The sequence below is a fragment of the Gastrolobium bilobum genome, unplaced genomic scaffold (genome assembly GCF_033153095.1).
Source record: "Gastrolobium bilobum isolate Gb01-03AN ecotype WA unplaced genomic scaffold, APGP_CSIRO_Gbil_v1 utg22780, whole genome shotgun sequence".
In the NCBI taxonomy this organism is placed as follows: Eukaryota; Viridiplantae; Streptophyta; class Magnoliopsida; order Fabales; family Fabaceae; genus Gastrolobium; species Gastrolobium bilobum.
The window spans coordinates 1-72,089 of NW_026895620.1; the positions used below are offsets into that span (position 1 = coordinate 1).

General features: G+C 33.1%; 3 protein-coding genes across 7 annotated transcripts; all 3 read right to left on the minus strand.

The window, feature by feature from the left end:
* Window positions 1-18,323: 18,323 nt before the first annotated feature.
* Window positions 18,324-22,095, minus strand: LOC133284768 (phosphatidylinositol 4-kinase gamma 3). 2 transcript variants are annotated; one of them, XM_061481852.1, is made up of 4 exons: window positions 21,911-22,095; window positions 20,421-21,450; window positions 19,602-20,303; window positions 18,324-19,056 (listed from the first exon to the last, which is right to left on the minus strand). In XM_061481852.1, exons 2-4 carry the CDS (start codon window positions 20,982-20,984, stop codon window positions 18,679-18,681), a joined length of 1,644 nt encoding a protein of 547 aa, XP_061337836.1. In that variant the 5' UTR covers window positions 20,985-21,450; window positions 21,911-22,095; the 3' UTR covers window positions 18,324-18,678. The 2 variants fall into 2 exon arrangements, with proteins under 2 accessions (XP_061337836.1, XP_061337831.1); XM_061481847.1 differs by having other exon boundaries at window positions 19,602-21,450.
* Window positions 22,096-24,720: 2,625 nt separating this feature from the next.
* On the minus strand, window positions 24,721-30,509 carry LOC133284779 (uncharacterized). 4 transcript variants are annotated; one of them, XM_061481859.1, is made up of 7 exons: window positions 30,420-30,509; window positions 30,306-30,327; window positions 29,016-29,484; window positions 28,140-28,334; window positions 27,486-27,515; window positions 25,988-27,097; window positions 24,721-25,443 (listed from the first exon to the last, which is right to left on the minus strand). In XM_061481859.1, exons 3-7 carry the CDS (start codon window positions 29,439-29,441, stop codon window positions 24,892-24,894), a joined length of 2,313 nt encoding a protein of 770 aa, XP_061337843.1. In that variant the 5' UTR covers window positions 29,442-29,484; window positions 30,306-30,327; window positions 30,420-30,509; the 3' UTR covers window positions 24,721-24,891. The 4 variants fall into 4 exon arrangements, with proteins under 4 accessions (XP_061337843.1, XP_061337871.1, XP_061337851.1 ...); XM_061481887.1 differs by having other exon boundaries at window positions 29,016-29,444; window positions 30,420-30,506; XM_061481867.1 differs by having other exon boundaries at window positions 29,016-29,444; window positions 30,423-30,489.
* A 14,281-nt stretch (window positions 30,510-44,790) lies between these two features.
* On the minus strand, window positions 44,791-51,061 carry LOC133284736 (calcineurin B-like protein 4). Its single transcript, XM_061481806.1, has 9 exons — window positions 50,926-51,061; window positions 47,610-47,784; window positions 46,552-46,634; window positions 46,385-46,444; window positions 46,078-46,186; window positions 45,830-45,882; window positions 45,528-45,608; window positions 45,333-45,445; window positions 44,791-45,196 (listed from the first exon to the last, which is right to left on the minus strand). The coding sequence occupies exons 2-9, from the start codon at window positions 47,689-47,691 to the stop codon at window positions 45,133-45,135; spliced, it is 645 nt and encodes a 214-aa protein (XP_061337790.1). The 5' UTR covers window positions 47,692-47,784; window positions 50,926-51,061; the 3' UTR covers window positions 44,791-45,132.
* Between the last annotated feature and the right edge of the window lie 21,028 nt (window positions 51,062-72,089).

Here is a 72,089-nt window from a genome sequence, read left to right on the forward strand (position 1 = left end):
TAATTATGCCAAGTTCATGAAGGACTTGTTATCAAGAAAACATAAGCTGCAGGAATGCCAAACTGTAACACTCACTGAGGAGTGTAGTGCCATTATACAGAAGAAGTTCCCACCCAAACTCAGTGATCCAGGGAGTTTCAAAATCCCTATTGAAATTGGGGACACAAAAATTGGCAGAGCAATATGCGATCTTGGGGCTAGCATTAATTTGATGCCCCTTTCTGTTTGTAAATCTTTGGGGATCACCGAGTTGAAACCCACTTTGGCATCTCTTCAGCTTGCTGATAAGTCTTTGAGGAAGCCTAGTGGTATTATTGAAGATGTTCTTGTGAAGGTGGACAAGTTCATCTTTCCTGCTGATTTTGTAGTGTTGGACATGGAAGGGGGAGCTGAGATGCCTCTATTGCTGAGTAGACCTTTCTTAGCCACTGCTCGGGCACTAATTGATGTTGAAAACGGGAAGCTTGAGCTAAGAATGAATGATGAGACCGTTACCATCAATGTCTTTGATTCTCTAAAACAGTCTTCTCACAAAGATGATTGTTTTAGTCTCGAAGTAAGAGAAAAACAAAGTGCAGCGGATGATGCCAAGGAAGATGGTGCCATAAAGGTGGAATTGGAAGAGTTTCCTCAACCTCAAAAAAATGTCTTCTTGGGTAATAAGAAGGCGGTGATTGAAGCACTGAAAGAAGAGGAAACTGATTTGAAAAATAAAGATCCCTTTTCCCATACCAACAAAATTCTCAATGAGGATGATGACAAACATGAGAGAAAACCCAAAAGGAGGCGTCATCCTATAATGAAGAAGGTACTGAGAAAGGAGGTGATCAAACTCTTTGATACGAGTTGGAAGAGACACCGGAAGCTGAAGTTTGACAAGAGACACCGAGACTCTATCTCTCGGAAAAATCAAAATTTCAAAGAGTTCTTAACATGGCTCCATGGTTTGGGGCAAATCTGGGAATTGTGGTCTCATACACCAAGGCAACCAGTACCACCAGACCTTCCATTTGTTGAGTCATCCCACGCTGCTGAGGGGGATGACATGGAGGGTTGATTATATCTCCTTGCTGACGGAGATTTTGTATATTAGTTTATTTTTCTGTTTCGTATTTTTATTTTTATTTTTAGTTACTTTGAGTTATATATTTTTCTCTGATATTTTAATGTGCGCATCATAGTTTCTTCTATATGCCACTGTTTGTTCTCTTGTGCAGCTTTTTCTTCTTTCTTGTGGTTAAATTATTGCTGAGGACAACAATTCTCTAAATCTGGGAATGGTAGGCTTGCACCTGAGCACTGCTGCAATTCTTCTATCAGGGGAGATATTCTAACTCTTTTAATTTTCTTAGTTATTTTTATAGTATTTTGTGTGCTATATATAAAAATAAAAATAAAAATTTGAACATGTTTTCTGAGCAAGTCCAGGTTTAGATATGCTTTCCCTAGTTAATTTGCCTGATTCATCCTAGGAATCATGTTTTGTATGAACTTCTGGCATAATATTGTATTGGCATGAGTAGATTTCATGATTGCTCGTTTGTCTGAATTTTGTGCTTGAATGATTAATAATGCCTGATGTTCTTTTGGAAGTCTAGCTTGACATCATAGCTGGTGAGGTTTTGTGCTTAAACACTTATTTTATTCTGAGAGACCTCACTGTGATAGCATTCTAGAACTTGCTCTGTTTCTCTGTTATGCATGTATTGATTGATATGATAAAGGCATTTTGTTCTTGTTAGCTATTGGCCAAAAATAACCCACCTGTATGAATTTTTCCATTGTTAGCCCCCTTGAGCCTGAACTTATTTGTTGTTAAATGACCTGTGGCCTGATTGATGGCTTAGCCTATATCCATATGACTTACCTTAATTGAGATTGAATTACTGAAATGTTGAAAAGAAAACAAATAAATTGAGGTAAGCTCCACAGAGGTCAAATAATTAGGGGAGGAAAAATTTCATCTGTGCCCTTAAAACAAAAAATTTTGAAAAAAAAGAAAAAAAGAAAAAGGGTGAATGTAAAGAAAAGGTGGCTGAAAGGAATTAATTCCCAAAATTCTGTGGGAATGTTAGTGGAGCAAAATCATTGAGTGAATGTGTTAAAAATGAAATAATATCAGTTTTTCAATCTCATTGTTGTTTGAGCTACTATCCATAAATTCCTAGCCTTAAACACGGCCAAGTTACAACCTGAGAAGTCCTTTTGATCAATTGATGCATGTGTTTGATTCTTCATTTTTAAGAATTTTTGAGAATATGATCTAGCTTATGGTAATGTTATTGCTGTGATAGATTGAGTGATTGTTACTCCCTTAAACACTTGAGTGCTCAGCGTTATATGATTATCTTGGTGAGGGGTGTTCAAGCTAGATTCTGACATGTTCATGAGAATATAAGGCATTGTTAGGAGTTCTTTGCATTGATACAGTCATGCTTAGCATAATGATTTCTTGATTGTCTGTGTGATGTTGTGTTGGAATAATTGATTGTTTCCTGGATTGAGTCTTGTACATTGCTGGGACATCAACGTTTAAATCTGGGAATGATTTGATGTGCCTCTGGCAAGTGTGTTTTTCTGTGTTAAAATTGATAAGAATTGAGTCATAGGAAAGCAATTTAAATGACATATTTGCTAATTATATTGATTCTTTCTTCTCAATTATACTTTTCACTTATTGGTTGTGCTTTTACAGGAAAAAAGAAGTAAAAATTATAAAAGCCTGTTGACACAAACCAGCGCCGGATTGTAAAGGTTACATAGTACAAATGACAGAGAAATGGCGCGGACTGGCACCAAATTGGCGCAGACTCGCGCCAGATCACGGAAACTACAGCGGAGGACTTGTGCATTGGCGCCACTAGGCGCCCAAACATGAAGAACTTGGCGCCAAGTGGTGCCCAAAGTGAAGATGAAATTGGCGCCACTAGGCGCCCAAACTACAAAGGGTGGCGCCAACTGGCGCCGGTCCACGCAAACAGGTCTGACTTTTCGTATTCGAGGCAGCGAGTTGGCGCAAACGTGCGCCAAACCGGCGCCAACTGGCGCCGGGTTGCGAGAAAATAACACCGTCTTTCCGCGGGGGTATTTTTGGAAGAAGGAAAAAAATAAAGTTTATAAATAGGATCCTTGTGCTAGACCTAGATCATCGAATTCCATTCAGAGGAGGCCGACAGCAGAGCTCAGGAGATTCTTCCACAGTTCTTCTTCTTCATCTATTTTTTTCTGTAATTTTATGCTTTTATCGAATATTGGATTTTCAGCCATGATTATGCTTGGCTAGTTTTCTTTTATTATAGTTAGGGACACAAGCCCTATGTGAACCCTTGTTACGATGGATTGATTTAGTTTTATTCATTTATATAATTATCTTTGTATTTCCTTTATTAGAACTGATCAATCTGATAGTTGGGGATAGTTTGAGGGTTAGAACCCTAGATAGGAATATTGGGGTTTTGATCTTGAAAGGGGTAGGACAACAATTGGTATGCATGCTAGGAATAGATGTGTATTTAATTGCGAATGCTTAAATTATTGCGTTCATTGCTTAATACCATGAGGAACATTGCAAGGAATTGGGGTTCCAATTGGGGATTAAAGGGTTAACCTTGCAAGGAATTGAGGGTTAACTAATAAATATTTTTAGATAATAATTTATCCGAGTAATTATATGAATAAATATTGTGAATCAATCCAAAGTAAGAAGTGGGGATCAAAAGGTGAGTGCGCTCTAGCTACAATATTTTTCTCATATTTTAAAAATCAAATCTCATCGTTATTGTTTTATTTCTCTTAAATAAAAAAAATAAAAACAAGTCTTTATTTTTATTTCTTATTATTACTCAAAATCAATTCGCAATTTTTCCCAACAACAAACCGAGTTTTCCAACTTAAGGGGACTGGTTATTGTAGTACTTGGTTTACAATCCCTCTGGAGACGATACTTTACTTACTTTCTATATTACTTGTGCGATCGGTATACTTGCCGGAGAGCATCAGATATCATTGGTAGGTAAAGGGGAAGGTAGCTGTTGTGGTAGTGTATCAAAGATCAGAAGTAAAATTGAGATCAATAGGATTTTGAAAATCAAAATGGATTGGAGCTGGGTGACATGAAGTCTGAGGTGGGTCTGGTTTAGTAGTAAAAGGGAATACATGTTAAAAAAAAATGACATTTCGAGAAAGAAATTTTTTTTCTGGTTTTGAGATCAAGAAGAATGTAGCCTTTAACACCTTCTTGATAGCCTAGAAAAATAGTTTTATATGCTCTAGGAGCAAATTTAGTTCTATGGGAAAGAAGAGTGGAAGCATAGGAGAGACATCCAAAAACCTTGAGATGCATAAGTGTGGGAGGTTTCTGGTATAGAACATCATAAGGAGTGGAATGATTGAGCAAAGGAGTTGATAAACGATTGATGAGATGAATGGCATGGGAAATAGTATATGACCATAATGACAATGGAAGATTGGACTGAAAAATAAGTGCCCGAGCCACATTGAGGATGTGTTGATGTTTCCTTTCAACAATGCCATTTTGTTGAGGATTTTCAACACAAGTTGTTTGATGCAAGATACCTTTTTCTTGATAAAAAGCAGACATGGCAAACACAGGTCCTTTAACTGATCTAACACATTTCACAGTTAAGTGGAACTGATTCTGAATCATGATGATAAAATTTTGTAAAGCCTACCTAGCTTCACCTTTAGATTTTAACAAAAGTTCCCAAGTAAAACGAGAAAAATCCTCAACAATGGTCAAGAAATATCTATGACCATGAATAGATGGAGTCAAATAAGGGCCCCAAATATCAACATGTATCAATTGAAAATTAGAAGTTGTTTTGGTATTGCTATGTGGATATGCTAATTTGTGTTGTTTAGCAAATTGACAAACATCACAGGGAGCAATATTTTTAGCAAGAATGAAAGGAAATTTTATTGCCATTTGCTGTAAGGTAGAGTAAGGTACATGACCAAGTCTATGATGCCAAAGGATAGAGGCATCAGTATTATTTACAGAATGATGAAAAACAGAAGAAATTTTGCTATGGAAATTATGGTTGGTGTTGGTGGTCTGATCTCTACTTGAGGACCTCATCACATACAATCCTTCAACCAAATCAGCTGAACCAATCATCACATTGGTATGAATCTGTTTCACAAAACAATAGGAATCACGAAATATTAGGTAGCAAGACAGACTTTTGATCAATTTTGTGACTGATATTAAATTGACATGAAAAGAGGGAACAAACAGTACATCAAACAAAGTTAAGGTTGAGGAAAAAATGACAGTGCCAGAAAAATGAGTTGTGGTGTGTGAACCATCAGGTAAGGTGATGGAAATGGGACTGATTTTAGTCAATGTAGAAAAATTAGAGGAGATATAACTGATGTGATCAGTAGCTCTAGTATCAAGAAGCCATTTGGAGTGAAAACTACCTGTGAGACTACCTGTGTTAGTGTTCATGGCAGTAGTGTGAATGAGATTGGTGGAACTGATTGGAGTTTCTTCAACTGAAGATCCCAATTGCAAACGCTTGATCAAATTTTGATATTCATCCTGAGAAATAGTCACCATGGAATCTGAATTATCACCACCTTCAGTGATGTCAGTATCATTTTGAGCCACAAAATTAGCATTCGATGGACCTTTTGGTTTGAAACCTTGAGGATATCCATGCTTTTGATAACAAGTATCAACAGTATGGTTAGGCTTGCCACAGTAAGTGCAGACTTTACCAGAACCACATCCCTTATTGAAGAAAGAAGGGAATCCACGACCCCTGCCTCTTCCAAAATTCTGTTTCTGGTGATTATCAGAAAAATTGTTGAAAACTCTGGTTTCTGTGGTTGAATCAACTAGAACTTCACAAAGCATTTGTCTCTCTTGTTGAACAATCATAGAGAAAACTCTGATTAAGCTGGGAAAAGGATCCAGCAGCATCACTTGGGATCTCACATGAGCATATTTCTCATTGAGACCTTTGAGGAACCGAACCACTTGATCACGATCCCTATGTGTTCTCATCAAATTGTATCCTCCACATGTACATGGATCATCACAGCTACAGGTAGGTAGAGGTTTTAGGTTGTCAAGTTCATCCCACATTATCTTCATTTGAGTGTAGAACTCAGTAACCGAACGATCACCCTGTTGCATTTTATAAATTTCTTCGTGCAAATCAGAAATGCGAAATATATCAGAATGAGAAAATCTTCCCCGAAGATCAGACCAAGCATCACTGGCTCGATCTATCCATAATATGGATTGAGCAATGGAACTGCTTATTGATCGATGAATCCAAGACAAAACAATCATGTTGCATCGTAGCCAAGCTGGAAATGTAGGATCATTTTCCAGTGGTCGTGCAATAGAACCATCAACAAAACCTAATTTGTTTTTAGTTAAAAGAGCCATAGTCATGGATCTGGCCCAAGAATGATAATTCTTCTCATCAAGAGGAGGAGTAACCAGCACCAAGCCTGGATTCTCGCTTGGATGCAGGAAGAAAGGATTACCTGGATTAGTGTAAAAATCTGGAAGAGCATGATGCAGATTCGCCATGGAGAAAATGAATCGGTGAAGAACAATAACAAAGAACAGTGAAGGAGAAAGAAAATTCAGCGGAAGAAGAAATCTGATACCATCTTATGATACTGGATCTTCAACATGCAAGATCAGAATGTGATCTTCAACATGCAAAAGCATAACAGAGAGAAAAGACAAACACGAACTTAAAGGTGCTTTGCTTTGTATTGAATTAGCTTATTATGTACAAGAAATGAATGGAACCAGTTTATTTATACAACTGGTTCAAGAAGAATTAAAAGAAGTAATCAGTAATTAAACCTTTAACTAACTTCTAACAGAATAAACAAAAGAAACTGACTAATATGATTACATTGGATTGGGCCCTGTTGTATCTTTTGGAATATACTCCCTGCAATACGCCGCTGTGAATATCGTTTTACGGCGAATCCATCCTTGGATCTTGCCAAACGCGAAAATTGAATTACTAAAATCTTGAATGGGTAAATACGGGAGCTAGAAAAACTGAAAATGTTAAACTATGTTGATCAATCTTTCAAGCATTCACAAAAAAATTCGCAGTTATCAGATGCAATGTATGCATGAATATCCCAGCATGAGGCCCACATAAATGAAGCACACCAAATTGTAAAAGCAGGGAGAAATAAATTACTAAAGAAAATGGTGATAGCACCGACAATTTAAATCACAATTTGCTCAGGACACGAGATTAATACATGAATGCTTCAAATAACATTCCCCCACAAACCCGATAAACATCACCATACATGCATGTTTACCCGGGTAGCCGCCTCCCTACCCGGGTAAATAATTCAAGATTTCTCAGATTTTTGAAATATACCCGGGTATCCCCTTCCCTACCCGGGTATTTTAAAATTTTCAAAAAATAACCGGGTAAACTTGATGGTCAACGGTAAAAAAGGGGCAGATTGGTGTTATGTTTTCTGGAGAGGTTAAATTTTTGAAATAGTTTATAATCAGGGTCAATTTAGTAATTAATTATTACGTAAGGGCTACAGTGGTCAAAAAGTCCAAGGAGGGGGCCACGTGGAACACCCCTCCAAAGCCACATCTTAACAAATATGATGTAAAATAGGTGAGGTAATTAGAATGATGTAAAAAGAAAAAAAAAACGTAAAAGAAAAAGGGTGAGTCAGCACACCTAGCATATATATATATGATAACAGCACCTCAATTGTCATTTGGCACAAGCAGTGTTAAAAATTTTTACTGAGAAGAACGGTGAAGAAAGATGAAGAGATAAATAAAAAGGTAATATTGAGAGAGTAAAATCTTCTCTCTATTTTCTTCTTTTCAATTATTTATATATATATATATATATATATATATATATAGAAAGTTGTATGTTGTTGTTATGCTAAAATATTTTCTTAACTTCTTCTCTTCTTTAATAATGCTTTTATCTATAGTTTTACCTTAATCTTTCTTTTAATTTTGTTATACTTGTCATGTTAACGTGATTCTTTCAAATTTTGAATTTGAGTAAATACCATTTTTGGTCCCCAGCAAATTTCACGATGCCCACTTTAGTCCCTAGCAAATAAAAAGGCCTATCGTAGTCCCTAAGAAATTCAAAATGGACCCATTTTAGTCCTTTTAGAGACTAATATGGGTCTTTTTTGAATTTGTGAGGGATCACGATTTTAATTAAATGAGTCCATTTTGAATTTTTTAGGGACCACAATGAGCCTTTTTACTTGCTAGGGACTAAAACGGGCCTCGTGAAATTTGCTGAGGACTAAAAAAGGTATTTACTCTTTGAATTTTTATTTTTGATACAAATTGAATATTAAAAGAATGTATAAATTTTACCTTAATGATACTACTGTGAAGTGACCCACAAAAGTTTGGAATCAGAAGGTTTGAGGGTAAGGGACGTCTTATCATGGCTTGAGCTCCGCCATATCATATCCTTTCACATGCAGGAAACCCACAAAATTGGGAATTAAATTAGCTTCAGTTAAATATTACGAGATTGCATATTAATATTTGTGATATTATTCCAATTTATGAAATTTACTTGAGAGATTAATATTTTTGTTTTCAGTTTAAAAATCTCAATATTACTGAGAATTATCTCACATTGTTTTATTTTGTGCTAACCTTTCCAAAAAACTATCATGCCTAACTTATATTTTTCTGGAGCAGGATGGACTGTGAATGTTTATGTTTATAACGATTGTTGGAAATTTTACATAATAGTTGGAAACCAAGGAGCAACAACTATATTCCATGCAAACAGTGTGGAGTCCTACATTATAGGCTAGACTAGAATGAGAAGTATGTAATGAATAAACAGTGTAACCTGATGTAGTTAGGAGTGTAATATATGTGTGAAATCGATGTAAAATATTTAAAATGTAAGATATTTGTACTAACTTACATCCATGTATAATTAATGAAGGATGTTAGTATTCCCAGTTAATCTTTCTAGATTTATTTTCTTAATATTCTTATTTATTAATTATTATTATTAAATATATTAGTTACAAACAATGTGATATTCTCTATACTGGGATAATCAGAGGTTGTTACATTTTAAGGTATCAGAGCAACGGTCCAGGTAAATAAAAGATCTAAACTATTATAGTTGCTTGGTATTTTGTCATAAATCATGCATATTTTGAGTTATTTTAATGAGCTTGATCAACTCACTATCATAAAACAATATATGTAGATCTATGACAGGTACAAGGCAGATATCTTCTTCAACTTCTGAACCAGAAGTTAACCCAATAATGGATGCGTTTACACGAGTGGCAGAAGCTCTTAGAGAATAAACGGTGACTACTCAGCAAATTATTCAGGAGCTGAGGGAGGATCGTGCAACCAGAAATCACACCCATAATTCTGATAGTGAAAATGGACCTAGAATTGCAAATACTCAGGGAGGACTTAATTCTGATTATAAAGGACTCACTAAATTCCGTAAGCATAAACCTTCCACTTTTCGTGGAGATTATAACCCTGAGGCAACCATGAAATGGGTGAAGGAACTTAAGAAAATATTCCTGGTAATGGTCTGTCCTAATACTCATCGTGTAAACTTTGCCACATACTTGTTGATTGGAGAAGCAGAGCATTGATGGACAAATACCAAAAGATAATTTCAAAGCCAAGGAACAGAGATTACTTGGACAATTTTTAAAGATACCTTTTTGGAAAAGTACTTTCCTCAAAGTGTAAAAAATAGAAAAGAAATAGAATTTCTTGAACTGAAACAAGGAAACATGACTGTTGGAGAATATGTGGCAAAATTTGAGGAATTATGCAGATATTCTAATTATGTACAGAATCAACCTAATGAAGAATGGTTGACGACTAAATTTGAATCTGGACTAAAACCTGAATTAAAAAGTATGATAATAGGACACCAAATCTGAAATTTTTCATCATTAATAAATAGGTGCAGAGACATTGAAGCAAGCATGAAGGAAGCTGAGGAGGGAAGAGAGAAAGACAGAGTTTCAAGTCAGAGAAAGAACGATGACAACAACAAAGGGACACAGACACAAAACTCAGGGAATAGCTTTGCTAACAACGGAGGAAGAAAGAATATAGGACAGATGAATTCTCAGATTCAGGTATGTCCAAAATGCAAAAAGAATCATGCTGGAGAATGCCTAGCAAGAAGAGGTATGCTTTAAGTTTGGAAAGCCTGGACATATGTTGAGGCAGTGTCCGCAGAATCAAGGTCAGAATTCATCAATTCAACCTGCAACAAGAGGAAGAGTTTTCACTCTTAGTGGTCAGGAAGCGGCCCAAGCTTCAAATTTGGTTCAAGGTACTGGTCTAATACAAGATTCTCTTATAATTGTACTGTTTGATTCTGGGGCTACTCATTCTTTCATATCTTTATCTTATACTCAAAAGTTAAAGTTACCAATATTCATTCTATCTTCTTATCTTGAAATCTTTCTTCCTACTGGAAGAAAATTACCACATTTCAAGTCTGTAAAAATTGTCCTCTTCAAGTCGAAGGGAAAGAGTTTAAAATAGATTTAGTTTGTTTTCCTATGATTGACATTGATGTAGTCCTTGGTATGAATTGGTTATTTGCAAACTGTGTGGTTATTGATTGTCATAATAAAAAGATAATTTTCACAAAAGAGTCAGAATTTCCAAATGAATCTTTATTCTTGTCAACTTCCCAACTTAGGAAAAATTTGTTAGATGGAGCACAAGGATATGTTCTCTTTAATCTTTCAGAAGCAAAAGATAAACTTGATGCAACCAGTATCCCTATTGTCTCTGAATACTCAGACGTTTTTCCGGATGAAATTCCAGGTTTACCCTCAAACAAAGAAATTGAATTTTCCATTGACCTAATACCTGGAGTAGGGCCAATTTCTATTGCACCCTACATGATGTCACCTGTAGAGCTTGTTGAACTAAAGAAACAATTACATGAACTTCTATCAAAGCAATTCATCAGACCAAGTGTGTCACCTTGGAGAGCACCAGTGCTCTTTGTCAAGAAAAAAGATAGAAGTATGAGGTTGTGCGTGGATTATAGGAAACTAAATAAAGTCACCATTAAAACTAAATATCCTTTGCCTCGGATAGATGACCTTTTAGATCAGTTGAGAGGAGCCATAATATTTTCTAAAATAGATTTAAGGTCAAGATATCACCAGATCAAAATTAAGACTGAAGATATTTCAAAGACAGCCTTTAGGACTAGGTATGGACATTATGAATATCTAGTGATGTCTTTTGGTTTAACAAATGCTCCAGCAGTATTTATGGATTATATGAATAGAATTTTTAGACCTTACCTAGATCAATTTGAAGTGGTGTTTATAGATGATATTTTAATATATTCCAGGAATAAAGAGGACATTAAGGAACATTTAAGGGTGTGCATGACAACCTTCCCGGAATGAGTTTTTTTTTTTTTTAATTTCTGTTCCCGGGAACAAAAATGGATGAGAATTGCGTTTGATAAAATCAGTTTATTTTTTTGTTCTCGGGATGAACCTGTCTTTTTTTTATGCTGGAGAATAAAAAAGAGAATCAAAAATTTTCTGCTTTTCTATTTCTGGGCACAAAAAGAGAATCAGTTTTCTCTCACACTCTCACGACTTTTTTTCCGCTCACACACCAACATTGAACTGTCACTGGCCTTCAACCACATATCACCGGATCACCATCCCTCCCTTCACCACAGAAGTTTTTGGTCTCCTTTCCACTCTCTCTCTTGCGTTCCTAGTTGCAGGTAAAAGCTCCAGACTTTACCAGCCTACCCTTTGCAGAAACACTTTCATCGCCCTCTATTTACTTCATCGCCCAAAAAAAAAAACAGAACGTAATTGTGCTAACTGTGTGAATTACTTCATTGTGATACTCGAATTACTTTAAAACTTTCTGAATTACTCAAGCTTTAATGTTCTGTGTTTCATCGTCCTGAGAGAGCTTTAAAAAAAAATAAAGCCATTATCTCCCAAAAAAAAAATTGTGTTAACAAACGTAATTCTGATTCTCATAATAACAATAAAATATGTTAACAAACGTAATTCTAATCCTCAGAACTCTTACAAGGCACAGAAATAGAAAAGAATCATTTTTTCAGAAACAGTGCCAAAAATTAGAATGGTTGTCATGCTTAGCCTAAGGATAATATTACAAATTTTGAAAGATAAGCAATTGTATGCCAAACTTTCAAAATGTGAATTCTGGATGGAAGAAGTTAAGTTTTTAGGGCATGCTATTTCAAAAGAAGGAGTGACAATTGATCCAAGTAAAATTGAGGCTGTAATACACTGGGAGAGACCTAAGACTATCACTGAGATCAGGAGTTTTCAATGATTGGCAGGATATTACAGAAGATTTATTAAGGGATTTTCACAACTAGTGTTACCTTTAACTAGGTTAACTAGAAAAGGAGTTCTTTTTGTTTGGACACAAGAATGTGAAGATTGTTTTCAAGATTTAAAGAATAAATTGACATCTGCACCAATTTTAATAATCCCTAATCCTTTAGGAAAATTTGAAATTTACAGTGATGCATCTAAAAAGGGATTAGGATGTGTCTTAATGCAAGAAGGAAAAGTTGTAGCTTATGCATCAAGACAATTGAGACCTTATGAGGAAAATTATCCAACTCATGACTTAGAATTGACTGCAGTAGTTTTTTCCCTTAAGATTTGGAGGCATTATTTGTATGGAGTCAAGTTTGAGGTTTTTAGTGATCATAAGAGTCTTAAATATTTATTTGACCAAAAAGAATTGAATATGACGCAAAGAAGGTGGATGGAATTTTTGAAAGACTATGATTTTGAACTTAAATACCATCCAGGAAAAGCTAATGTAGTAGCTGATGCTTTAAGCAGAAAATCCCTTCACATGTCACAGTTAATGGTCAAAGAAATGGAGTTGTTGGAAAAATTTAGAGATATGAAATTATCTGTGACTATATTGCCTCGAAGTTTAGGTATTAGTGAAATAAAAATAGATAATGAGTTGATAAATAAAATTAGAAAAGCTCAACAGGAAGATTCTGGTTTAGAAAAATCTGTGAAACAGGAAGAATTTACCAAAGGGGAAGATGGTTTGGTGAAATTTCAAAGAAGAATTGTTGTACCTAAGAAGGAAGAATTGATGAAAGAAATTTTGAATGAGGCACATAGCAGTAAATTCACAGTTCACCCTGGTTCAACCAAAATGTATCAAGATTTGAAAAAAACATTTTGTTTGCCAGGAATGAAAAAGGATATTGCTGAGTATGTTTCAAAATGTTTAATTTGTCAAAAAGTGAAAATTGAACATCAAAAGCCTTCAGGATTACTTCAATCACTAGACATACCAGAGTGGAAGTGGGAAAGTGTAGCCACTAATTTTGTGATGGGTTTTCCAAGAACCCAAAAGGGGTATGATACAATTTGGGTAATCATTGACCTATTAACCAAATCTGCTCATTTCCTACCAATTAAGGCTCAATATTCTATTGAGAGATTAGCCCAATTATATATAAATGAATTTGTCAAACTTCATGGGGTACCTATAAGTATTGTGTCAGATAGAGACCCTAGATTTACTTCTAGATTCTGGGGATATTTACAGCAAGTCTTTGGAACTAAGTTGAGACTTAGTACATCATATCATCCCCAGACTGATGGTCAAACTGAGAGAACCATTCATATGTTAGAGGATATGCTGAGAGCTTGCATCCTTGAACAAGGAGGTAGTTGGGTTAGATATCTGTCATTAATAGAGTTTGCTTATAATAATAGTTACCACTCTAGTATTGGAATGGCTCCATATGAAGCACTCTATGGAAGAAAATATAGATCTCCAGTGTGTTGGTATGAAAAAGGGGAAAAACAGTTATTGGGACCGAAATTAGTCCAAGAAACCTCGAGACAAATTCAGATGATAAAGGAAAACCTTGAAAAGGCACAAAGCAGACAGAAAAATTATGCTGATAACAGGCGAAAACCTTTGTCTTTTGAAGAAGGAGAATATGTCTTTCTTAAACTTTCTCCTACCACAGGTGTAGGCAGAACCCTCAAAGTTAGAAAATTGAGTCCTAGATATATCAGTCTGTTTCAAATACTCCGAAAAATAGGGCTAGTTGCTTACCAACTTGACCTTTCGCCTCATCTTTCCAATCTCCACAGTGTTTTTCATGTTTCTCAACTTAGAAAGTATGTTCCAGATCCTTCTCACATTCTCGATATAGACTCAGTACAAGTTAAAGAGAATCTGACTATTAGTACCAGGCCAGCTCAAATCCTTGACAAAAATCTAAAGCAACTGAGAAATAGGATGATTCCGTTAATAAAAGTACGTTGGGAATGACTTTCAGCACACGAAGCCACAAGGGAAAAAGAAGAAGAGTTACGACAGAGTTATCAAGAATTTTTTTTTTAGAAGGTATGTCCAAATTTTGAGGGCAAAATTTTATTTAGGAGAAGGGAAATATAATAACCGAATAAAAATAAAATAAAAATAATAGTAATAATAATCAAAGTAATAATATATAAAATAATAATATTGATAATAATGATAATAATAGATGTAATATTCTGAAATAATAATTGTATTAAAAAAAATGATAAAGTAATAAATAAATAAATATATATATTTATATGTATAAAATAAAATAATAATAATCATAACATAACATATATATATATATATTAAAGTATTAAATAATTAAAATAATATAATAGTAGAAATAAATAAAATAAAATAATAATATATAAAGTGGCTCTGTTAATAGGTTACGTAATAAATATATATATATATATATATATATATATATATATATGTATAAGTAGAAAAATAAATAACAATAAAAAATTGAAGCTTATAAAAAATGTGGATCCTTCTAGATATATAGCAACATGTGATAAAAGGAATCAGAATGTTAAGACTTTTGATAGATGCAATTATTACATTCTTAAAGATTAGTTAGATTTAAACAAAACTTTAATTAGTTTAGTTAGAAATCAATTAGAGGTAATCATTAAAATAGTCAAAATAGTAAAAAACAATGGCCTATATATATATGTGTCCATATGAATCAGAAGGAAAAAAGAAGAAGGAACGCAAACGTAAAAAAAAAAAAAAAACAATCCGAAGGAAAAGAACAGCGAGAAGGAGAAGGAAAGGGAGAGGAGGAGAGATAGGAAGGTAATATTGAGAGATAAAAACTTTCTCTCATTGTTTTTCTTTTCACTATTTCTTTTAAAGATTTTGTTAGTATCGTTACTTTGCCAATTTCTTTTCTTAAAATTCTTTTCTACTTGTTGTTATTCCTATCTTTAGTTTAATTATTTCATTCTAAAATTCTTATTGTTGTTTTTATGTTAATTTTAATTTTAAACTAGTTGATTATTTGGTACCAAATAAATGTGTAAATTTTATGTATGTTACTGCTGTGAACTGACCCACAAAAGTTTGGCATCAGATAGTTAGGGTAAGGGACGCCTTATCATGGCTTGAGCTCCGCCACACAGAACTTTTCACATCCAGAGACCCACAAAGTTTGGTATTTAATTAGCTTCAGTTAAATATTACACAATTTATTATTTATCTTTATTCCTGCAATAATTTTATGAAATTACTTGAGAGAATGATATATTTTCCGTTAATACGGCTGGAATGGTTATAGTTATAAAACCTCAATATTACTGAGAATTTTCTCACGTTTTATTTGCTTTGCTAATCTTTTCAGATGCCTAACTTGTCTTTTTGTGGAGAATGATGAAATATTACTGTTAATTTTTATAGTGACCGTTGGGAATACTATATTGTGATGGGGAATCAAGGAGCTGTAGCTGTATTTTATCCTGACAGGGTGGAGACTTATGCGTATACTTTGGACTAAACAAGGATCTTGTAATAGTGTGTGACTGAAGAATGTTATATATATATATATATATATATATATATATATATATATAGTAAAGTAATGTAATCTGACGTAGGATGTATGACTTATGTAAAATAATTATGTAAGTTAGGAAGTAGACTAAATATATATATATATATATATATATATATATATATATATATGAAGTTTGTACAAGTTTATGTACGAATCCACGTCCATGTTTATAAAATGAAGGATGTTACAATGGATAAATAAATTATTATTATTATATTTGCTATAAATAAATAAATTAGTATTATTAATAAATAAGTAAAGAAATAAATTTTATTTATGTTACATGTGTGACTACATAAAATTATATGGCAACATTAGATGTAGTATATGATAAGTCTTTTTTTTTTGGTAAGCAGTATATGATAAGTCTTATGATGAATACTATTAACTTATAAAAATTAAATAACATATGGTAAATATAATAATTAAATCTTAACATGTAAATATAAGAATATATTTTAATAAAATATTTAACTGAATGATAGATAAATTATAATAGACATGTACTGTTTTATTTATTAACAACTATTAATAAAACCACATGTGCTTAAAATCATAAGGGAAATAAAATATATCAGTAAATATATATATATATATATATATTTAATTATTTTCTTAAAATTTATAATCACATTAAATTAATTCTAATTAAATATTTACTAAATATCCTAAATTATTAATTAAAAATAATAACAATACTATAACTATTTCATAAGAATTAAATATATATCATTAAAATGAATTAATATATAAAATAATATAATAAAATATATATAAATATATGGCAAGGAGGGGGCCACGTGGAACACCCCTCCAAAGCCACATCTTAACAAATATGATGTAAAATAGGTGAAGTAATTAGAATGATGTAAAAAAAAAACATAAAAGGAAAAAGGGTGAGTCAGCACATCTAGCATCTATATATATGATAACAACACCTCAATTGTCATTTGGCACAAGCACTGTTAAAATTTTTTACGCCGATGAACGGTGAAGAAAGACGAAGAGATAAATAAAAAGGTAATATTGAGAGAGTAAAATCTTCTCTCTATTTTCTTCTTTTCAATTATTTATATATATATATATATATATATATATATATATATATATATATATATATAGAAAATTGTATGTTGTTGTTATGCCAAAATATTTTCTTAATTTCTTCTCTTCTTTAATAATGTTTTTATCTATAGTTTTACCTTAATCCTTCTTTTAATTTTGTTATACTTGTCATGTTAACGTGATTCTTTCAAATTTTGAATTTTTTTTTATACAAATTGAATATTAAATGAATGTATAAATTTTACCTTAATGATACTGTTGTGAAGTAACCCACAAAAGTTTGGGATCAGAAGATTTGAGGGTAAGGGACGTCTTATCATGGCTTGAGCTCCGTCATATCATAACTTTTCACATGCAGGAAATCCACAAAATTGGGAATTAAATTAGCTTCAGTTAAATATTACGAGATTGCATATTAATATTTGTGATATTATTCCAATTTATGAAATTTACTTGAGAGATTAATATTTTCCGTTATCACGGCTGGAAATGGTTATAGTTTAAAAATCTCAATATTACTGAGAATTATCTCACATTATTTTATTTTGTGCTAACCTTTCTAGAAAACCACCATGCCTAACTTATCTTTTCTGGAGAAAGATGGACTGTGAATGTTTATTTTTATGATGATTGTTGAGAAATTTACATAATAGTTGGAAACCAAGGAGCAGAAGCCATATTCCATGCAGACAGTGTGGAGTCCTACACTTATAGGCTAGACTAGAATGAGAAGTATGTAATGAATAAATAGTATAACCTGATATAATTAGGAGTGTAATATATGTGTGAAATCGATGTAAAATATTTAGAATGTAAGATATTTGAACTAACTTACATCCATGTATAATTAATGAAGGATGTTAGTATTCCCAGTTAATCTTTCTAGATTTATTTTCTTAATATTCTTATTTATTTATTTATTATTATTATTAAATATATTAGTTACAAACAATATGATATTCTCTATACTGGGATAAGCAGAGGTTGTTACAACACGTACTTACAAATCAGATCAATGACTCTCAAAAAGATGTTAAACTTTTTGTTTGACTCAAATAATTCTGTCCCTTGTTTATTATTATTATTATTAACTTCAGTTGATAGAAAAAGATAAAGAAATTTACTGTTATTATATGCATTTTATTTTTTTCCTTGTTATATTATTATCAGTACGTAAGCAGTGATAATTGCCAAATTTTAATGTTTTTATTCGTAGATCCGATCAAAAAATAAAAGTATTTAAAACCGCAAGTTCTTAAACTTTAATAACACCAGTGCTCGACAGACAGAAACTTACAGAACTTCAACAAATTAAGAGAAAAACAGCATGAACAGAACATAGTAGAATTTTTTTTATGGTTTAGGTACAACCTTTATTTTTACAATTTTATATTTACTCAAGAAGCACAGAACAGAGGGATGATATTGCACCGGACCTCCATCTGGTAAATATACGAATACATTTCCATGTTATCAGAGGTATTCCACTACAAACATCAAATTCTTGATTGGTGTGAGACAGACGTTTCAACCACTGTCCACTATACAAGATTGAGGGTTCCACTTTGAAGACGAACGAAGCATCATCACTTATCACTATCTTATCAATAGCAGTTGTAATAAGTACGTGAACTATGTTATTCAGTCATGGGAATAGCTCTTCTAAATGACTATCCATGATCACTGAAACAAGATCAAGAAATGCAGCTTCACTTGTTCCAGGAAGTGCAGCTTCCTCCGCTTCCTGAATTATCTGCTCAATGACAGATTTTTTCTTCAGTGTCTCTCTACACATGATGCTTCCAATGGTGAAAGGAGTGAGCCCTCTCTCTGCACCTTTCTGAAGAAGCATGGTTGATATACGAAGGATCCGGGCACATTTAGGAGGAAGGTCCCATCCATGAAACTTCAAAAGCTTAATATCTTCCTCAGCATTCAGAGATTTTATATAGTCAATGGTGTCTGGGGAGTAAGGCTCCCGAGCTTGTGGCCAGTATAACCAGTCAAAAGTGCAGTCTTCAAACTGCAAAAGGAGAAAAAAAGAAAGAAAGAGAGATGAACTATACAAAAGTAGAGGTAAGTCAAACTTATAATCAATATAAAAAATATTAATTGTAATAGGCATTGCTGAAAATGATTGTAATGTTTTAGCTGTAAAAGGTATTAGAGAAGATCAACAGGGATAAGTGAGCAATAATAAAAGAGTCATATAAGATAAGTAACCAATAGCAAAATTAAAATCAGAAGATATACGGAAGTACGGTGAATCAAAAGAAGAGTCAAAACTCTACTTTTTGTGCAGTGTAAATCCTAGGGTAATCTGAGGAAAAATATTAACATCTGACAGTGACATAAATCTTGTAAGCAAATAGCACTGAGAATAGTGGCAGATACAAAGCAGATAATTGTACTCGTAATGTTACAGCCTTTTTGTAGTTATTCTGAAATAGACAAGCATGAGAAGTAGATTTAACAAAGACACAACACAGTAGCCCATAACTTCATGAGCTCAAATTTCCTTACAATTGGAAAACAGAACCAATACATTTATAGTGTTAAAAGACTTACGCTCTCTGGCAAGCAATAACCATGATCAATTGGAATAAGGACAGCTGGATCATCTTCACAATCCTTGGCAACCAAAATGTTCCCAGCATGCCTATCTGCATTTACCAACCTGATATCCAGAACAGAGATCTTGTGTACCTCTTCCACTGGAAATGCACTAGGGCCCATGTCTTCACAACTTCCAATATTCCTCATAAACATTTGAAGTGATCCTATTTTAACATTACCTGAAACATTCTTATAACCTTCAGGATGATGGAATCCTTTATGCAAGCATTTGACCATGACTGTGGGAGGAACTCCAGCAAACCCCTGTTCCCCATTGCTGGGATACGAGCGAGGTCCTTTCCTAGGATGATCCAAAATGTAAGCTGCAACTTCTCTCAATGCACCTTGCCCAACTCGTGTGCCTTTCTTTAACCCTTCACCATCCAGAGATACAGGTAGTCCACGAGGATTATTAATTGCCATTGGCTCCTCATCAATAGGCTTGAAAACAGAAACATACTTCAAGCCAGATGAATCTTGCATAAGATAAGCTCCTCCTGATCCCTCTGAAGATTGAATTGGATTTCTTCCTTTTTCTAACCCTTCCAAAGTAATCTTAATTAGCTTCTGGATCAATAGTGGAATTTTGATATTGGAATTCATAATAAGTGGTTCCAAAAGAAAGTCTCTTGTCAATTGGTTCCTCTTAAGGACCTTATTTGTTACAGACTCGGACCCTAACTGGTATGCCACTAAATTTGGCTTTGTATTGTGTGCATATGATGCCTCAATTGATAATTCGAAATCCTTCTCAACTGGTTTAGTCCTTACCTTGGCATCTGATATCCTGACCAAAAAATGAATTACAGCATCATTGTCATTGTCCTTGCAGATATCCTCAATAAGTCTCTGGTCCTCAAGTGCTTCACCCTTACATATCAATTCTTGCTCCTTGAGATCAAAGAACCCTTGCCCTTTCCTTGCAATCTGCTGCTTCACATAACCCACATTCCTATTCTTCTCAACATAAAACCCAAACTCCTTTCCACATATTGTCCTAACTGTAATAGCTTGAAGATCAGAAAGCCTTAGCACCAGGTGCACCACATTCCCATCAGCAACACCATAATCACAGATACAAGATTTATCACGAGCCAATTCCTTCCCTTCAAAAACCAGTTTCTGTTTCTTTACAAAAAATCCTTTGAAGGTTTGAATTCTCAGCTTCACTGAAGCAATTGAATCTGTCTCCATAATGTGCATGGGAATCACAGAGCCACCAACAGTTAGGTAGATCAAAATCGAGTCCCTCGAACGAGGACTAAAACGGCTGGTAAATTCACTATGGGTGTTTAAAGATTCTTCGTACACTGGACGAAGTGCCACACAAGCCATTATCAACTTGCAGGTTCAAAATCTTGCTAGCTCATCAAAAAACAAAGAAAAAAGCTAGAAACCTTACAACCAATAGTAAAATTCAAATGGTCATCAGAGACGTAACAGGGAATCACAAAATGGGCAACCTCAACTTTTATTAGTTTTCTTCCTCATCTATATTTGGATTGGCTTTCACTGTTGCTGTAAAAGCAGCTCATGCCTGAACCTAAGCAGTAAGCAAAAAATAGAAGCCTAAAATATGCATCGTAGTTTCTTTCTTTCCAGAAATAAGGGCTCCGAACCAAATCAAGACTTTTGGAAAACGCAACTTCGGAGAAATGAAGATCAGCCGATCAGATATCTCCTTGAATTAATATAATAATATTGTTTTTTCATTGCTGCAATGTATAATCTATGTTATGGAAACTTTTTTGGAAGCTGAAGAAGGAAGAAGGGAAGCCCCGCAAAACGGAGGCCAATTATCCTACAAAAAGGAAGAAAATCTTTAGTCAGAGAAGATGAAACTCAATGAAAGAGAAAGACAAAAAAAAAACTCTTCAACCACTTATAAATATCATAATCAGTAAAACGGAAAATGTCTCGCTTAATTTCACATTAAGATGAAATACTCAATCAGATTAGGTAATGGATTGTGCGTCACATGAGAGTAATTTTCTTCTTTGAGATAAACACAGCAAACGAGTAAAGCTAAAAGAGCTAAACACAGAAATTTCAAGTTTCCATCGTTATTCGTAGAATAAACAAAAAATGAAATGAAATTCTGACAAAGAAATATAAACAAAAAGGAATTTAATTCCTGATGACATGTAAACGAAATAATAATTTCAATCAAAGCAGAGAGAAAAGAGAAATTTACCACGAATTTCATTCCCATCGAAACAAAATACGCTAACAAATGAAGAAGAAGAAAAAAAAAAGCTTACAGAGAGTGAAGCAAAACCGAAGAAGATACTCAGGTAGGATGACGGTGATAGTGGAAACTGGAGAAATTAAGCGCCATTCTGCGAATCAATCTTCCCAGAATCGAACAATTTCTCAGGTTCCCAATTTTCCGTGTTAAAGACTTGACTCACTGAGTCAGTGTCCTAAAATAGAGACAGAGACAGAACTGAGGAGACAGTGTGAGAATTACATTTTTGAAATGATACTGACAAGGAAGGAACTATTTATAGCTGTGGTGTGGACTGCATGACTTCTCACCTTAGAAATTTAAGCGAGATTTATTAAATTTAACAAAGTTTGATTAGTTTACTAATTCACTTGTCTCTATAGAAGATTCGTGATACCGTGCTTTTTACTTTATTTTCATTACTCAGTATAAAGGTTAATATGGTAAATTAAGAGGGTTAATTTAATGTGAGTAATTGAGTATAAGTATGGTAGGAGAGTGACGAGCGTTGAGAATAACGTAAATGTGATAAAATTCATTTTAAATTAATTTGATTTTGATTAAGTGTTCATAGTAAATTAATGCATGTTTGATTAACATTATTTAAAAGGAAATTTTGGCAAAATTAATATTAATAAACAGTATTAAGTAAAATTATTTTTTGATCTCTAATTACACAAAAAATATAAACTACCTATTATGTAAATATAAATTAACCTTCAATTTTATTTTATTATTTTTAAAGTATGCATTAATATATGAAACAAATGTCACAATAATAAGTTTCATTTTTAGTGAAATTATTTACTTGAAAATAGAACTTTTGCAATGAAAAGCAGTCCTTCTCCTATTAAGAAGCTAAAGCTTGTTTACCACAAAAAAAAAATGAAGCTAAAGCTTTTGGTGAAAAATATGTGACAAAACTTTCAATAATATGAAATAATCTTGCATAGTTATTATAGTTGATTTCAATTACAAAACTTTCTAACATTATATTTGTTAAAACGATGGCTACTTATTCACAGTTTTGCTTAAGGGAAAGGATATTGTGACAACTAAGTTGTGTTACTATCTAAGTGACTACCAATCAATCTCACCGTTAGATCGATTATGTTGATCCAACGGTTATATTTATTTTCATATTTGTATGGTCATGATTTCCTATATTTAAAATGAAAGCATTAAATATGGGAAATCATAACCATACAAAGGTGAAAATAAATATAAAGTATTAAATTTGGGAAATCATGACCATACAAAGATGAAAATAAATATAACCGTTGGATCAATATAATCGATCTAACGGTAAGATTGATTAGTAGTCACTTGGTAGTAACACAATTTAATTGTCACAATATTCTTCCCCTTTGCTTAAATCCTAACCTGGAGCTAAAAATACGGTGAAAACATTTGAACAAAAATTTCACCAAACATAAATTACGAATACAAAACCATAATGTAAATACACTCTTGAAAGCAAAAAGGCATAATCAAACGCATTTGTTCATATTCCCCTATTTTTATTTTTATTTTTCTGATTTGATTGTAGATTTGTGGGTGTTCTACAACCTCATCACATTGCCAAGATGGACTTCTCAACATGCTATTGGGCCAGCAACCGCCACACGTACATCACGTATCAAGTTTCTTCTTAAAATTTTCAGTAATTAATATTTTAGCATTTTTTTAAGGGGATGATGTTTCTCATATTATAAGAAATAATTTTTATCTACTACACATATAAAAATATGTAAGGCCCATATTTTTCTTCTCTCTCTTCTCCTCATATGTGGGCCCCACACATTTTTATGTATATAAGAAATAAAATTATCTCCTACAACATCATTTCATTTTTTTAATTGGTGCATATCCTTTTAAAGTTTTGATTAATAGGTGCATTGTCTCCCCATTTAAGTGCCATAGTGTTCCGAGCTTGTAAAGCTATACGCAACAAAGAGAATGCTTGTTTACATAAACTTGTGTCAAGAAAGCTTCATTGGAAATCTCAGTTAGCATTGAAGGATTAAATCATAAGTGGAAATTCTTGGATCACTAATTACTTGCTTGACCTTGGATCGCTAAGTCTTATATAATCCATGCATTTCTATTCCATGGCAATGTTGTATCCCTATTAATACTTGTCTCCAATTAGGGGGATTGAATCACTCAAAAGGCTAAAACAGAGCTTAATCTTTAATAAAATATAGCTTGTTTATTTAATGTTCAATCATTAAGCTGCATTACAAAGCTTTAGAGTCTCAACATGGTGAATTCGTAATAGTAAATGATGGTCGCATTGCCTTCATTTGATTTGACAGAACAAAATCTCACATATATAATACACAAATTCTATAAAGCTCAAACTTTTATTATACACAGGATTCAAAGAAGGATCTTTAATAGTACAGTTTTACTTTGCATTCACAAAAACTGATTAGATAAATCAAACCTATGAACTCTAGAATTACATGACAACAACACTTACCAAGATTACGTTCTACATATATAATACACTAGATAGGGGGATAATGCAAGTGATTTCTTAAAACTAATCTAACAGTTCCTTGTGAAAGCTAAAACAAAGCCTCAAAACTAAAACGATCCCTTGTCAATGAAACATAATGTTTTGAAATTAAATCTATCCCTCTTCTAAAGTTTTACTTCGTAACACTTACACCAAGAACTTTCTAATTTCACTGTGAGTTAAGGTAAGGAAGAGCAACATATTCCGGGATTTAGATTAAACTAGTCTTCTGATAATTCCTCCGGATTTAAGATGAGATCTTGAATTTTAAACTCATTTGACAGCAAGAAGTGTTTCTTTTTCCTGTGTAATAGAATGGTCCAAGAAGTGTTACCAAAAAAAAAAAAAAGAATGGTCCAAGAATCAAAGTAGCTAAACCAGTTATGAGGGCAAGAAGAAATAAAACCAATTGTTGGCTAAAAGAACTTTCAAAACTAATCTGCACATTCAATTGAACACGAGTGAAAGATTGCAAGAAAAAAGTTACAATGTTACAGATTCCTGGCTATGAAGTCCCATATCCTCTCTTCCATATAAACTCGATCTCTATGGCGGCGCGGCATGTGACGCTCATCTGGGAAAATCATTAGCTCATAAGGTTTTCCAGCTGCCACAAGTGCATTGATAAGCCTTGCAGTGTGCCTAAAATGTACATTCTCATCAATCATACCATGCACAAGCAACAACCGTCCTTTCAACTGGTGCACTTGGTTCATAACAGAACCGCTTTCATACCCTAATTGATTTTCAGATGGCAACCCCATGTACTTCTCTGTGTAAAATGTGTCATATCCATCCCATGATGTAACAGGTGCACCAGCTACAGCACACTTGAAGAAATCTGGGTATCTTGATAAGGTCATTGCAGAGAGATAACCGCCATAGCTCCACCCATACAACCCGATGTGACCAGCTTTTGCAAGCCCTTGTTTGATAAGCCATTCTGCTCCAGTTAGCTGATCATCAGCATCAATTTGACCAAGTCTGTGCTTTAAACAACTTTCAAACTTCAACCCCCGTCTAGCAGTTCCTCTATTGTCTAACTGTAAACAAGGAAAGTAATGATTGACTTGGAAGGATGAACTGACCATATACTAGAAAACTATATTTTCCCAATGCTACAAGTCATAAAAATATGTCACATTTTCCATGTATAAAAAGATGGATTGCCCATCTCAATCATATTACTATCAATCTCTTCAGGCAAACAATTTAGTACTTGGTAATTTAACCATGTTTAATAAGACGGCGAGCCTGGAGCAATGATAAATCTGCTCCTTTATAATTGAAAGGTCACATGTTCAAATCCGGGAAACAGTCTTTTTGTAAATATGCAAGGGTAAATGTTGGGTACAAGGATTGCCCTAACCCCACTCTCACTAGATGGGGTTTAATGGGGAGTGGTTTTAATTTAACCATGTCTAAGCACATCAAGGTCCATAGATTAGACAAATTCAACATGGTGTAACTATGTCCACCCTGTATGAGTTTTTTCATCATGCGGCCGAGTAATAAAAGTCAATATACATAATTGTAAAAGTAAACAAAAAAAGTGGACCATTATCATGTTAAATTTAGGGAACTAACCTTCCAAACTAAGATGCCTTGGTTTCTCAAGTACTGTGCTCTCAGGTCAACTGTATTAAGCCAAGAGTCACAAACAAGCTGTACACTTGGACCACCATAAACATTGATCATGGTTTTGTAAGGTGGAGGTCCGAATCTTGAAGCATCAGGCTTATATAGAGCTCCATACAATGTAGTGCCATCGTCAGCCTGTATTTCAACAATCTCTGGTGGCTCAAGTTGAAGCTTTTTGAGTCTTGGAATTGTAAATGACTGTTCATATAAAGGCATGATTATGTTTCCATCGTCTAATGAGCAAAGTAACACCCTAGGAGGACAATCAAGGGAATCATGGATATCAACAAAGTTTCGCATATGATGATCAAGGACCACAATGTGCTTCCCCTTGCCATGTGTAAGTCTGACAGGGGCCTGAAGTGGTTGACTTCCATCAACAAAAAGTTTAGCACAATATAAGTTGGTCTCTAGAGGACCATCTAAGGTCCCAGTAAAATATACTAGACCTGTTGCCTCATTCACACCAGCTATTTGCTCAACCATCCATTCACCTTCAGTGATGGGTCCCAAACAAGTCCCATTTGCATTATGAAGATAAAGATGTCTAAATCCTGTTTTCTCACTAGCCCAGATAAATCCACCCGAAAACTTGGTAACTCCTTTATCAAGAGGTGTGAAACAGTCATGTATATTGATCCAAGTGCTGTTTTCTTCCACCAATAAATTTTTCCTTTGTCCTGTTCTAATATCAAACTTGAGGATATTTATTTTAGTGTGGTGCCTGTTCAAGATCTGAGCAGTGAGAATGTTTCCATGCACCCAACTGACTCTAGCCAAATATTCCTCCTCATAGTTTTGCTGTTCCATGCCCCCACAGAGAAGGTCCATCCAAGTGATGGAACCTCCAGCTACCGAAACAACCCCAAGGCGCACTTTAACATTTGAAGCTCCTGCAAAAGGATAAGGATGGTCTTCCTGTGCCTCTAAACCAACTGAGCTCTTACCTTGGTGCATAATTCTAAAAAGTGGTATTTCAGAAGAATCAACTTCAGTGAAAGCAATATATTTACTGTCCAGTGACCACCAATATCCAGTTTTTCTATCCATCTCCTCCTGAAATCAGAAAATTACTTATTATTGTCAAAGATATAAACTATTACCGGGCCTGCACATAATAGATTGATTTTTTAGGAGATATGGTTCTTGGCACTATAAAACATAAGGAAAATGTTTACCAAGCCAACAATGATATAGTAAATAATGTCATCATTATACAACTTGTCCAGTCAAAAGTGGAAGGAAGGACTACTTTGTACAATGAATGCAATGCACTAATGTAGTTTAAAGATGTACATAAACCACTCCCCTTTAAACTAGCGAAGGTAGGGGTGAGGGTAATCCATATACCCAGCCTTACTCTTGCATATTTGTAAAGAGGTTGTTTCGTGGATTCAGTTTAAAGATGTACATAAAGAAGATATAATTTTAAAGGAAATCTCACCTGAGCTATATATTCGGCAAGCCCACGAATCTGCAACATGCAAACCCAGTGTCAAAATTTCAAAGACTGAGCCTATGTAAAAGTCAAAAAGGAAAAAAGAAGAAGAAGAAAACATTCATCTATCAGAACCCAAACTTAAATCTGTATGTAATCATGCAAATAACAAGTACAAGCCCAAAGCCTATTGACTCTCTAAAGTTCCAAGTATTTTAATCCAATTGACTGAATTCAGCTTTATTTCATTTATAAGAAAAGAACCTAGAATCCTACTAGAGATCAACCCTTGAAGAGAATCAACACTGCACTTAACTTCCATTATCCAGGCCAACGATAACAAGGACTGAAGGGCCAAGCTTAAACAAATTCAGCAGTATGATGCTTCATAATAGAAACCAAACACTTATGACAGAGTTAAAATAGGATATGTGCAGCTGATTTGAATTAGGTCGATCTTGGGATATTTCAAACAGATACATCTTACAAACCATCTAATCTTTTAATTGACAGAAAGTTTTTTTCTTTTAAAGAAATTTTAGCTGCAAAGGTTACATTAGTTAGGCACGAGACTATATAAGATTCATTAACTGCTTTTCATATAACTCAAATGCATTTAGTAACTCAATACAGTAAAGACCAATCAACTACTTAACTTACCAAACCATTTTCCTGCGCACCATGGGTCAACTGGTTTGATTCATTAGACAAGAGATTCAGAACGTGCAACTCACAGTCTTGTACATAAGCAAGCATTGATCCATCAGGAGACAGATGTGGATCGAGAATGGGTGAACCTAATATACTTGGAAGCTTGAGCTCTGCTTTTGAATGGGAAATGTCCTGGATATAAATCTATTCACAGGGAAAAGGCAATAACCATAAGAAACTTGACTAGTTGAAGGTATTAATCAATATAAAATACAAAAGGATAAGCATGAAAAAAATTCATTCTAATACACACCTATACAAAACGCAAAAAGATATACACAATTCAGCATAACATTGACATATAGGTATAAACAAGAATCATACTGGCGTAAACCTAGTCAATACCAATGGCATTGATGGGATAGAAATCATTATAGGCAACGCAGGTTTGAAAATCAGATCCAAGAAGCTCAATTTTTAAAAAGAATTTGAAGAGGTTAGTAAAAAAGTCCAGAAGCTGCCTTTCAACTATGTCAGACAATAACTACAAAATGATAGACCACTCTATACCAAATTATTTATTCTTATAAAAATCTTGAAATTGACAGCTTGTGTCCAGCAACAATGTTATAAAGGTACTGAAATAGCAAGTAAAGACAGTAATGACATTCTGGTGGCAGCATGATGAAATTATTGGAGTAATATGTGCATGTGCTTTTATAGTGTTCCTACCAGCTTTAAGTACTGAGATACAACACATATTTTTAAATCCCGTTACCACTTCTTCTCTAATGAACAAGAGCATAAGACAACATTATAATTAATTCATATGAAAAAACTCCAACAAAATAATGCTATAATTTTTTGCAGGGTAAAGGAACAAACCCCAGCAGGCAAGGGCACTATGACTGCTTTTCTTTTTGAGTTTGTCTTCACCCATTCGTACCGAGTCACTCCTAACCCACGCTCCCTCAACCTCTCCCTTCTCAACTTTTCTTCTGGAGAAATATTACTCTCATCAAGTCCACCATCAGAGGGACTGAATAACAATTCTTGTGTATTGGTCTTCAGATTAAAAGCAAAAATCTTTCTGTTTAATGTGTGATCAGGACTAAACAAATAAGAAATCAAACTATCATCGGGACTGAAACTTATTGAAGATGGTGATATATATCCAGGCAATGGGTATTGTACTATCTCTTCAACAGGGAAAAGAATGCTATCATCAAAATTTTGCGCATCATTAAAGTCTGTCACAGGCATTTTGAAAGGCGGTGATCTTGGACGCTTCAGATTCCTCTCCTGGTTCATCAACTGATTGCATTACAAATACGCCAATGAGTATAAGAATGAACTGCAATAGAGCATGAATATGAGAGCATTGCCCAGGAACTAAAGAAAAAAGAAAAATAAATCAATACATAACTTTTACCACACAGACAACAGCAAACGTGTAAGTATCAATAACATTTGCAACAAGGTTCAATTAATAGAAAGATATTAAAGTATTTTTAAGTACTTAGTTATGAATAATTCCTTTACCATTGAGCCTGACTGTGTATTTCTAAGACCAAAGTTACAGGATTTTTATATTATTTTCTATCTAAATTTTATAGGAAAGGGCTAAATTTATAAGAAGTTGTTTGTATATAGTGAAACATAAAAGATTTGAGAATTTTGTCCACATGTAGAACAAAAAGGCAAAGAAAACCAAAAAAAAAGAAAAAGAAAAGGACCAAAGAAGATAAAAAGTCCCCCTGATAGAGATTGGCACTTATCAAATTAAAACTAGTTTCGAGTCTGAACTTCTTCGTATATATTAAATTAATGCAGCATAAGTAAAAAGAAAAGCCTTCAACACCAAGCAAGATAGAAGATGAAGTAAGCAACAAATCAAACGGAAAGAAATCCACTTTGGGATTTATTTGGTTTCTGCTTCATCTCACAGAAAGATTCAAAATGCACCAAAACCCATTTCAAAGTCTCTTATGATTACTAACAACTATGTTAGGATGACAGAACCATCAAAACCAGGTGAGTCTATCCGCTGCAACCGGATCCGATCCCAAACTATTTACAGAACCAGAACAGAAAAAAGCAACGATTTTTGAATTGAGCAACGTTAATTAAAGCACCCCAGTTTCATCATTAAGGAATATGATGATTAAATCTAACCTGAGTGAGAGATGGAAAGGATCTGCCATGAAAACGAAGAAATGGTTAGTTGGAATCCTATGAATGAAGAGACAGAGACACAGACATAGTTTTATAGGAAATCAGAATTTATACAACGATTGAATTGGATTGTCTGCAACTTTGACGTTGGAAGCACGAGAGAGAGAGAGAGAGAGAGAGTTGTTCTTTGTTTGTTCAGTTGGTGGCGTTGAACTCTGATTAATAGATAGATAGGGAAACAAATGTAGAAAGAAGTTTGCTGAATTTATTTTATTTTATTTTTTTGTGAAAAGTGATCGTGATTTTAAATGACAGAAAGTTATGTCATTTTAAGAGAGATACAGAAATAGAAAATTTGAATTTTAAATTAAAAAAAACCACTCACTTTTTCTCTTCCATGATTTCTGTTTTTCTGTGTCTATCTCTCTCCTAAAATGACATAACTTATGTCATTCAAAATCACAAACACCAAACCCTTATTTTTTACTTATTATGCCGTAAAATAAATATAAAAGCTTCCGATTTTATCCAAAGTGTGGATCATGTTCACACGCGCCGAGTGATTGCGTCCATGTTACCAAAGTGTTCATTAATAACCACAACCATAGTCAATTAAAAAAAGTTTTCGTTTTATCTTTTAACATAATACAACAAACTTTCCTACACTCACAACATTTTGTGGAGCCCGCACTTTTTAAAACAAAAAAATAAATAAAAAATTAAGGCACGCAAAACGAATCTCTATAACATTACACAATCACTTTTCCTACAACATAACTCTTATAAAACCTTTAAAAAAATAATCATTAAATAATTTCTCATTAATAGAAGCTTACAGTACAATTAATATAAAAAAGGTTCATGTTAATTTTTTTAATAACTTGTATTTTATTGAGTAAGAATTTTTTCATTGTCTGTGAATAAATATTATTATATTATTAGTAATAATCAATTTTATTTTATGTTAGTGAAGAAATTCACACTGCTAATTTAACTATATGACGTTATATGAAAAAATATTGGCTTTTTGACCACTGTAGTCATTTATTAATAATTATTTACCAAATTGCCCTCGATTAGAAACTATTACGAAAAATTAACCCTCCAAACAAACATAACACCAATCTGCCCATGTTTGACCGTTGACCACGAAACATACCCAGGTACCCCACTCCATACCCGGGTATTTTTTTAAAAAATCAACCATACCCGGGTATGTATGGGGGTACCCGGGTATTGTTCTTCAACCTGGAAATTTTTTGAATTATTTACCCGGGTAGGTAAGGGGGTACCCGGGTAGATTTCGCGAATAGGGTACCCAATACCAAGGGTTTCGGCCATTGTTGCGAGGTAAAGTTTTTTTTCCCCAAATCAGTTTCCCTTCACGTCTCTATTCTGAAACATCACACATATATTTCATCTCATCATCTCAAAAAGCTTAGTCTTGGTAGGACATTGGCATTACACCTCCACATTTCCATTTTGTGTTAAAAAATTCGAACCAAGATCCAAACCCAAAACCTAAACCCAAATTTTCGTGTTAAAGATGAGTTCAAGTCCTATCATGGTACCTATAGTTATTTACTACAATGGGAGGCATTTTGAAGGTCCGAATGGTGTCCGATTTGAAGGAAAAACGATGAAAATCAAAGTGGGCACTACATGTAATGAACTGAATGACAGAATTCTCCAAAAAATGGGGTCAGAAGGCATCCATTCCATCCACCGCATGATAGCTAGGTTAGAGACTATTGTGGATATGGATACAATATACTACATTGGTAACGATATCAATGATGATGAAGATGTGGAGTTCGTCACAGATGCGTATGTTGGATGAAAAGTATTAAATGATTGAGATATATTAAAAATGATCGAGAGGAGAAGATTTTCGTAGGAGGAGATCTAAATGGTCATGTTGGTAAAAGCAATGGAGGTTTTGATAGAATCCATGGAGGTTTTGGCTATGGGACGAGAAACGAGACTGGAGAAGATATCTTGAATGTTGCACTAGCCTACGATTTGATGTTAGTGAACACCTTTTTTCAAAAAAGGGAGTCACACCTAATCACTTATCATAGTGGCCATAATCGTAGTCAGATTGATTTCTTTCTGGCTAGAAGAGAAGATAGAACTTCTTGTGTCGAATGTAAGGTCAACCCTGGAGAGTGTGTCGCTACGCAACATAAACTGGTAGTCTTGGATGTTCGGTTCAACAAAGTACGTACAATGAAGAAGAGGGCTCAGAATCCAAGGATAAGGTGGTGGAAGCTTAAGGAGGGAAAAGAGAAAGAGTTCAATGATAGAATGTTACACGAAGGACCTTGGGAGTTTGATGAAGGAGTAAATGCAATATGGAATGAGATGGCTAAGTGTATTCAAAATTTGGGAAGGAGGGTGTTGGGAGAAAGCAAAGGAAATGGATTGCATACAAAGGAAACATGGTGGTGGAATGGAGAGGTGCAAGAGGCAATTAAACATAAGAATGAGTGCTTTAGATCTTTGCATAAAAGTCCCAGTGAAGAGAACCTGCAAAAGTTTAGATTGGCGAGAAAAAATGCAAAGAAAGCAGTGCGAGAAGCTAGAGGCAGGGTTTTCGACGAGTTGTATAAAAATATTGGGAGCAAGGATGGTGAAAGAGGTATTTATAAACTTGCAAAGATAAGGGATAAGAAAAGTAAAGACCTCACCCAAGTTAGATGCATCAAGGATGAAAATCAAAAACTTCTGGTGAGAGATGAAGATGTAAACGAAAGATGGTTGAAATACTTCAACAAGTTGTTTAATGGGGATGGAGATACAAGCGAGGTGGACTTAGAGGACGCGTATGATGATATGAATAGAAGATTTGTACGCAGAATTAATACACATGAAGTTAAGGAGGCTTTAAAGAAGATGAAGACTAATAAAGCCTTGGGGCCTGATGGTGTCCCTATTGAAGTGTGGAGAGGCCTGGGGGATGTGGCAATAAAATGGTTGACCAATCTTTTTAATAAGATTCTCCAGACGAATAAGATGCCTGATGCATGGAGGAAAAGTATGATTGTGCCTATCTACAAAAACAAGGGAGATATACAGAATTGTTCAAACTATAGAGGCATTAAGCTAATGAGCCATACTATGAAGTTGTGGGAGAGGGTTATTGAACATCGCTTGAGGAGAGATACCAAGGTTTATGTTAATCAATTTGGATTTATGCCAGGAAGATGTACCATGGAAGCCATTTTCTTGATGCGACAACTAATGGAAAGATACCGAGAAAAGAAGAAGGACTTGCATATGGTGTTCATAGACCTTGAGAAAGCATACGATAGGGTTCCAAGGAAACTTTTATGGTGGGTCCTGGAGAAGAAAAAGGTTCCATTAAAGTATGTAAAGGCAATCAAGGATATGTATGATGGGGCTACTACATGTGTAAAAGCTTGTAACGGATCATCAAGTTATTTTCCTATCACGGTAGGTGTACACCAAGGGTTGGCTCTAAGTCCTTACCTCTTTGCCTTAGTTATGGATGAACTAACAAAAGACATTCAAGAGGAAGTGCCATGGTGTATGCTTTTTGCAGACGATATGGTGCTTATTGATGAGAGCAAGGAGGGTGTTAATAGAAAACTTGAATTGTGGAGAAGCACATTGGAATCCAGAGGATTCACATTAAGTCGCAGCAAGACTAAGTATCTGAAGTGTGAGTTTTCTCTGGTACGAGATGAGGACCAAGAGCCTGTGCATCTAAATGGTCAAGAGGTACCCAAAAAAGATGCTTTTAAATACTTGGGCTCCATTTTACAAAACGGTGGAGAGATTGATGAGGATGTTAATCACAGAATCAGAGCAGGGTGGATGAAATGGCGCAGTGCATCTGCATTTTTGTGTGACCGCAAAATCCCCCTGAAGTTAAAAGGAAAATTCTATAAAACGGCAGTAAGACCGGCAATGCTATATGGAGCGGAATGCTGGCCAGCACATAGGCAACATGAGCATAAGATGGGAGTAGCAGAGATGAGGATGTTAAGGTGGATGTGTGGTTACACAAGGATGGATAAGATAAGAAATGAAGATATTCGACGAAAGGTCGGAGTAGTACCGGTAGCCGAGAAGATGAGAGAACATAGATTGAGGTGGTTTGGGCACGTGATGAGAAGACCCATGGATGCTCCTGTAAGAACAGAAGTTTGTTACCAAGAGCTAAACACAAAAAGAAGCAGAGGTAGGCCGAAGCTTACTTGGGGGAAGGTAGTAAAACAAGATTTAATGGAGTGGGATATAGATTGGCGGACAATATGTCTTAGAACGGAATGGAGAAAAGCTAAAAGTATGGTGGAGAGTTAGACCCGCTGTTATTCCTATGTTCCAGATGGTCCCTTTTTAGTCCTTTTCCCCTTCATTTCCCCCACTTCTGCTTGTCCCTTCCTTTTTTTACTTTTATTTATTTATATATACATATATTTTTATTTTATTCTATTTTATGTTTACTTTATTTTATTTTATCTTATTTTATTTTATTTTTATTTGTTTATTTTTATTTATTTATTTATTTTTTGCTTTTTTTACTTTTTTTCAACCGTTTTGTATCTTTCATGTGGGTTCATCTACCACCGACTCCAATTAATTTGGGATAAAGGTGTTGTTGATGATGATATTGATATATGTTGAAGTTGATGCTGGTCAGTCTTCATCGTTACCGATGCATACAACCACTGCGCACTGTATTGGTCAAGAAGATACAATTGTACGATCATCTGCATCTGCTCAGGTAACAATGGATGAGGATGAAGACGATGAAGATGAGGAGTATGTGGACATCGAAGATGAGGGAGAATCTGAAAGTGCTATTCCACAGGGTGATTCGTCCGACACTGACGTGGATGAAAATTTTGACGCCGACACGAGCGCTGTAAGGCTGGGTACCCCAGTCATGTCACCACTTCATGTTGATCCTGTCAGTTCACCACTTCATGTTGACCCTGTTAGTAGCGGTAAGTTATTAAATTTTCACATTTGCTTTAATAAATTATATATATTCGGTGATATTGATTCAGACAATAATCAATGAAGCTTTAGATCCAGGGACTGCGGTAGAGCCATTTTGGAATGAAAGCCAACATTATTCATTCATTAATTGGGCGCACCCTAATGACAAGTTGGAGATCCTGTATGAGGATGATGACTTGCACGGAGGTTGGAAGTTAGGAGATCCATTATTTGTGCAACAAGAATTTGGCTCCAAACCAGAAATGCAACATGCTGTGAAGATACATTGTATGAAGGGGCGCAGGACAGCCATAGTCGAAAAAAGTGACGAGTCCAGATTTGTTATGAAATGTAGAAACCATACAGACGGATGTCCATGGTTTATGAGGGCAATCAAGCCCAAGAACGGAGCTAATTGGGTGGTCCGTAAATGGGGTGAAGATCACACATGCCTGAATCAAGGCCTTTCACAGGATCATAGACAGTTGGACTCAGATGTAATCTGTGCGGCTATTATGAGTATGTATTCTACCATGTACTTAACGAATCTTCTAATTGAGAATATGGTAAAGTTGTGTTTTTTTTTACAGACATGTTAAAGGAAGATCCAGCTACAAAACCAGTTCTGATACAAGAGAGGATACAAGGAATATATGGATACAACATCACGTACAGGAAGGCTTGGAAGGCAAAAATGAAAGCCATTGTTAAGTTGTATGGTGACTGGGAGAAATCCTATGGATTCTTGCCCAATTGGCTGACGTATATGACGCAGGATGGAGAAGTACAGAGGAACACTCTTGATTGAAACATCATAGGATGGAGATGGACATCTGCTCCCTATTTCCTTCGCTGTTGTTCCTCTAGGTGAGAAGTTGGAAGATTGGTCTTGGTTTCTGAGCCTTTTACGTTTTCATGTCACACATAGGCACGATATTTGCCTAATATTTGATCGTCATCGAAGCATCATAAGGGCGGCCAAAGATCACGCAGGGTGGCAGCCTCCATATGCTTATCATGTTTTTTGTCTACGTCACATTGGAAGCAACTTCAATACCAGGTTTAGGAATGTGGAATTGAAGAAGACGTTGATGAAATTAGGTACTGTATCCTATAATGGTTCACATATTTATTTTGTCATCTTAACTCACTAATTGCACATGTCATTAATGATTTTGCAGGGTACACATGTTCAAAGATTAATTTTGATCTCAGATACAAGGAATTCATCGACAACAATCCAGAAGTTGCTTCATGGTTGGAGGCGATACCGAAAGAGCAATGGTGCAGGTCGTATGATGAGGCAGGACGTAGGTTTGGTCATATGACAACTAACCTATCTGAGTGTGTGAATAAGGTGCTTCGGGGAGCACGTAATCTGCCTATCACTGCATTGGTTAAGATGACATTCAGTAGACTCGTTGAGTATTTCGTCAAGAGACGTGAAAAGATTGAAAAAGATGTCTCACAAGGCTGGATAATTTCAAAGAAGGTTGAGGCAGCTTTGCAAAAAAATGATGAATTGGGTTCTTCATAAATTTAAAAAACTTGGAAAATACAGTACAAGTCAGATAACACCAAATTTCATAATTGGGTTCTTCATAAATTTAAAAAACTACACGGGAACATCGTCAGATAAAACCCTATACCACCAAAAAATGGGCTGCATACATACATTAAGATCCAACTTACAACCTAACAAAATACATAAGTCACATCTACCCCAGCCATGTCACCCTAAACCCTACTGCTTGGAATCTGAATATGTATCCTGGTCATCATCGTCATCCTCATCATCGTCGTCGTCCTCACCAGCCTCATCACCTATGTCATGACCCCCTGCTGATCCACCCTCCAAGCGTGTCATCCTGCTTTCCATCGTTGTTTGCCACTTGCTTGTACTCTGTCTGTAGCCCCTAAACTCACTCATCATGGCGTCCTGTCCACATGTCAAGCGATACATGGAGGCCATCACATGATCAAATGTCCATCCTCCCTCAGGAGCTGTCCATCCCCCCTCAAGTGATGGTGGACCTGGTGGTCGCCATGTGCGGCTGCGACGTGCAGGAGTGGGATCAACAGCATGGACAACATCATCTGAGTCATCATCATCAAGTCCTACATCAACATCATAAAAAGTAGACATTAAAATGTGGATGGTGCAAAAACATTAACCCTACTGCTATCCTAAATCCAAAAAACATTTACCTGCACCTGCATCCTCCATTTGAGCATCGTGCTGAAGGGGGACCTCTGGTGGTTCAGGTGCCTTCTTCCAGTACCACACACCTGCTGGGCTCTGCATAATCCTGCATTGCTTCAAAAGGCGCTCCCTAAAGATGGCATTACATCCTGTGGCTGTCTTCATGGTCTCAGTTGCCATAGGAACACCAAATCTGTGCAAAATCTTCTGAACCAGGAATGCAAATGGCAATTCAGCCTTTTTTGACTTGGCCGCCTTCCACATCAAGATGCATATGTAGTGCCTCCAGTTCACCTTAATATGGTGAAGGAGGGCCCACAATATCACAAAGTCACCTTCCAGCACCTTCGAATGATTATGAGGGCGCTGGAAAATAATGTGGGTCACCACATAATGAAGTATGCGGGCAGACACGGACAAATTGCTGACAGGATAATGAGCAAATTGTCCGGCCTCTGCATCTGCCCTCCTGGTCTCAGCCACAACAGCCTCCCTATCATAACCACCAAATATATGATGGCTGTCTCCGTCATATAGTGCTGACCCCGTCTCACCGTCGAAGTCAAATCCCAGCAACTCTGTCCACATAGGAGCAGTAAGGATGATATCAATCCCGCATACACGGGAAGTTAGCTCACTATGCACATAGCCCAGGTTATGGTAGAATGCTCGCACCATGACCTCTGAGTACGGGCACCTCATCTCCGCAAGCACCAGCAAATGTGTTTGCTGAAGAAGTGGGACTATGTCGAACCGCTCCAAATTGAAGAACGCCGAATCCAGTGATTTCGGCTCACAAATTTTTTGGCTCATGAAAAACTTCACAAACCGCTCATGTGCACCAGCGTCATCCTCAAATAAATATCCAAACGGCAGGTCCGGAGCCTGATGCACAGCCTGGGGCTGAGAGGAGGAAGATACATCATGTCGGTGCTTGCTCCTCCCTTCAGTATTCACCGCTCTCTTCTTCCCAGCGCATCTGTCCTCCATGCAATCACACTGTAAAACAAAATTAAAAAAAAAAATCAATTTCAGAGAATATGGATAAACAGGTTTAGGGTTAGGGTTAGGGTTTTTTATTAGCAACAAATCAGAATGCATTTTGAAAACGAAAATTAACAATACACAAAGCTATAAATTAAAATGCAAACATGATTACATCAAGGTCAGGCCGAATTTTATGATGAATCAGAAATTCAAACGGAAAAAAATAACATATCTTGAAATTTCAATCGGTAGAAGGAACCCATACCGTGCGCCAAGGATGATGACAAAGTCTTGAGATGATCGATCAAACGTGCTCCCAGAATGGACGAAATCGTACTTCAGCAGCTCTCTACCCGGGTACCCTTTGTGGGTTTTCCAAATTGGGGCTGCTGGGGCTTTTAAAAAACCCTATTCGCGAAATCTACCCGGGTACCCCCATACCTACCCGGGTAAATAATTCAAAAAATTTCCAGGTTGAAGAACAATACCCGGGTACCCCCATACATACCCGGGTATGTTGATTTTTAAAAAAAATACCCGGGTATGGAGTGGGGTACCCAGGTATGTTTCGTGGTCAACGGTCAAACAGGGGCAAATTGGTGTTATGTTTGTTTGGAGGGTTAATTTTTCGTAATAGTTTCTAATCGAGGGAAATTTGGTAAATAATTATTAATAAATGGCTACAGTGGTCAAAAAGCCAAAAATATTAGGTATAATTCAACTACATTTGAAATCGTGTATTAATTATAAAGTAAGAAAGGCATGTGTTAATTATGAATTTTTTTGGATTTAATTTTAATTCAATAGCGGTGTAAAAGTTTAAATACCATTAAAAAATAAGCCACTAGAATTGTCTAGTAGTGAAAGATTTGGGTAGGTCGTATTAGGCTATCTATTCAATTTTTATTTTATAAAATATAAATACCATTAAAAAATAAAATGTATATAATTATTATAATAACAAGATCTTTTCCTTTGTTATCCAAATTTATAATAACAAGATTTTTTATAAAAATATTAATTATTAAAAATATAATTCATTGATACTGTAAACAAAAATTAACTGTTAATGGATCACAATTAAATTTTTTCCAATATTACAGTAATTTTTAAATTAATAATATATTTTCGATATCTTTGAATTAAACCAAGTTATACTTATAATAAATTCACCTAAAATTATTAATTACCTCATATTGATATGGTCAAGCCATATATTTATTGTAGGGTTTTCAACAATATAATAAAATATAAATTGTCCACCATAATATCATTTCATGCATATTATAAATATTTAATTGCAAGTATTATATATTTTTAGAGTAAATATCCATTCAGCCTCTCAGGATACATATACTTTAATGTAGTCCTTCGGAAAAAGTTCATATTTTGTTTTTTAATTTGAAAAAATAATACCACAATTATATTTTATATACAAATTGTAAAATTATCGTTAATGGAACTTTAACCTAAAAATTAAGTGATATTACTTTTTAATATTTAAGAATTAAATTAAGATAATTTTATATAATTGAAAACAAAAATAAAATCAACTTGAAATGTATTTTTTATCATTGAAAATAAATTGATATAATTTTATAAGTGAATATCACTTTAATTACATCACATAAGCATACATATTTTCATAGTGTTTTGAAACGGAAAAAATTCCTAATTCTAATATTTGCCAATTTTTATTTTTTCAATCGTGAGAATTTACAGTTGATATTTTACTTACCTAGATCAATCAATTTTCATATATTATATAACCTACAATGAATGAGTGGCAATGATTTTCAGGCATAAATTTTATCTAATAAGTGAATTAGTATTTTTTTCCCCTCATTCTAATTTTATAACATTTCTTGAATGAGTGGCTAATTTACTCATAATATATGAAATTGTTAAAGACTAGGAGAGGAGACTTTTCCCCTCTTCAAGTAAAATATATCAATGTATCAACCAAAGTTATTAAAATCGGCCCGGTCGGTCAATGACCCAGTCGAAGTATTGAGTTACTGGATCACTGGTTGAATCGCATGACCCGGTGATTATATATAAATTTATAATTTATATTAAAAAATTATAAATATACTCAAATAGCTGAAAAAATAATACAAATTATAAATATTTTAATATAAAAATAAATAAATTATACATTATTGTCCAATAAAGGATCAAACAAACACATAATGCTTGTTATATCGTTGTTTCAGGTTCAGTAATGACATCTCTAACTCTAACTATCAAATCAAAATTCTCTGCATAATGCATAACTGAGATAATATTAAGATTGTACTTACGTAATTTATGTAAGTCAATAAGTAATAGATCACTCAAATATGTCAATTATGATTTCTTTTTGGAAAACTTTTTTTTTTGAAAATATTTTTTTAAAAAAACCCGGGCCGGGTCACTGGTTAACCGGTCGGGTCACCGGTTTTTCATCAAAATCGGTCGGGTCGTACCGTGTCTAATACTTGACCGATCCAATGTGATAACCGAACCAATCAGATAATCGATTCACCGGGTTCCGAGTCGACCCAGCCTATCCGGTCCAATTTTCACAACATTGATTTCAACGATCGGTTGAGGCATTAATATGAAAAACTATAGCTCAAAAAAGTGCAAGGGCACGGTTTAACAAAGTGACAAAATAATAAAAGTTTAGTGATGCTAAAAAAAAGAGTGCCTCCGTAATGGAAAAGTGTGATATTGTTTTGTATTCATAGTTGATCTCACTTATATTTAATTATTTATAAATTAATAAATTAAAACAATTAGTATTATATAAATATAAGTTAATATATTGCCTTATATATATATGGGTTCGTTTTTTCTGAAGTTACTGCAGATAAGTTATCTACAGTAAGCTCAATACGACATCATTTTGGACGAAAATCATGATATTTTTATAATTTTAATTTATTTTAAAGTTATTATAGTCTTTATAATTATAATTCTTTAATCTTTCAATTTCAAAATGATATTATTTTAAAAATAAATACAGATATTTTTATGTATATAGAAAAGCGTCTGACTTGAGTTGCCAGCATAGAACTATTTATACTTATGCTTCACCCTTCAAGGAAATGAAGAAGAAATTACCCTGCATGACGTGTAATTTGTTATGCAGAGAGAGCGCAGTATTCATCTGCAAACATTATTAATTGTAAATTTTTTATGTCTATATATGTGAGAGCAAGCAACCTGGGCCCCATGGATATACTCGTTCGTTTTGTCCCTATCAGCATCGCAAAGTGATCACCACGTATTATATTGTATAATGTAAACCTAAGAGAAATTCTTAATTATTTGAGGAATTGACCATTAAGATATATATGAACAAAACAAGAAGATAAAGCAATTGTCCATTCTCTCGTGTTTTTTTCTCTTTCAAATACTACAATACAAGGAAACAGCTAGACGAACCAGAATAAAAGAGGAATACCCTACTTGCATGTCAATTACTGCCCGTTTGCAATATAAATTTCCTATTTTTCATTTATAATATTTTAACATCTTGCAAGTTCAAATAAGACATCTCTGTTTATGATATAAAATTCATATACGCCTAAATTTTATAATTTTTATGCATGTACCTTATTTGATATTTAAGAATATATGATAAGATATAAAATATACTTTTTAAATAGATAAAAACACTTTTAGCTTTTCTTATCCGTAGTCACACTTGACGCTAATGTGATGGGGTGAGAGCATTTATTTAATCTTCATTACCGTCTTTAGGAGTTTAAAGTCTTAATCTCAGGATCTACTCCAAATTGAACTATTTACAAATCGATGAATTGATTGAAATATCTAAAAAAATATTAAAAATCATGAACCTGCCTTTGCTAGTTACCAAGCATCAATCTAATTATTGGCTAAACCGTTCATCCAAAAACCAAGAAATATACGAAAACAATTATCTTGTAATAATCTTTAAAATTCTATCTTGATAAAAAGATTAAAACATAAAACTTATACATATGTGTATATATCATAAGTGGACAATACTGTTATGGCATTTCCAAAGATGAGTGAGTTAAGGTGTGTGTCTGAAATAGGTTCAAAGTTCGCACGTGGGGTGTGTTGGGTCTCAGGAATTAAAACCACAGTAAAAGAAGGGACTATATACTACGAAATCAATCATGTTGATCGTTCATTCGACGTGTCCCAAAATAAGGTTCCTCGTTCCAGATGTTTTATTCTTGGAGAGACACAACTTCACTTTACTAAACTAACCAATACTGTGTTGCCAAGTATGATAATCTTACCACGTCAACTTGAGAGAGTTGTGTAGGAAAGGGACCCGCCATTAAGGATCGGTTCCACCTCTCACATGAATCAGTAAGTGGTAGGTGTGATCTTGATCTATTTTAGAATAGGCTCGAATCGAATTTGATCGAACCATGAAATCGGCCTTCTCATTAAGATTTCTGGTATCGTGTTTGTTATTGTTGCTTACACTAATATTATTTAAATACTTTCCCAGAAAATATGTATACCAAAATTTGTTATTATTATTTCATAATTTTTAATTTGATAAACAGTAATAATCATAGTAAATTAATTATACTAGAGCACCGTTTGGACGGGCTTATAAAAAAATTATTTTTATGTCTTGCTTATTTTATAAATACTTTTTTATAAAATTTAAATTTATTTAAATTTTATAAAAGAAAAATTATTTTTTGAAAATAATATTTTACTTTTGACTTCTATTTTTTTTAGAAGCTAAAACATTTAGCTTCCTATAAAGTAATTTTTGGCTTTTTAAGTGATTTGTGTTTTTTTAAAGGAAACATTCAAACAGATCTTGTAATAATAGTGTTTTTTTTTTCTTTAAAAAAAGTAGTTTTTGACTAAAGAAACTCATCCAATTTGCCACCTTTAGTTTTGTTTCATTGAGTTTTTATTTTCTTTTTCATTGTTTATGTTGTGAATCCTAATTTATCTGATTATTTTTATTAAATACATTATATTAAGAGATGCTATTATTCTGAATCTTTATTCATTCTGCTTAATCAATTTCACACACGCTTTGGTTTTAGTAGGTGTCAAAAATTCAGTACAGGTATAATCTACTTCTTTCATTCATAGTTTTCCTCTTCAACTGAGATGTATTTATACATACGTAATACATAAATTGAAGCTGAGATAAAGCCTAAAGAGCCTCTAACAACTTCCTAAAGAAACAGTCTGCATAAAATCAGGTGCTTAAAATAGAAATTCAAATTTAAACTTTTGCAACAATGTTTAAAATTTAAATTTCCTAATCCTGGTTACCAAAAAAAAAAATTCCTAATCCAACTGTAAGTGACTAGGTGTCATCTTTGGCTTATAACTAAGAATATTATCCACGTTACTTAGGATAAAATTAATGTATTATATATGTAAACAAGTTTATTTATTTATTTTTTGAATAAACTCAAAATGTAGGAGGAGACTAATTCTTTTGTGGCTTGGATTGAGAAGATTTTTACCACCGATCCCAAAATACTTCTCCTAGTAATCAAACTCATTATTTTATTAGCCACCAAAATTTTACCTTTGAATTGCAATCCGCTAACCAACTCAGCTACATTTTGAGGTCGTAAACAAGTTTGTTATTCAATTGAAACCAATCTAATTTTAGAATCAGTAATGCTGGGGTGTGGTGACGTTTATTTGGATTTTGTTAATTTTAACAGTTCAATTAGGGATTTAGATTGTTTCATATTTCTTTTCAGAAAATAAGGTAGAAAAATAGTTATAGTAAAATTCATTATTATTTGTATAGAATTTATTAAATTTACTTTTAATTTTTCTGGATAACATGAAAGAAAACATACAAAAAAAGAAAGAAAAAAAAAGCATGAGTAGATGTAAATCTATTGCAAGAAATATCATAAGAAATCCACAGGAAATATGTCTGCTATACACACAGGGAAAAATTGACCTTAACCATCTTCCCTGCATTGAAGAAGACAGTTCTGGAATCTGGAGCTCTGAATTCAAGATTTCTACGTGACGAGAAAGCATTGAAAATATAGACTTATACTATATTAAGCAAGGGGCAGGTTATATTTACAAATTTTTTTATTTACAAACTCTTACAAACTACACTAAGTACGACCGCTCATACTTTAATCATGCAGTGTACGACCGGTCGTACTTAGTGTAATTTGCAAAAAAAAATTGTAAACGGATCCTATCCCATTAAATAATAAGCACAGTTGGAGTCGTAGAGAGAAAAGGTGCCAACACATAGTGATCGTAGTTATGGTTATTCTAACAGTCTAAAGGTCAATATCCCTTCTCAAAATTATATTACCTCTAAATCACTAGCAGCAAGATGGCCGAATCTCATTGTCTGCTACTCCACTTACATCTCATATATTTATACATAAATGTACAAGCTAGCCTTGCATTACAATAATGCTTTTGTTAGCCTTAGATATCACTATGAGCATAGGTTTAGGCGTTTCTACTAGAGAAAAGCTCACTTCATGTTTGAGCTTTTGCAAAACCAAAGTCTGTGAGTTTTGCTCTGGAGCCACGCATGAAATTGTACGGATATCCTTGTCACTGGCACCGCAGGGAAGGTCATCTCTTAACAGCAAGAATTATCAGGAGATGAAATAAATAATAGCATTCTCATTGAAGCCAAAACTTCCCAAGTCACACCTCTGAGTCTTCAACTTCTGATTTTACGACAAAACTGGGGAATGCTAAGGTAATATCCCTGCAAAAAAGGGGAGGAGACATGCATGAAAAGTTCAGTCATCAAAAGTATACTCGTGTATATATCACCAGAGAAGCTATGTTTACTGAAATTCCAGTTACTGAAAAAACAAGGTTCATGGAGAGCTTATACTGACTTTAGATATGGTAGAGTCATGTTCTTTATCAAGGATGGATGTTTAGACACAAGTGCTTTCCACTCATCTTGATCGATCCTTCCATCACCTTTTGTATCAGCATCACTAAAAGTCTGTAGAAGAAGGTATACAACTTTAAAGAACACTAATTTCAAGGAGTTCTTAAAAGTAATAATAAGGTAAAACTTTATGAACCTTATCCACAATGGCTTCAATCATATCCTCTGAAAGCATAAGATCCGACTCGTGCAGAAGTGCTAATACCATCTCCTTCAGCTGCACATAAACCATTACTCTAAGCAGTGGAAGTAAAGGGTAGATCTAAACATATAAGAGAGAGCACAAATGTCCATGAATTATGGATAAGACTAAAGAACCCTTTGTAATGTTAATGTAGGTAAGAAAATTCACGACTCATGAGAGTGTATTTCAAACGTAGAAAGTATAAAATCAGCAATTAATTGTAAATTGATCGAGGAAATGAAAGAAAAGCATACCTCATCCCGTTCAATATACCCTGTCTGCCTCAGATCATACAACCTAAAAGTAACTGCAAAATCATTATTCCCAAGTTAATAGAAGATAAAGTATCTGATGGGTGATTGAAAACCATTAATGCAACAGAACATAAATAACCAGTGCTTATATATCTTGCAGATAGACTGTTTAATACAGGAAACTCCAAAACTCGGGAAAAGAAAAAATACAATAAAATGAAATCTTTATCTTGGAGAATCAATCTTACATGCAACCTTGTCTTCTAAAGATGCATTTGGGTGGAAAACACCCAATGATCGAACAAATTCCCCGAACTCAATGACCCCATTACGCTTGACATCAAATAAGTCAAAAATCTAAAAAAAAAGAAACAAATGTAAAATATGCATTAGAATGAGACACTACAAGTACGCAAGACAATGTCAAAAGAAGTAATATCATGTATAACAGATGATACATCAGATAAAAAAGATTTCATTGGAGGTAAACATCCTCGAAAATTTCAGATACGATAAGCTATAACTCAAAAGTCACCAAGAACTTGAATTACAAACCCTGTCTGCAAACAGATTTCTCTTGTTTTTATTCCTGAAAAGTGCCAGCTGGAATTCTTCCTGGATGTAAAGATGATCAAGAAGTAAATTATCTATTAGAGATTAGGTACCAAAATTAAGAACATCTCATATAAACTAAAATCATAACTTAAAACTACCTAACTCACCCTGTGAATAAGACCATCTTCAATAATTGAATTGCTCAACTTCGTATAGAGTTCATGTAAGGCCTCTACTTCACTCACAGTAACTGTGAAGAAAGAAAACTTACTTTTTATCAGTTTTGAAACTTAATATTGAGCTCATGAGAATGACAAATCACGACTTAGGAAGGTTTATACTAACAGTAATATGAAGTGAAAGCCTGTAAGCTCCCTGTCAATCATGTACCACAACAGTAAAAATTATAGTCCGTATGTTATAATTTAAATCTTTTCAGTCATTATTACCTTAACTTGTTTTAAATAAAACTAAATGCTTTGCATTTGGAATGAGAAAAACTAAAAATCAATACCCATCAATGCAATGCAAAGAACTTTTATATTTTTAACAAAAGATATTGAAAAGAGAGAGAGAGAGAGAGAAGAAGAAGAAGAAGACACATGTATCTGTGGTGTTAGTGTTTCCTACAGCTTGAACTTTAAATTCAACAGTATGAATTAAGATTTTCTGTTAATCTAAGAGATGTGTGTGTGAGTGTGTTTAGGTGGAGTGTTAAAGGGAATACAAATATCTGTACACTAGAAAATTTGTAATTACAAAAAAAAATATTTTTTTACTTCTTTTCTTAAACTAATTAAAGGGAAGTACTGCTGTCTGGTGATTGCATATTACATGCAGAAGAATCATATTTGAAACCTTCGATACCCCAACAATCAGAGTTTATTAAATTATCATTTGTCAAAATGAACTATGAGTAATTAGGAGTAACTGAAAGGAGTGCGCCAGAGAATTTGAATTGAAGTTCTAACTTTGCGATTTATTATGTATAGCTTATTATTAGCTTAAAGATTAGCAAACCTTACAAACTTATTAAGTCATTAATTAATATACTAAATTCATAAATTGAAACTGGGGATGGAATACCATTAGATTATTGGACTAGGTAGAATAGAATTACAAAAAACATACTTAGCAAAAGGACAATGATGCTTCTTAGCATAAGACAAAGCAAAATTTTAACAGCACAGCTGCAAGAGTTTACCACTTTATGATGGATACTCACAAGGTGTCTCAGAAGCAAGAACAGTGGGCTCCTCATAACCGGGTGTTTTGGCTTTCTTTGAAGTTGAACAGTAGCAGCCCATTAAATAAACCACAAAATTCACTTCCAAATTTCTTGACAATCAATAGATTCATTCCAGTGAAGCCACTGGGACAAACAAGGGATTTTTTAATATCTGCAAAAAAAGTGGAAGTTTCAATCACAACTATAATTTCATCTTCAGGTTCTAGACAATTCACTTGTGATTTGAGAATTATCGAAAGAGCACAACAGAATTATATCAAACTACAACCATCCAATGTAAATAAACAATTCAGTCACAGCTAAATGGCATATAGCAGACTAAAAAAATCATATAAATGATCTCAATATCACTACCGACTCACATTATTTCATCCCCCTTAAGTTTCATTAAAGGAAGGATAAATAATGACCCTTGTGCTTACAAGATGAGTGCATGAGCTTGTACAACTACAATTAACGGAACTACTTGCAAAGAAAGAAAAAAGCTCAAGACTACCAAACTTTATCACCCTGTAAAAGTACCATACAGCCTAAAAATATAAATTAATGCAAACCTGTGAAGGAAAAGAAAACGTGAAAGTAAGATGCATGACATGCGAGAAGCCGCAAATACAACATGCATGACATGGCTTGTTATCTCCTCAAATAATGAGTTAGAATCGTGTTGATGTTTATCTATTGGGACCAGAAGTTTCACCATCTTTTACTTATCAAAGTTCTCAAAAAGTCAAAGCAGATCAAGAAAGAAAGAAAAAAAGAGTTCCTCCCTTATATGAAAAATCCGTAAGGTAAAACAAAACGACTCTGGTGCCTGAAACATGATCTAATTATATGGACGGTCACATCTTTTTTTCCTTTTTTTTTTAAATTTCTTTCCGGGCCTCTTAATATACTCAATTGCTCAAGACGCAGTAATAAAGCTAAACAATATAAAACGGGAAACGAAGTGTCCTGGCACGCCCCCTAAATGCATATTTCTTTATACATTTACACCATCTTAGTTTGACTTTGCCGTACTAAATTTAATTGATGGCTCAGATTCTTTACAAGTTCATTTTCCAAATGAAATGGACATGAAAAAAAATAATAATAATACAAATTCAAGTCCTTTTCATAACAAAATTTGGATTCAGGGAGAAAGTGAGATGAACTGGTACAAAATATTTAAAAACTATTAGATATTTAGACCTACAGCAAATCAAAATAAGCAAGGGTCCTAATCCATGGTCTGATGACACCAGTTAGTGTAGGTTCCTAGTTTGGCCCACTTTATTCTTGGTGACCAACCAAGCAAGTACCATGATGCCTAATAAACAATAGCAACTTCGACAACGTTTGGTATTAAAAAATAAAAAAAGAGGTATCGCATCTATAATTCACAGGGCAGGAACACTTCGAAGAAGAAAAGAAAATCCTGAACCAGAAAAGCCTTAATAACATTAACAGAACCTGAGAAATGTTATGTGAACAGATCTTGCCTCCCCCACTAAAGGGGAACAGATCTTTTCTCAAGTTTCCAAAATCTTTGTATTTTATGATATCCCCCACCCAAAAAATAAATAAATAAAGTGCGAAACTAGTAGATCGGTTGGGCCAATAGTGTAATTGAAAAGTCACATTCGTTGCCCATGCTTCATTATTTTTTCTACACCTTTTCCGGCAGATGCTAAGAATGAAATCACACTACCCGAGGCCGCAGCTGAAAATTACATACCTTTTGCACCACTATTCACAGGTAGCAAAGCTCAGTTCAAATTCTCAACTTAATGTTTGTATATATTAAAACTTCCAACTTTGTATGAAAAACAAAAAAACAAAAAATTGGCGACACAGACACAGTGCTCTTATAAAATTCTCATTATATGCAGGTCCAGAGAAGAGATGGGTCAGATATATTGTGAGAATTAATAATAAATAGTCTTATGTTTCATTTGCAGGAAATAATTAGACTCATTGTGGGAATCTATAACAAACCGTCTTATTTTCCATTTTTTCAAAGGAAATATTAAATGATTCCAAACACATGATCTCACATGTCACCAACCAAATGTTGTGGCAAAGCTCTAAAATAAAATTGGAGTCTTTTTTAACTATAAAGTGTAAGACAGCAGATCCTAGAGCAATTGAAATGTTACACGTTTTGTAACCAAAAAAAAGAAACAAAGTTACACGTTCCCATGCCCCATTATTTTTCCTGCACCTTTTTCCGCAAACGGTACCAAAAATATCACAGCCAGGGGACGTAAAAGGATAAAAAAAAAAATTTACGACAATCATGCTTTAAAAGAATATAATTGCAAAGTGACTATTCCGAAAATATCATCAAAAAAACTATAGGTTAAAATATTATTAAAATTTTATCCCAAAAAAAATGTAAAAAAGTTTCAGTAAATTTCAAAATTACCCTCCATTTGATAATATTTTTGAATGACATTTAAAAAAAAAATTATATACAAAATAAAATTCAAGAAAAATCAGATTTTCAGTAAAATTTTCAAAAAAATTATAACAAACGTAAATAAATAAATAAAATTACCACCGTCATTTTCTCAAAAATTTCCTACCAAACACCCCGTAATATCTTTTATCACTATTCACAAGTAGCGTAGCTATTTACAAATTTTCAGCTTAATACTCGTATATATCCCAACTTTTTATAAACGAAAAAACAAAACAAAAAAGGGCAACCTGGTGCTAATTCTCTGGCTTCCAATGAACAATAGAAAAATCAGCATTTGAGTTCATCTGTTTTCCTAGGAGTTTCAGAAAATTGTAATTGTTTCCGTAATCCTAGGCCCGCTTATTCGAATTTGCTATGATTCATTGACAACTCAGCTCAAAGCAGGGTGGACTCGGAAAAATCTAGAACAAACTAAACCCATCCTTAAGATCGTAATCTATACTTCAAATGGAGGATCTACGTTCGATCATTCAAGAACGATCACAAAACAGTTTGGTTCTTGACGAATTTACAAATGTAGATTTCCATCTAATTAACGGAACAACAAGAATAATCAGTATTCAGCGAGATTGAAAATTTTCACTATGGATAAAGGACAAGATCATATAGAGATACTCAAGATTTGAAACGAATAAAGATCATATAACTTTTCGTCATCGTGTCCTGAGTTTTCTGCTAAAGTGAAACAAACAAAACCTCTCTCTCTCTCTCTCTCTCTTCCGAAGAAGGAGGAGGAAAACAGGAGCAAACACCGAGAAGAGATGGCATCGTTTAACAACAAAAATTAATGAGTGCATAAACATAAAGAAAGAGGGAAAGAGAGAAACTTACCTGTTATGTTGAGACTTTAGGACCCAAGTTGAGCTTCTTGAATTAGATTATACAATATACACAATATATGGATGCTATGTATATGGTAGCAAGATTGAGATATGAGAGAAAACAAAACAATAGGAGGGTGGTAATCTTAAATTAAGTTGTTAGCTTTAAAAAGTTGAAGAAATAGAAATGGGAGAGGGAGATAGCGTAGTAAGGGGGGTGGGGAGGGTCTAGTTTCTAACGTTTGAGAATAGCTTGTGTTCCAATTCCCAGTTTTTGTTCTAAATTTATAGTCAAATGAAGCATGACATAGCAGAGTACCATCACAGTTGGAGGCGGAAAATTTTGAACTATTCTTCCATCTATTCCAGCTGGTAGCGGGCCCCACCCCGATTGTGTCATCTTTCCACGAACAAAACTCCTACATCCCATCATCAATGAGAGCCTACTTCTGCATTTTAGCAAATATAAAATTTATAATTTCTTTTTGAACGAAAGTTCAGGGGGATACTGTTTTAATTTAAAATTTTAAGGTGTTGCATTAGAAGTTTTTTAGTAGTTTATATTATTTTTTAATATATCCCTACATAAGAGTAACTTGAAGTGTGGATATTGTATATGCCTTTTTATTTTAATTTGTGCTTATTTAATTTCACTAGAAAGTGGGGGCAGTGAGGAATGAATTTGTGATTTCATGGTCACTGAAGTTCTGATAATATGTAAATATTTATTTCAACTCAAAGTCTTCAAGTATTGGGTGTGAGCTTTTTTAATAATTTATATTATTCTTTAACAGATAGTACTGAAAATATTCTTGTTTTCCACATTATATCCCATATTATACACTTGTTTTTTGTTTTTTATTTTTCTTTTGAAAATATTTCATCGGTTCATGGCTTTGCAACTACTTCGATTTGGGGCGGATCTAGGATTAAGGCTTTAAACCCTTACCAAAGATGATACTAGGGAGGATCAAAAACATACTCTAACCCCCACCTGCCCCAATTGAGCTACCACTATTTGGAGTTACTTTATACTTTATTGACATTCCCAAAATGGAGTTAATTTTAGCAAGCATCTAAGTATTATGTTTCTATTTAAATTTCATTCTTGGTAGGGGTGTTCGTGATATGGATTGGATCGGTTTTGGAAGCAAAAATATCTGATCCAATCCCTTCGGTTTAATTATATAATCATCCAATCGTTTTGGATTTTTTTCAAATCCAATCCAATTTTATTTGATTTGAATTTCATCAGTTTTCGATTTTCGATTTTTTGAAAAGTCTAAAACTTGTATGATGATTATTATGCAAATAGCATATCTTTTATATGTATTGACTTTGTAAAGTTTGTATAATGATTATTATGTAATCTAGAAGCATCTGTAAACGATAATCTAATTTTCAATGTAGTACAGCAAAAAGTTGAATAACTATTTTTTTCTTCCAACAAAACATTTACAACATGGTTGCCTGAGATACGGAGTAACCCAAATTTTCATCCTATAGAGGAGTTGTTATACATAGGGTTGGCAAAACGGGCCAACCCAGGTCGACTCGGCCCAACCCGTGTGCAACCCAAAAAAAGGAGTCGGGTTAGGGTTGGCTCGAAAAAATGAGCCAACAAATCAAACCCAACCTGACCCGAGCCATGTTAGGATTGGCTCGAAAAAATGGCTTGTGGGTTGACTTGAAAGAATGGCTCGCAGATTGGCTCAAAAATTGGCAGGTTGGCTCGTTTTTAGCCTATTTATGAACCTGTAGTATTAATGCACCAGCTATGTGGCTTCCATCAGCTTAAACAATAGAATTGTCTTACATAATAGTTTATAAAAAAAGAAAAATAGAAAAAGGTTACAGAATAAGAAGCAAAATGTTCTAGTTTCGAATTTTCTTCACAACAAATTTGCACCAACATCGAAAAACAATCAGAACCACTTGCTACCAAGTGGATAAGATATTTGAACCAAACAAAGCCAGCACTGCACAGCCTAACAATATAATGGCAGCGATGTAAGAAGATTAGGGACTTAGGTTTAGAGAAGGAAGAAAAACTACGACGGTGTGTGTGAGTTTTGTCCATTTTTTATATTATATTTTGTATTTAAAAAAAATCCAACCCATGAGCTAGCTCGTTTGACCCGCGGGTTGACTCATTTTTTCCCGAGCTGGCTCGGGTTTGATTGGCTCATTTTTGCCAACCCTAGTTGTACAGCAATAGCCCATGCAATAAAAATATATGATCTATCTTACCTAAAAAAAAGCATAACATAGATCAAATACAATTCACTTTCTCCAACATGATGGGTTAGTAAGTCTTGGGTTTTGAATTTTGCTAAATGGTTTTTGGGCTATAATTGGGGAAAGGCCCAAGTAGGTCGATGGTAGGGTTGGGAATCATTGAATCGGTTTGGATTGGATCGATTTTTACCAAACAAACCAAAAATCGGCGCAATCTAATTAAATTTTGCGTTTTTTTTTCTGGTTTTCGATTGATTCGATTCTCGATTTTTTGATTTAATCACCGCAATTTGAATCGGTTTGGATCGGTGAATGAATACTCCTAATTCTTGTTGCGAGTTTATTTTCTTAACCTTAAGTTTTAACTGAAAATTGTGACATATCTTAAATCTTCTTTTTAATTTTAATTTTTTTTTTTTTTTTTACATTCTTGCCCCTGCACGGGTCCTATTACAATTAGCTGAAATTTTACATGATTTAAGTAATTAGCTATCAAGTAACTATTTTAAGTAATTCACCAACTTACGATTAACTTTATACAAATTTATATGCATAAACTTGGGCATAATTTCATATACTACCCAATCATAATAAAAAAAATTATAATTTTATTTTAAGCAACAACACAATTATGTTTTTTTATCATGCTAAAATTCAAAATTTTAATGTATTAAATATTAACTAAAATATAAATGACCGCTTGCGTGCTAAATGCCTAATCATTCACATATGAAAAATGATGAGTAATTAAGGATATCCTTCGAGGAGCTTACCAAAAAAGAAGAAGAGGATATCCTTCAAGGAATCAAGGAGTTATCAACAACGTAATTGTCAATATTACAAGCAAAAACCTGAGAAATTGAATTACTACCTTCTTGGAACAAATGACTTAACTTAGGAAACCATTGTTTGTGGTATAAGACAATGACGTCTTTTGTAATTTGAATAAATACGAGGGTTACGACTTACCAATTTAATACAAATAAAGATAAAGATAAATAGACTGGGGTTAATCGAATTAACAAACTGATGAGTACGGTACAGTATAATTTTTATGGGTTTCGTTTTTTAATTATTATTATACGGTAGAGGTCATAATTATATATTTTAACATTATACTAATGCTCAATGTGCTACGCTTCGAAGAACATGTTCCACTGTTAGCGAATAACAAAATTCTCGCAGAACCATACATGATAGATAGTACAAAAATAAAAGACAAAGTTATGGGATAAAAATATGAGATACATCACATAATAGGAAAGTAATTTGATACTTTAAAAATGCAAGTGTCATTTTATGAATGTCAAAATTAAATTAACTTACTTGTTTATATATATATATATATATATATATATGAAAAAGTGTTTGTCATTTTAAATGACAGAAAGTTATGTCATTTTGAGAGAGATACAGACACAGAAAATTTGAATTTTAAATTAAAAAAAAACACTCACTTTCTCTCTCCCATAATTTTAGTTTTTTTGTGTCTATCTCTTTTCTAAAATGACATAACTTATGTCATTTAAAATGACAAACACTAAACTCATATATATATATATATAGTAAACCAAAACTAATTACTGTTTTAAGGCGGAGAGTTGGCTTCTTCCGGTATTCTTAAATTTTGACTTTTTAAAGAGTCGGTTATATGACTAATTTGAAATATGGAGCGGGTCAAGAATAAAAATATTTAAACTCTTTACAAACATAATATATGAGAGTTACCAATATACAAAATTCTCTAATCTTTTCATCCCTTTCTATCAATTGAACTACCGATATTTGTTACTTGTTTTATTTAAACCATAGGAGATACGATTGAATAATAATCACTTGATGATAATTACTTTATTTATTTGACTGTTCTTTTCTTTTCTTTTCTTTTTTTACTTTTACAAATTGCGACCTAGTTTTTTCTCTAATTAAATAATGATAATTCAACAAAAAAAAATTGTCAATCAATAAATTTAATATTTATGCAAATTTTTCACAAAGTAATTGGATAAAATAATTCAATAAAATGAAGTGCAAAATTCAATTCCAAGGCGCTATCAAGGAAAATAGAAGTTATCGCAAAGCTTAGGATCCAAATTAGGAACAACGGTTATTTTTCCACTTGACCAACGAAAATGTTTCATATAGTTGGCAAAGAGGACGCATGTCCTCGAAGAAAGTGAGCGAATAAGAGCCATATGAGAAAATGTTTTGCTGTGAGTTTTTGGTCCCTTAGATATGACAAAATATCTCGAGATTTGTATCATAAAACAAACAAACAAACTTCACTGACAAATTATAAATATGTCCTGAAGCTTACCATAGCAATACCCTATATGAGAAACTCTTTTTATGGACAACATAAAAATCCAAAGGAGAACCATTGATAGTAGAGAAGAAAGGAAAAAGGAAAAAGAGATAACAAAAAATAATGATGATGATTGTTTGTCCCTGAAGTTTGTCAAAAAAAATAAGTTGTCACCGTATGCATCACTACTAAATTTTTTTACAATGAGCGTAAAATAATAATTGAAAATCTTCTAGTCAATGATTTGAATGTATGTGTGGTTTCTGTTAAAAAATGAAAAACTTTAAGCAAAAACATTGAAATACCTTTTACAATTTAAAATATCTTTGTGGTAAATGTTGGTTGAAGTAAATAATTTTTTTTGAATACAAAGATGGAATCAATTGAACACATAAGTTAATATAAACTACCCAAACCCCTCACTATTAGACCAAACATAGTGGCTTGGTTGGAGTAAATATTATTCATAACTTTTTGTATAATCTTCTAGATGTAAAATGATATTGTCTTTGCTGTAAAAGATAGTAATAAGAGTAGGTTATATTACGGTGTTATTGAAATTCTTTTACCCAGTTGAGCCCATAAATTTTTTTTTGTCTTACAAGTTACAACTTACAATACTTTAATAAATACGTAATTTTTATGATGTTGCAGTTATCTAATTTCTTTAATGTTATGGTATTTAGAACATCTAGTCACACGGAGCACTTTATTGATGCTAAAAATATTAAATCACAAAATATTAGGAATTCTAATTTGTTTTCATTTTCACTTTGTAATCCACAACATTGTTATTGGGTTTTAGAGTCCTCTTGCATAAAGCCATGAAAACAGTAGTTGAATAAACAATGGACGCGTTGTTGTGACAGTAAGCTAATCCCACTAGTGACATATGCAAAAGTACTTCCATGATCAAGTAAAGCAAGTTCCTTTTTCTCTGAATTTGTAGCTGTTCAAGTATTTTTTGTCTTTAAAGAGAATAACACTTTTTCCACCTTAAAGCACAAGAATGAAACTTAGAAAGCGATCCCCAGGCGGGGGCATCATTTTTTTCGGTTGTTTCCAAATTACATTGGTCATCATCATAATTGAAGCAATTTTTTTTTTTTAAATATTTTAATCGGTTCATTCTTCGTGGTGATTAGTTTGATTTGAAATGATTTATAAAATTAAAATTTTAAATTTTTTTCAAAAATAATACTAAAGAGCTAATTAGAGCAAAACTTGAACATAGCCAGATTATTATTTTTTATTTTATTTCTATTTTCATGTAAGTCTCCAAAAACAAAATCCATTTGTAAAGATGTACCATACATCCATATTTGGAAGATTTTTTCCTATAATTGACGCACTATTGTTTTCCCTTGTGGTGGACCTAAAATGTTATTATTTTTTTAATTGTCCATGTCATTAATCGCTATCGTGGACGTCATTGCTGCAGTTTCATTCTCAGATGTCATGTCATTTTCCTTCCATGCCATTGGGCGAACACGAGGAGTTTGATTAAAAGAAAAGAAATTTTTTGGGATGAATCCTATTATGATATTAGGTCATATAATAGACTTTCGTCATTGACATAAAAATCAAGGGTGATAAAAGAATGCATTAAAATAACGAATAAAAAATGAAAACTTCTGATTTATTTTTTAATGCGATCTTTGACCCCATATCACAGAAAATGATTCATTTTCAAAAAAAAATAAAAATAGCGACACACTTGATTTAACATATTTTTTTTATTAAATATGTTGAGTTGTATATTTTATATAATTAAAAAGATTTAATTTCTGATTTAATTGACCAATTTATGTAGCAATTAAAGGGAATCCGTTACATGGAGTTCTTTGATTGGTATACAGATCCAAATTTTAATGCCATAAATTTCAATGCCAGATCCGAATTTTACAGTCTGATAATGATACCAAATATATAGATAAATTTTTTGCGCAGTTCTTGAATCATAAAGGAATTAGACATCAGACCTCTTGTACTTATACACCACAGCAAAATGGTTTGGCCGAAAGGAAGAATAGACAACTTATGGAGGTTGTTCGTGCTTCTCTCTTGGGCATGAATATGCCCCGTTTTTATTGGGGTGAAGCTGTTCGCTCGGCTGCTTATTTGATTAATCGTACCCCTTCTAGTGTCATCAACTTTGTGACTCCGCAACAGAACTTTGAATCACTACTTTCAGTTCCCCATATTTCCAATATTGAGCCTCGTGTGTTTGACTGCACTGTTTATGTCCATATTTCCAAAGTACATCGTAACAAACTAGATCCATGTGCTAAAAGGTGTGTGTTTGTTGGTTACTCTAATGTTCATAAAGGATACTGGTGTTATGATCCCCAACAACAAAAAGTACATATCACTTTAGATGTCTCTTTTTGGGAATTTGAACCTTATTATTCAGGGGGAGTTTCTGGGTCTCCTCTTCAGGGGGAGAGTTACTATGAAGAGCAAGACCAATTAGCCACCTTGAATGGAGGAGGAACTGAAGCAACATATATAGGTGTGGAGAATGTTGAAGTCTTACACTCTGACTCTCCGGTAACAACAGAAATACCTTGCTTAACACCAGAAACTGAGAGATCTCTCCGGGACCACCATAATCCAACAGAGGTAATTTCTAATCCTACTCCTCTTGAAGAAAATATCTTTCAGAATGATAATCTACCCAATGAAAGTGTCATTGTGTTTCCTGATAATCCTACTGAAACCATGATTGATTCTAGTGACGTAACTCTCAGAAGATCACATAAGATCAATAAGGGTGTCCCAAAGCAACTGTATGAACCTGACCCCAATGCTAAAGCTAAATATCCTATTAGTAACTATGTATCCAATCACAAGTTGTCTGAGTCATATGCTCTTGTTGTTGATCAATTGTCCAGTATATTTGTCCCTAGTAATCTGCGGGATGCATTGGAGGATCCGAATTGGAAGAAGGCAATGAATGATGAAATGGATGCCTTGCAAAAGAACTCTACATGGGAGCTCGTGCCCTTACCAGATGGCAAAAGAACCATTGGATGTGGGTGGGTGTTTACTGTAAAGCTCAAGGTAGATGGAAGCATTGACAGGTACAAAGCTAGATTGGGGGCAAAAGGATACTCGCAAAAGCATGGAATAGACTACCAAGAAACCTTTGCACCAGTAGCTAAACTCAATACAATCCGGATAATTATGTCCATAGCTGCAAATAGAGATTGGCCACTACGACAATTTGATGTAAAAAATGCATTCTTAAATGGAGACCTCGAAGAAAAGGTGTACATAGAGATACCACCAGGTGTCAAACAAAGTTCTTTTAGTGAGAACAAAGTTTGTAAATTGAAGAAAGCCTTATATAGACTTAAACAATCCCCTAGAGCATGGTTTGGGAGATTTTCTTCTGCAATGAGGAGATTCGGATATAAACAAAGCAATACTGACCACACCTTGTTCATTAAACACAAGGAAGTAAAAGTTATCGTATTGATTGCCTATGTAGATGACATGGTCCTGACAAGAGATGACATAGATGAGATGAAACTTCTGCAAAAGCAACTAGAAAGTGAGTTCGAAATGAAAGATCTAGTAGACTTGAAATACTTCTTGGGAATTGAGATAGCAAGATCAAAACAAGGTATTTATCTTTCACAAATGAAATATGTACTAGATCTCCTCATTGAGACTGGAATGCTCGCGTGTAAGCCAACAGAAACACCGATTGAGATGAATCATGTGCTTGGAATATTTCCGAATCGAAAGCCAGCAAATATTAGCCAGTACCAAAGGTTGGTTGGAAGACTGATATACTTGTCTCATACGAGGCCAAATATTTCATATGTTGTAAGTATTGTAAGTCGCTTTATGCACAAACCAAGCGTAGATCACATGAATGTAATGTACCGAATTCTGAGGTACTTAAAGGATACCCCTGGCCGAGGATTGTTGTTCTCAAAAAACAATGTCACATGTGTTGAAGGTTACACTGAGTCTGATTGGGCTAGAGATAAAACAACAAGGCATTCCACATCAGGCTATTTAACATTCGTGGAAGGTAATTTAGTTGCTTGGAAAAGCAAGAAACAGAAAGTAGTAGCAAAATCAAGTGCATAAGCTGAATTTCGAGGCATGGCTTAAGGAGTATGTGAGCTATTGTGGGTCAACAGCATATTAAAAGGCTTGGGAATTTGTTATGACAAACCAATGAATCTTCACTGCGATAACAAGGCTGCCATTGAAATAGCAAATAATCCTGTGCAACATGACCGAGCCAAACATGTGGAGATTGACCGATATTTATCAAGGAGAAGCTAGATCAGAAAATTATACAGTTCCCATTTGTTAAATCTGAAGATCAATTAGCTGATATATTTACTAAAGCTGTTTTCGGAAGAGTTTTTCAAGGTGCAATTGACAAGTTGAACATGATTGTCATCTATGCTCCAATTTGAGGGGGAGTGTTTAGTTGTATATTTTTTATAATTGGAAAGATTTAATTTCTGATTTGATTGACCAATTTATGTAGCAATTAAAAGGAATCATTTACATGGAGTGATTGTAGGAATTATGTGGAGAGATTTTCAGAGTTTTAATTTTATGATTATTTGTAATTTTCTTCTTTGATTTATGGCTGATTTGTAGCCTGATTTATATCTGATTTGTAACTCTAGGACTTTGTATATAATGATCTCTATTGAGGTAGAAGATATATAAATGAATTATTATTCTATAGAGTTCTTTGATTTTTAACGAAATAAAAGTTATATAAATTTTATTAAATAAATAACAAACTTATATTTTTCAATCAGGTATATAAAAAATCTATCTAATAACAAAAATAAAGTTAAAAAATGTAGAAATTTTAATTAGCATTTCTCAAAAAGAAAACTCATGTTCCCCATTTGATACATATCCCGAGTTCACCAAATAGTGATAACTCAGTTAGTAACAAAGGAGTTGAATAAGTGAAAAAGAAAAGACATTTGTTTTATTTTCACATACTACCTTTGAGAGAGATTTAAATAGTTTCAAAGAGTCGAAGCTTATGGAGATATCGAGAGAGCCAACTCGCCTCAATGAGGTAATTGGGATTGGGTTAACTCCAAAAAAATACATATCACGGGTCCCAACTCAGTTGGAATATCCATAGAATGAGATAAAGGTCGTTTAATAGAGGGATAAATTTTAGATTCCCAATAAACTGACATTAGGAATCCTAATTACTCACATTTAGGGGTGTTAACGGGCCGAGTCGAGCTGAGCTTTGGTCTTAAAAGGCTAAGCCTGTGTTTAAATGTGTCAGCCTGACCAAGCCTGTTACCTGTTATAAATATAACTATCGGCCTGCGGCCTGACTTATTTACAAAAAAATAAAAACCTTGTTTAGCCTGTTTAAAAAAAATAAAACAACAAAAATTTATCCAAACAGAATATACAATTAACAACCCTAGTAATTCCATAAATATTCATAAATTTAATTTATATTCAAATAACAAAATATAGAACAAAATCATTCAAAAAGTCTGTTTAACCAATAAAATAGGATGAAATGGATTGAGGAGAAAGAGATGACTATTACAAGTAGTATAAAAAATATAAAATATAAATAAAAAATAATATACTAGGCCAGCCTGAGAGAGTTTAAGGCCGAACTTTTGAATTGGAGCCTGAGGCCTTTTTATTAAACGAGGTTTTACAAAAGTCCAAACATGTGCCAACAACCAATTTTAGACATGTAAACTCAGGCTTTCACGAGCCGAGCCAAAGACTCATGATTTTTTTAGCACCCCTACTCACATTTGATACAAGCATTCTTAAAATTTTCGTGGAAAAAACATTCCTCATAATTAAAATTATGAATAAAAATTTCATGAAATAATACCAGGGGTGATATTCTTGGATTCCCACCTGATGAATTTTTTTATATAATTTATAAGATATTAATAACTCTGTTTTAATATTTAATTATTAAAATACACTCTCTTATTAGAACAAATTGGTAACTACAAATTAAATTAATTTTTTGTATAACAATGCTTTTTCGTTGAGATATATGTCTATTCTTTGCACCAACATTAATGATCTTATTATATTCTTTCTTTCATGTGCGATGAGGAACGAATCAAGTTTTACTCATTTATCAAATTTCAATTCATGTTTATATCCTATTTAGTTCATTACTAAGATTTATGGAAAATCATCTATCTTAATGTCTTCTCACTGCAACATTATTTTTTTGCCCAATATGTATTTGGTTAGTGGTTTTCAATTATTGTTAGATAATGTTTGCAACACAATTTTGAATTTTGAATTTAAAGAAAAACTTTATAAAACAATTATGTGAAATTTCCATCATGTTGAATTGTCAAATCATTTGAGCTTGGTGTTTGACTTTCAATAGCTCCCAACCAATTTCAGTGAAGTTTGGTTTTTGGACCCTTCTGTTTTATTTCCCACTTAAATGTTTTTTCATGCTTTTTTATTCCTTTTGCAAATTCCACATAAGTGCACCAGTCTTTTCGTAACTCTTCTCAAGTTTAAGGAGCTGATGTAATTGGCGGTTTTAGAATGAAATGTTATTTGTTACAATGATCAGAATTTTTAAATTACCAAAAGGCTTCACCTACAAATAAAATCAATACTAAATGACAGAAAATAGTGATATGATAATGAGAAGGGGGGAATAAAACTTAACTACAAGTAGACGTTTTGGAATATAGTATTAGATATTATACTCATTCATCAAAGATTAATTTTAGAAAAAAATATTTATACAACTGCAGATAAATTATCTGTATTTATTTTCAAATATAAATATAAAGACTATTATAATCCTGAAATAAATTAAAATTACAAAAATATTATGATTTCTGCCCCAAAACGATATCGTATTAAGTTTACTGCAGATAACTTATCTTCAATAGTTGCAGAAAAAGCGAACCCTTAATTTTATAAGTCAGTCCACATTCTTGGAAATTATTGATAATAAATCAAACATTAGAATTAAAAAACTTGAATCAATATTTTTGAGAATATTTTAATTTATCAAATAACTTTTTAATAATATTTATGTAAAATTCACTTATTTCTCAAAATAATAATCATAGAAACAAAAATACTTCTCTTATACCAAATACATATAAAAATTAACCCGTGACAAGGGCATAGTAGTTGTGTCATATCCAAGAGTCTTTACTCTCTCTCTCTTTTTTCGGTAGACAATAGCCTTTACTCTTTAATGGATCAAGATGACGTAATAAATTTAAAAACTTTTCATCATGAAACAGCTTTACTCTATCATAATTGAGTAAGGTTACCAGTTAACAAATTTCAACCAAATAAAAAACAATTCAAACTAGCAGTTTTTAACTCTATTTTGGATTCCATTCTAGCGAACAAAGACACAAAATCGTTATTAGGATTGGATTAACTCCAAAAAATAAAAAAAAGACACGGTTGTTTATAGTTCAATGCGAACAAATTTGTCTTTCAATTTACTGTATTTGCTTTAATAAAAAACATCTTCATTAATCCAAACCAAACCAACACGATCACTATTAAGTTGGATTACCTTAGAAAAAAAAGAGAGTTCTTTCTACACCTTTTATCTCATAAACTTTGATAAAACAATAGACCAAATCCCCTCTCTCTTTTGATATAGAGAAAAGAAAACAAAAAGAAGGGAAACAAAAAAGCAACTCCCCGACAAAGCAATCCCACCATAGAGCGTGCAAAAAGCAACACCCTGAGTTGGAGGTCAATTTTGGCGAATAAATTCTCAGTACTCCAAAGGACATACTTCGTTACTGATGTAACGTAATTGCTCTTGTATTTGCCTCTGTCTTTATCATTCATAAAGTCATATAGCTAATTTTATGTAAAAGTCAAGGAAATAATACTGTGGACAAAGCATGTATAAAGGGTAAATCATGAGAAGATCAACATAACTTTCGATTTATTTGAAAATCATTAAAATGTGGTCGTACTTTAATTGATTACTATGATGTGTATTTGACCTATAATACGCATAACCATCTCGTCTTTAAAGCAGAGGCCAATAGTGCTAATGTTTCATTTCCAACTATGGTTGGATTTGACATATATAGTTGACACAAAACATATAAGTAGAATAACGAAAATAACTATTTTTAGTTTGTAACCCCACTGGTTGTATTGAATCCCGCCACATACGGTGCTCCCAATGTGATTCTTCATATGTACCTCATGGCTAAATTAGATGACCATTGACAATACAATACGAAGATATTATTGCAGACAAAGTGCGCTCATAGTGTGACATTGTTTGCATTAATTTGACTTGCATACAGTTCAGGATAGTTATGAAATAATTTTTTTTTTAGGGGTGTGTCTATGTATTTGGATGAGATTAATTTCTTTTGTGGCATAAAGCGTTTTTATTACTGATCCTCGCTTAACAATTGAACCATAACATAGTCATTTTGGGTGTTGATATTCAACACTCCGGTTTTACTAAAATTGAATGTAAGAAAATGATTGACTCCACGCGTTTGGTGATATAATTGAATGGGGAAAAAAAATACCAAGTATAGAAGGAAGCACTAGATAAAAAGAAGAGTTTTTATTTAGTATCTTGAGAGAATAATTTCAGTTGATTTAAGCAAGAAAATATTTTCTTCTAATTTTATGCCTCTTATTTTTTAAAACTGTATGGCATGCTCCTCTAGTTTCATTTCTCATTCAATGATTTTTGTTTTTCTCTGCCTCAAACAAAGCATTAGAAAATAAAAAAGTTGGGAATTCTCTTGGGTGTCATCTGACTCTCCTCTTTGTACCAAGGATTTATATTAGATATATGCATCTTAACTACCCCTCCAGCACTATAGGTGATTTTCCCAAGTTGTTGTCAAAGAACAGGTGTAAGAATTTGATCGGACCAAATACAGTATGGGCTGACCAATGTGTACTGGGCCGAATCACACACGGTTGATGGAGAACGCCTTTGGGATGATCAGCTTCCTGGGCTTGAGGTTGTAGTTGATGATGTGAGGACTCTGGTCCTCCTTCGGCGCGGTGATTCAGACTGGGGATACCTACGATGACACTCCAACGCTCAAGTCAGTATCAATGGCAGGTGTATGTGTATTTTTACTAAATTAGATTGTCATACCTGGGTATGTACCCTTTGTTTATATAGGAGTTCTAATGCTGCCTTGTGAAGGCGGTATGACCTCAAATTGACCGTTTAAAGGCTGCAGGTTCAGCCTGTGCCTTAATAGCCTTATCTCTTAATGCTAGGCTACTTTGATAGAGTAGTGGCGAGCTTGTGCTGTCCTCTGTCTATTTGTTTAAAGGCGCGGTTGACCTTTATTAGTTTCTATGTTGGCTTCCTTATCTCTAAAGATATGTTAATGATGATTTCACGCGCAATGGTGTATCGCGCCAAGTTAATGCGCAATGTGAGACATCGCGCCTTATACTGGGCTTTACGGGTTTTGGGCCTTGTCCTTATATACGTGGGCCTATCATATTTTATCAAGATCAGAATTTTTTTTTTAAAAAAAAAAAGATGAGGAAAAGGAGAAGGAGAAAAAAAGAATAGGAATAATAAAGAAATTTTTCAGAATATATAACTTTTTTCTAAATTGTATTAGTATATAAACAATTGAAAAAATTCAATCTGATTAAAGGTCTATTGGGATTAAAAATTAGGGAATGATCCGTTTATAATTTTTTTTTAAAAATTACATTAAGTATGACCGATCATACACTCTTGATTGAAGTATGACCGGTCATACTTAGTATAGTTTGTAAGAGTTTGTAAACAAAAAATTTGTAAATATAACTTTCCCTTTAAAATTTTTCAAGAAATTATTATTTTTTTCTTTTTCATGGTCATTCTATTCTTTAACTCCCCATTTGATTTTGTCGCATAACTATTTATGAGAGGGGTGTTCTCGTGGTGCAATATAATTAGCCCATTAATTTTTTATTCTCCTTTTTTTATAGAATATCCATATTTTTATCTTCACTCACTGATTTTAAATATTAAATAATTAAAAATATTAATTATTATATAATTTAATAATAATTAATTCTTAATCATTTAATTTATTAATTAATAATTAATAATCTAGTATTTAAAATTGAGATAATAATACGAGGATGTGTATATTTTATCAGGAGAATGAAAAAGGAGTGGGCCAACGACATTGTACTACACGTTGCAAGTTGGCCCCATTCCATTTTATTTATTATATAAAACATTTTTTAAAAAAAAAATGGTGAAATGACGGTTAAAATGTCAATCAAGTTGAATATGAATACAATATTTCAAAAAAGTAAAAGTAAGAATTTTTTTAAAAAAAATATATGTTTTTTTTAAATATTGATTCAAACAAAAGTATTACTTTTTGAAAGAAAAATAATGCTACTATTTATTTAAAAAATAATTTTAAATATTGATTCGAACAAAAAATACCTTTTTTTTATTAAAAAACAAAGAAATAAGATATTGTAACAATCAATTAAAATTACTATTAATGTTACTATCAATTAATTTCACCGTAAGATCGATTATGTTGATCCACCGGTTATATTTATTTTCATCTTTGTATGGTTATGATTCTCTATATTTAATGTGGAAGCATTAAATATGGAAAATCATCACCTTACAAAAGTCAAAATAAATATAAAGTATTAAATATGAAAAATCATAATCATACAAAGATGAAATAAATATAACTGTTAGGACAATATAAGCAATATAACAACGAAATTGATGTATAGTAACATTAATAATAATTTTAATTGATTGTTACAGTATCTTACCAAAAAAACAAAACATAAAATATCTTCTTCTTTTTTTGTTTAACACAAAATATCGTTTTTTAAAAGCACATACAAAAGGTTATACCGTAACACAGACACGGGCGAAGCCAAATTCTCAAAAATGATTCCACACTTTCCAAAAAGTTACTCCATCAAAAGTCGGTGTGAGCTCATAGGCTAACCAAACTTCAATCCCGAACTTTCCTTTGTCGTTTCATTACCCACTTTGTTTATTTCTAGTTCAAAACCCCGTGCACTTTTTAACTTCACTTATGGAAATAAATTTGGAGGGGAAATCAAGCCTCTATCTCGATCAGATTTTTTTAAAAAGAGAGAGAGAAGTTGATACAATTGTAATTTTTCGAATATAATATATAAAATAAAAAAATATTTCTACAATTACTTTAGATAAGGTTATGAAAACTATCTTAAAAACTATGTCATTTTGATTAATGAAGGATGTTTATATAATTTTAGGTAAATTAATGAAGGGTGTTTCAGTAAAATATATATGATAAAAAAATAAACAAATGATTATATTGTCTACAATTTATATCAAAAAAGTTAATTTAAAAATAACACAAAGAGAAAAAAATCTTCATTTCAGTTATTATAAAAAAATCTTAAACTTATATGTACTACAATAGGGCTTTTTGACCCTTTTGCCCTTCATTAATTAATTAATAACTATTTTGCCCCTTATCCGAAATTATTTATCAATCTGCCACTCTTTAATCGATTAACTTGAAGATTTAATCGATTAAATATCACTCTTAATCGATTAAATCTCCCTCTTAATTGATTTAATCGATTAAAACTTATATTTAATCGATTAAATATACCAAATGAGCGAGAAATCATTGATTGATTGCGTTTTGTATTTAATAGGAGCTCGTCTGAAATGTACACTCTTACTCATTTCATTGAAATGTTGCCCATAAATAGGTTCAGAATTACAAATTACAAATAAATTTGAATTGGTAACAATCTGTAACCAACTCGTAGAATGACAACAATACATTCAACTCCTATTAAATACAAAAGCAATCAGCTCCTATGAAATACAAAACGCAATCAATCAATGCTTTCACGTTCATTTGGTATATTTACTCATTTCATTGAAATGTTGTCCATAAATAGGCTCAGAATTACAAATTACAAATAAAATTGAGTTGGTGACAATCTGTAACAAACACGTAAAATGACAACTCCTAATAAAACGCAATTAGCTCCTATTAAATATAAAACACAATCAACTCTTATTAAATACAAAATACAATCAGCTCCTATTAAATACAAAACACAATCAGCTCCTATTAAATATAAAACACAATCAACTCCTATTAACTTGCTGATTTGCTTCATATGCATGGAATCTGCTTTTGTTCATGGAAGAGATTTGACCTTTATTGTCTGTTGGGTGATTTAATCGATTAACTTGAAGATTTAATCAATTAAATCTTCAAGTCAACTATTTTTTGTCAGTTTTGACCATTTAGTCAATTAAATCTTCAAGTTAATCAATTAAAGAGGAGCAGATAAGTAGATAATTTCGAATAACGGACAAAATAATTATTAATTAATTAATGAAAAGTAAAAGCATCAAAAAGCCACTACAATAGTACAATGTGACTCGATGGTAATAAGCACACAATAATGTGCATTCTTTTTTAGCAATATTTTTTGTGTGTCAATCTACAACATTTATTCTTTTTTATGATTTAAAAAATAAAATAAAAAGAGCGTCGCAATTTTTTTTGGTGGGGCTGGAAGGCTGACTTCTTTTCTAGCCATATTTAGCCAACCCATTATATAATTACTTTTATAATAGTCTTTAATATCTAATTTTTTTCAATATTAAAATAACATTGTTTTGATGAATATTAAATAAAATTATTTTAAAAAATATTAATTTTTTTCATGTATATATATATATATATATATATATATATATATATATATATATATATATATATATATATTAAGTATTGAAATAATTCAAATATATTTAAAATTCTTCTTTATTTCTTTACATAGACTTATTAATTTTAAATACACTAACATGTTTAGGTTTTAATTTTCAAAATATATAACAAATTTAAAATAATTATATGAATATTATAAAATAACACTATAATTTTTTTATGAAATAGTAATAATATATTCCATAAAATAAGACTCGTTACACTTGAACTTTTTTAAAATATGAAACCTGACTTATTTAATTAAATAAACTTCTTTGAAAGTGTTTATTTAACTTGTTTATTAGCAAGTTAGGCCGTAAATCATGGATCACTTTAATTTATTCTCACTTTTAACATTAATATATTATGCTAAATGGAAATGAAAACAATAGAATAATAGTTAAAACAAAATGTGGTGAAAGAGAAACAGTATATGAGATTAGTGTTTATCTATGTAGCACCGATATAGACATGTGACACGCGACACGACACGACACGACATGACACGACACTCCGACACGTTAATTCTAAAAAATGTTAGATTTCGACACGTTAAGACCCGTTTTGATATTAAATAATATTTTTAATTTATGTAGTGTATATTCATCAATTTATGTAGTGTATTTTTAATATTATATTTGATATTCAATAATTTAACAAAAAAATAAAACTAAACTTATAATATTCATCAATTTTCCAAAGAAACATAAGATATCCTAAATATTTATATTAAACTCAATAAAATGATAATCGTAATCCAACGAATCTACCGGTTGAAACTAAAAATTCAACGTAACACAATCTTTGAATCTTCTTTTGAATTTCTATAACGCGTGTTAGAGTGTCGGGAAGTGTCGGTGTGTCAGAGAGTGTCGAGAAGTGTCGGACACGACACATAATGGTTTTTGAAGTGTCGGTGCTTCATAGGTGTTTATCATGTTGTAGGAGATAATTTTATTTGTTACATACTCATAAAATGTGTGGAGTCCATGTGATATTTTCTCTCTTTTCTCTTCGCATGGCCGTACATGGCTCTCACATATTTTTATGTGTGTAGGAAATAAAATTATCTCCTATAACATAAGAAACATTAATTTCAATATTAAAATAGTGTTATACTAAAAAGAGATAGACCTTATTTTAGTTGTTTTATAGTGTGTAATACATTAAGGGTTTTACTACTCTTCTGTTACCGTAAATAATTGTCTTATGCTATACATACATAGAGGAATGTGCAATCTTTTTTTTTTCAAAAAACAATGGGACCCATACTTGAATTTGACTGTGCAGGAAATCCAAGTTCTCACAAGCAAAATGAGAAAAATAAATTCCATACATACATTAAATTGATATGTTCATTGTCAAAACACAAAAGACACAATTGATGCTCATGTTATTGGACCCTTGGTCTTCTTTTTTGAGTTGAATAGAAGACTTCCTGAGTTCCTTCTTCCTGTTTACTCATTATGACCATATTGCTGGACACTTGATCATGTATACAGCATATAAGTGATGCCCACTGTATTATAGGATAAATTCTCCAAGTTAGGGGCATTTGGGAATAATACAATGAGTTCATGTATATTAGCTGGGCATAGGCTAGGATTTAGGTGGCAAAACAAATATATAATCTACATGTTGAAATCCAAATTGACTTCAACCTGTTTATATTATTATGGTGTGAGAAAAAAACACACACGTTATACATTTTCTTTTTATTTTCTTTTTCTTGCTCCTTTCCTTTTGAAGTTTGCTTTAGGAACTTGATAAGTTCAAGTGATTCACAAGACCACACACACTTGATGACCATATTATTATTGGACCTTGGTCTTCTCCTCCGAGTTGAATCAAAGACTTTCTTCCTCCTATTTGCTGTATACAGTGTATAAGTGATGCCCACAGTACAGGGTAAAATATCCAAGCTAGTCAGGGATATATATTGTAATATACAATAAGTTCACGTTAATTAGCTGGATATAAGCAAGGAGTTAGGTGGTAAAGCAAATATAAAATCCACATGTGGGATTATTAAATGTTTTTCTAAAGTCCAAAATGACTTCAACCTTTTTATATTATTATGATGTGAGAAAAAAACGCACGTTATACATTGTATTTTGTTTTATTTTCCCTTTTGTTTTGCTGTTTACCTTCGTAACTTGATAAGTTCTAATGATTCACACGACAGCTTCTCTAACCGTTCAGTTCAAAACAACCATTTGTCCATTCCATCTTTTTAATAAAACGTCCCCATCCATTTGATTTTTTTATGCTTTCAAAGATAAGCAACTTCAAGTTGCACATATAAGATCTTATAACAAGACAAATGTCATACTTTTATACATATACTAAGCATAAAACAAAGTTCTGGCGTTTTCATCATAGTATAGCATGCGTTCATAATTTGTTTCGTGTATATATATATGATCTGACCCTATATATTTAGATTATCAAATGCGTTCTAAAGTCCAAACTGACTTCAACCTATGTATGTCATTATGATATGAGGGGGGGAAACAGACGTAACGCATAGTCTTTTTTTTTTTTCCTTTTTTTTTCTTGCTTTCCTATTGGAGTTTAGTTGGGTAACGTGATAACTTCAAGTGATAAGTCAGCTTCTTTACCCGTGCAATTTGAAACAACCACTTGTCCATTCCATCTCTTTCAAAAAATGTCCCCTACCTTTTATTTTTTATGCACTGAAAGATAAGCAAAGATCAAGTTGCACATAGAATATCTCATAATAATTAACTAGACAAATATCATATTTTTAGGGTTCCCTTCTTCTTCTTCTGTAGTAACTGCAGATAACTTATCTGTAGTAAGCTCAATACGACGTCGTTTTGGGCTGAAAATATGGTGTGTTTGTAATTTTAATTTATTCCAGGGTTATTATAGTCTTTATAATTATAACTTTTTAATTTTTTAATCCCAAAACGACGTCGGTTTGAGAGTAAATATAGATAACTTATCTACAGCAACTGCAGAAATATTTTTCTGTATTTTTAATGGTACAATACAAGCAAACAAAACGTTGGCGTTTTAATCATTATATAGCATGAGTTCATAATTTGTTTTGGGCAAAAAAATTAAAATATTACTATTTTAATAAATAATTACGAATACATAACTGTTTCGAAATTATCTACGAATTTATTGCACTCATTCACGCACAAATTAGGCATGACTATTCACGTCCAAATTAGACGTGACTCTCAAGGCATTCACGCCTAATTTAGGCGTGAATCATCTGTTGTTGACACGTGGCAAAAAAAATTAATAGTTTAACCGTAAAACTTTATAAGGCCATAACTTTTGACTCGGGTATCCGAATGAGGTAATTCTTTTTTTAATTCCACATAAATTTTCGAGATCTACACAATGACATCTCATTTGATATATTTTATCTCTCACAAACACAATTCAAATTTGCAACAAAGAGATGGCACCAAAGTGGATTAACTCATCTATAAATAAGATGACACCAAATCTTCTATTAAGTACAAAACGCAATCAACTCCTATAACATTAAATTCGAATAATCTCCAGCAAATTTATTTGAATTGGCGACAATCTGTAACCAACTTATAAAATTACAACACAATCAGCTCCTAATAAATACAAAACACAATCAACTCCTATTAAATACAATATGCAATCAACTTATTGGAGGTTATTTGAATTTTGAATTTTGAATTTATTGTTATAGTACCATTGTTGGGCGTGAATGAGTGCAATATATTCGTAATTAGGTTCAAAACGACAACTTATTCGTAATTAATTATTAAAATATATACAAATTTATATAATATTCTACCAAGTGTTTAGAATATTTATTTAATTAATTTTTTATTAATACAGATTTTTCAA

Bases quoted from the DNA above. Each gene is read 5' to 3' on its own strand.
- LOC133284736 (XM_061481806.1), bottom strand. From the start codon at position 47,691: ATGGGCTGCTACTGTTCAACTTCAAAGAAAGCCAAAACACCCGGTTAT. The intron at 46,635-47,609 runs GTGAGTATCCAT...CTTTCTTCACAG, and splicing joins TCTTGCTTCTGAGACACCTT to TTACTGTGAGTGAAGTAGAG. The intron at 45,197-45,332 runs GTCAGTATAAGC...CCTTTTTTGCAG, and splicing joins ATGACTCTACCATATCTAAA to GGATATTACCTTAGCATTCC.
- LOC133284779 (XM_061481859.1), bottom strand. From the start codon at position 29,441: ATGAACCAGGAGAGGAATCTGAAGCGTCCAAGATCACCGCCTTTCAAA. The intron at 27,516-28,139 runs GTAAGTTAAGTA...TGCATGTTGCAG, and splicing joins GTGCGCAGGAAAATGGTTTG to ATTCGTGGGCTTGCCGAATA. The intron at 27,098-27,485 runs GTGAGATTTCCT...TTCTGATTTCAG, and splicing joins TTGCCGAATATATAGCTCAG to GAGGAGATGGATAGAAAAAC.
- LOC133284768 (XM_061481847.1), bottom strand. From the start codon at position 20,984: ATGGCTTGTGTGGCACTTCGTCCAGTGTACGAAGAATCTTTAAACACC. The intron at 19,057-19,601 runs GTAAGTCTTTTA...CTCCTTTTGCAG, and splicing joins GTTATTGCTTGCCAGAGAGC to TTTGAAGACTGCACTTTTGA.